This window comes from Mus musculus, chromosome 1 (genome assembly GCF_000001635.26).
Source record: "Mus musculus strain C57BL/6J chromosome 1, GRCm38.p6 C57BL/6J".
NCBI classification, from domain to species: Eukaryota; Metazoa; Chordata; class Mammalia; order Rodentia; family Muridae; genus Mus; species Mus musculus.
This window is the reverse complement of record NC_000067.6, coordinates 166,183,437-166,244,384: the sequence shown is the minus strand read 5'-3', so window position 1 is coordinate 166,244,384 and position 60,948 is coordinate 166,183,437. Positions and strand designations below refer to the sequence as shown.

Genomic DNA, 60,948 nt, shown 5'->3' with positions numbered 1-60,948 from the left:
CTGGAAATAGTCTGCGTTCTTGTCAGCCAAAATGGAAAAGCCTCCAAATTCATACATCGCCCATCAGGTGGAGTCCTCAGAGAGGGTGTCACGTCATTAAAGGGAAAATTAGTCTTAGCGGTTGCTCTGCCCTCAAATAGCAAGGCATAGGAGCAAGGTGCAAAAAGGAGCGTTTAACTGTTTCCAAGTAACAAACCATGCCCTAGAGCAAAGCACAAGAATATAAAATATGCATCCTATAGGGAAGTAAAATGACTAGCCTCCAATAGGATATTACCACGCAAAGACATAAGACATTAACTAACAACAACAACAACAATAACAACAACAATAATAATACACCTGTTGAGACAGACCCAGAAATGACTCAGGTGACAAGATGTGTAGACAAGGACAATTAGTTGTTACTTTAACTTCTATATGTTATAGCTCAGTTCTGTGTGGAGGAAAGCAAAGAAGGGCTCTGTTGAGTAGAGAAGTCGGGGATATTTTTAAGAGATTCAATTAACTCCTGCTGATAAAAACAGAATAATCTGGTGTGGAAATATGCTGGTAACACTGACATCAGATGTAGAAAATGCAAGTGAACATGCAGGCATAGCAACGGAAGTACACAGGACGCGACAGAAAAAGACAGAAGGAAGAATGAATAGGGAACCGTGGGAGCTTTGTGCAGTGTGCAGAGGCCATGAGAAAATGGGGCTGGATGTGCTCTTGATCTTGTTTGCAGGCATAGATTCTCGGGTGTACAAATGTCAGAACTCATCAAACTCTATGTCTCAGATATGTTCAGTTTGTTGCATGCTGGTCCTTTACCAACTTTGGTTTAAACACACACACACACCAACCTGAAACTGTCACAAGTGGTTGGCTATGGGCTCTTTTGCTTTATCTAAAGACAACTGCAAGGAGCAGGGAACAGTGCTCTTCATGTTACTGGCCCTGAGTTCAGGGAGCTTACTAGAAACTAGGCTTCTAATGCAGAGAGTGGGAGCTCTAAGCTTTTGGTGACAACGGCTTATTGGTGGGTGTGCTCAAACTGATCGCTTTTTTGGGTTTAGAGGACTAAGACTCAGAGGCTGGAGTTACAGTTTGATTCTTTAACCTTTAGTGCACTGTCATCTTCCATAAACTTTACCACAAAACTTCTCACATTCTTCCTAGTATTAGCTTACTGTAGCTGCTGCTGCTCTTGGCGACTGTCTGGAACTCTCAACTGCCTCTTGATCATGTATCTCAGAGCTTGGATACCAGGGCTCTCAGCTCACAGTGACTGTCTGGGCCTCTTAACTGCCTCTTTTCTGTGGTTGCTATTGTTAAGTCTGATTGTTCAGCCCACTATACCACTAATACAGACAACACGTCAGTCAAAGGGCATTCAGAGATGTCTTATTGGGCTCAATGCTGCAGCCCTCGGGAGAAAAATCTTCCAAAATGAACTTCAAAGGTGTGGAAATCATTCTGCTTACATCACCAGTGACACATGCCTGTGAATAGATTGTGATTCTACCAATCACAGCCTCACATGAGCTTCTAGTCCCACTTCAACTTCACTTAAGCACCAATCACAAACCTCGCATAAGCTCCAAATCACCAGCTTTTTCTTTCTCTCTCTCTCTCTTTCTTTCTTTCTTTCTTTTTTTCTTCCTTCCTTCCTTCCTTCCTTCCTTCCTTCCTTCCTTTCTTTCTTTCTTTCTTTCTTTCTTTCTTTCTTTCTTTCTTTTTTTCCTGAGTCACCTATAGCCTCCCCATCCTAAGTGAGAACTGCTACAGGAAGAGGCGCCTTGTTGAGGTTGATTGACATTCCTGTTACTAATGTAAGCTGGTGTAGCTGTACTGTATCGAGGCCTCCTAAAGCAGACATTGTGGCTGCATTAGCAGTCATGGGTGTAGCTCTAGTGTAGTTTTCTCAAGCCACCTGGGAAGTACTCTGCCGTGGGACACCATGCATGGTGGCCGCCCACTGGGTCACCAAATGTGAGGCTGCTTTGTTGACAGCTCCGTTCAACAAGTAGGCAGAGAAAGGGGTCTATAAGCGGTCTCTCAGGAGGGGCTGGAGAGATGGCTCAGCAGGTAGAGATGCTTGTGTAGTGATTCTAGATCCCACATGGTGAACTGACTCCTGAGAGTTGTCCTCTCAACCCCGACACTCTGTCTATGGAATGAAGGAAAACAAAACGGACAACTTTGAAGTCAGCAGAGAAATACGTGGAGCAGAAACACTGATCAATCCAACTAAAGCAGAAACGGGAGAAGGAACCCTATAAAAATAGACACGGAAAAGAATAAGGTATTTTGTTCCAGAAACTAGAAAAAGAAATGCAAAGCAGCCTAAAGTAGAAAGGGCGAATGCATTTAAAGCAGAGAGGGGTGAAAAGAAAAATGTTACAGTTTCTCAACAGAACAAAACTCAGATTATTTAAATGATCGATGAAAACAGTTTAGCAAATACTAGGAAAAGACTTGGGGCATGGGGCAAGAGGGCTGGAGAGATGGTTCAGTGGTTAGAGCACTGGCTGTTCTTCCAGAGGACCTGCGTTCAATTCCTAGCAACCACATGGTGGCTCACAACCATCTGTAATGGGATCTGATGCCCTGTTCTGATGTGCATGAGAATAGAGCACTCACATAATTAAATAAATAAATCTTTTTGAAAGGAAGAAAAACAGAAAAGGCTTGTACAGCTTAAATAATATTAGAAAAAAGGGAGATGGTATGTATTTTTAAATTATAAACAAGTGTTACATTTATTTTTATGCCAATCTTTAAAATAAATTTTATTAGACTGCATTTTATACAGAATGAAATGCATGCAATTTGGGGGCTGGAGAGATGATTCAGGGGTTAGCAATTCTAACTGTTCTTCCCAAAGGACCTACGTTCAGCTCCCAGCACCTATATGGCAATTTACAACAATCTCTTAACACCAGTTCCAGGGAACCCAATGCCCTCTAAGGCCTGCACGTGGTGCATAGACATACATGAAGGAAATACACCAATACACCTAAAATGTTGTTTTGAAAATGCCTATGCCTAAAAATAGAATTTGATAAACGACACACCCTGCCTGTAACCACTACAAAGCACAAAATAGTTTGCCATTTCCACAGTTTTCCAATCTTTTCTTACCTCCAGGCCTGCCTCTAGCTATTACTGCTAATCTGCTATCTCTAATTTCATACTCTTACCTGTCTCAAGAGCTGTATCCACTGTGTCATAGAGAATGCTTTCTTCCACTTAGCAACATTTCAGAATTCATGTAGAGTATCCAGATTAACTCACCTCTTCGAATTCCCCAGTTGTCTACCATATTATATACCACAATTTACTAATTCAACTGTTGATGGCTTTGGGCCATTCCTTGTGGGTCTGTTTATGAACAGAGCTGTTATAAATTCATCTAGAAGCCTTCGTTTCATGCAAGTCCATTTCTCCAGACTGGAATTGCTGAGTCAAGCAGCTAAGTGTAAGAAGGGCCTGTCAAGATGTTGTCTCATCCATATTCATTGAACTTTCAGTAGCCTTATCTCCTCATCAGATCTTATACCAGTACACTTGCAGTCTCAAATGTAAGATAGGTTTCTAAAAGAAATGGCTGAAGAAAACTGCAAAGACAATTCATGCCAGATACCAAGAAGGTTCAGCTCCCCCCCTTCTGCCCTCCAAGGGTTGTCAGTATCAGAGCTTAAACAAACAAACAAAAAAATGTACCAACTTTCCAAAGACGCATTAATTCTCGTCTCTTACTCAATCCTATGGGAAAAGGGGCATTCATTTTATGAGGCAGTAACAACCCTGATACCAATATTTAGTAAGAACAGCTGTCCAATCACGTGTGACTTGGGTCTTGGAACCCTCCCTAACCACAGGCAGAGATGGAATAAAGAAAGAACAGATGTACACAGACCCACAGTGTCGCTGGGATCTGGTGTGAGTCTTCTAACCTGCTGATACCTAGAACCTCAATATATCTATTAGGTACCAAAGAAGGGGAGTTAGCGAGTCGCCATAGGAGGTCTGTGCAGGTGAGCAGTTTCAGACTGTAAACATCCACTCGGGGGCCACAGTAATTGCTAGCACTGAGCAATCAATTATTCATTCATAAACATTCATTCTCATACTCTCCAGGAAAGCTTTATCATTTCTCTGGCGCCTGGCCCATATAGGTAACAACTTTGCCAGTTTCTCACTGGTATGTTTTGGGTCATGGTCCTGCCCACGTCAACAAAAGCACATTCTTTCGGGACGCTACTCACTCAGAACTTCCTCTGATCCCTAAAGGAAGCACCACAAAAACAATCCATTATCTACTAAGACAGAAAAACGTTTTTAAAGTGTCAGCAACACTTCAAGTGTCAGCGACGATTCATGATCAAGAAGAGTGTATACTATAAATGTTGACTGGTTCAATACCAGAAAAATTTAGCAACATTACTAGCAAACAATTAAAACTGAGGTCATTGCTAGGCTGGGACTCCTGTTCAGTCTCTTCACAAGCTGGAAAACCCTGTTTATTCCCCTTCCACCAACTCCACCTACAAAGAAAAAACACCTCACTACTCAGTGTTCCAGCAACCCACCCATGAGTGCCTGCTCAGGGGCTCACTTTTTGACCATGTAAGGGCAAATACCAGCTCCTAACTCACATGTCATCACCCCATGCCCAAGACCCATTAAAAAACCAACCAACCAAACAAACAAAAAAACTAACCCTTGTTTTTGCCTGGATATGTGACCTTGCTGACCTTGACCTGTGAAATCCGATGAACCCACCAGAGAGCTGCCTCCAAATAAACCTGCCATTATCTACTTTTAATCTGGTCTAATCTGGCTGATTATCTGTCAGTGACAGAGAGAAAAGATGATCAAGTTATCTGAAAAGATAAAAATTTTAAATGAATTTTCAACTCTACTTATACACAAATTAAGTAACTCGAATACACAAAGGAATGTAGTTGGGAAGTGCAATGAGAAAACCCAGGCAAGATCAAGCAGCACAGTTTGAACCAGTATGAGAACTCACTATTACTAAATACACAGGCTCAACCTTGAGTCAGCAGTAACCAAGTAGATGAGAAAAGCATTTCACAATAACTTCGAAAAATGATACCTACTAATAAAACTGACCCCTCCCCAAATTACCCAGACCTTATAAGAAAGCCTATAAAACTTTATTCATGGATGTTTTGTGAAACAGAAGTTTTCAAATATGTTGTGGTTGTTGTTGTTGTTTGTCGTCGTCTTGAAAACACCCTCCTGTCCCCACCTTTTCCCTCTCAGTGCTTTACACAAGCTCGCTAGTTCGGGAATGTGAAACACCCAGGAACCGAAAGCACCTGCGAGTCCTCTTCCTACTAACGGGGTACATCAAGCAACAATGTACAGGGAAAAAATAATAATAAAAGTACCAGGCCTACCACGTGACAATCCCCGCCTACCGGGCAAGCGAGTCAGCCAATCACAGTGCTCTCCCCACCTGCGCCTCGCTCCTCCTCCCTCCCGCCCCCTCCGCCCCCTCACGCACGAGGTGGAATCCAGTTTCAGGCTGTTTTCACCCCCACAGCAGGGGGCCCAATGCGGCTGCGCGCTGCACCCTGATTGGCCAAGTGCCGGGCTGAAGCGCGCGCAGGCTCCGAGCTCGGTTACTAAGGGCGGGAGCCCGGCAAGGGCGCCGGCTGCTTGCTGCGTCTCTGGAGGGCGTCGAGGCCCGACGACGCCATGCCCAACCGCAGGGCCAGCCGCAATGCCTACTATTTCTTCGTACAGGAGAAGATTCCCGAACTGCGCCGGCGAGGCCTGCCGGTGGCCCGCGTGGCAGACGCCATCCCCTACTGCTCGGCCGACTGGGCGGTGAGGCAGCGGGCAGTTGGGCAGCGGGGAGGGCGCGGTGGGAACCCAGCCTGGGGGGAGCCCGTGGAGGGGACACAGCCCAAGGGCAGGACCAACCGACAGAACCTTCCAGAACCGGGGTGTGGATCGGACGCCTCACCCTCACAGCTCGCCTCTCTTGTATCCCTCTTCTCCCCAAGCTCTTGAGGGAGGATGAGAAGGAGAAATACTCAGAAATGGCTCGAGAGTGGAGAGCAGCCCAGGGAAAGGATTCTGGGCCTTCAGAGAAGCAGGTAAGGGCAGCCACCTCTCGCCCGCCCACCCTTGGACTCCAGCCACGGTGGAGCCCGAGGAACCTTCGGGAAGTTTCCAGATAGTGCAGAAGCCCCAGGGGAAAGGCAGGTTTGGGGTTGGGGGTCAGGGTTTGCACTAAACGGCTCCCCGACTGCCTTTCAGTTCTTACCGGTTAGACAGCTGTAATAATAATTTTTAAAAAGCGTAGGCTTTTATTTAAATGGTTCCTAGAAACAAGCTTGTTAACAGTTCTTTAAATATTGTAATAACAAGACGTGAAGACCTGGGTTAACATTTGTAGATCCTACAGAACCCCCCCCCCCCCCAAATAGTTAAGCAAATTCCAGAGTATTGGGATAGTAGACTACTAAGTCAGTATCTACAAGGTCAATAAAGAAGTCTTTTTCTTCTCCCTTATGCTGCTTTTCTGTTTGTACATACCGAAATTTCATTCTTAAATTTGTGACATTGGATTGAAATTCAAAATTGTGGCAAGTTATTTGTAAATATGGTAGGTAGATTTACATTTTAAGTTGATGTCTTAAGTCAGGTGGATTTTTGAGGATCTGTGCTTGTGAGCTTTGATTGCTCTTATCAGATTTTTCTATAAAACATATCTCCTTAAGGGACTAGTGATGGCTCACTGGCTAAAAGCTCTGGCTACTCTTCCAAAAGTTCCAGATTTGAGTCGGTGCACCCACATGGTGACTCACAGCCATCTGTAACTCCAGTTCCCAAGGGTTCTGATGCCCTCCTCTGGCTTCCACTGGTGCTGCGCACACACACGTGACACACATACATGCAGCCAAGCACACACACGGGGGGGGGGGGGGGGGGGAATGAAAATTTGAAGAAAAAATTCTCCACAAAACTTAAGTATATTGTACGTGCTTGAGTTGTGATAGTTGGAGGCACAACCTTTTGTAATTTTCACTTTTAAATGAAAACCACAAATAACATTATAGACTTTAGGATTTTGTTCTGTTTTCTTTAAATACTCTTATTCTGCACACCAGCCTGGCGTTTAGTAGGTAGTGACTCGGGGAAGTAAGATGATAGAGAGTGCGCAAATGGCTTTCAGCTATAGCTACTTATACTCGCCTTCCCATAGAGTGCTGTGGTTGGCTGGTATTTACTGATAAAAATAATGTTTTCATTGGCCTTGAGGGAATGCTGACATAGTCCACGGGCTATTTTGAGGTTACTTTATTACATTTAAATATGGGAAGTAAAGTATCTAGCAATGGCTCTGCTTAAAAGTGTTTGATTGGTGATTCTCTTACTTTCAGAAACTTGTATCTACACCACTGAGGAGGCCAGGCATGCTTGTACCAAAACCAAGTATTTCTCCCCCTGATATGTCAAATTTATCTATAAAAAGTGATCAAGGTAGAGTATTCCTAAAATACTTCACTCAAATTTGGATAGCATATTGGGCAATTTTTTAAAAAATGTTCTGTATGATGTGGGAGGATGGAAATAGTGTTTGCCATGCCATGGAAAGGACCTGCACCCATATAAAGAGTGGTGGTCATGCTAGCTTATAATCCCTGTGCTGGGAGGTGGAGACACAACAGCTAGGCAGCCTGGCTAGTTAGTAAACCTCAGATGCCCATGAGAGATCCATCACAAAGAAACATGGACAACTCCTAGAGAGTGACACTAGAGATTGGTGTGTGATAGCCTCACTCAAGGACATCAAGTCCCCACACCCATGCAAGTGCATCCCACCCCCAAAATGTGTTTTGTTCATTTGATCCTACATTTCAAAATCCTTGACTATACAGGTTTAAACATGCTAGCACTGATGGAATGCTGGATAAACTAATTTGCATTTGTTGAAATAATACTGGGAAGTTATTGTAACAAAAGTCTCTTGGTTTCTACCACTTCATATATTATAAAACATTAGTCTTCTTTGTAGCTTCCATACTTAGATTATAGAGGTAGACAAGAAGGATAAGGCTTTTAACCTATTTCCCAGTCTAGTAAGAGTGGATTCTAAGTGTTGAAATACAAAAACAGGAGGTTATGGATTGATGGATCCGTTAACTAGCTTGACTTTTAATCATTCCACAATTTATAAATACATTGAAGCCCTGTGGTAACCCATAAAGATGTACTATTATTATTTGCCAATTAAGAATAAGGAATTTTAAAATATCCTGGGGTGGGCAGGCATGAAGCAAAGATAAATTATTTCACTACCTTAGAGGAGAATGTAGCTAAGGGCTTTTTCTGTTCCTTCTGGCTGTCTTTATTGTGTTCTGCCTTCGTTTAACACAAACTTTTAACATTGGTCTTCCATGGCCAGGGCTAGTCCCACATATTTCTCATGTATATAGGTGGTCTTCTCTATAGTAGCAGAAAGTACAAAGGCAGAGAACTAAATTTCCATAGCTATGGCTCTACTTCATTTGTTCTCTTGGACTTTATTCCCCAAACCTATTTGTTGCATATGTCACAACTTATGTATCTGCTGAAATTAATGCTAACCTATAGCTGAATCATGTAAAAGCTGTTGCAAGACTGAATACTTTTATTGTTTTATATAAAGAATGGTTACTACTTAAATTCTTGACAAATGTGGTTGCAAAGTTTTTTACTTACCTGGTATAATTGAGTTTTCTCTTTTATGATTCACTAGCAAAGACAGAACACATACCTAAATTCTAAAAGTCTTAGGGTTCTGTTTTGTTTTTCAGCTCTCCTTGGAGGCATTTTTTATTTTCTGAACATTTTTAGCCATGGTGAGCTACCTCCTCATTGTGAACAGCGCTTCCTCCCTTGTGAAATTGGCTGTGTTAAATACTCCCTCCAGGAAGGTATTATGGCAGATTTCCACAGTTTTATCCATCCAGGTAAGTAACCAGCATTTGATAGATCCTAAGGAGCATATAACTTTTAAACACTGGCTTCATAGTAGTAGTTTTCTTAAGAGCTGGTGGGTTCTTAAAGAGTGCATAGACATAAGACTTAAGTCCCAACTATTTTGGTTGATTGGTGCTTTTCCTCTTAAGTGAACATTAGAGTTCAGAGGATAGAATTCAAAAATGCACAACCTGCTGTTCGTTTACCCATGGCCTCACATCTTGGGATTTTTCTGCTTTGTCTTTCCACTATCCGATCCTTCACCTCAGTAGTCTTTAGTATGAAGCTGATACTGCTTTATAACCTTGAAAATACCTTTCTGAACCAGCTAGCTTATTTGTGAAGTATTAGTGACTATTGAGACAGTGTGGAGGTAGACCAGTACTCTAAACATCCTTAGTCATCTCCTTTCCACTATTCAATTACACTAAAGGCAAAACAATAGCCCAGGGGAGACTCGAACCTATAACCTCAGCACTCTTTCAGAAGCTAAGTAAGGCAAGATTATTTAGCCTACACAGTGATACCCTGTCTCAAGGAACAAATGAAAAGCAGGATAGTTACAAAGAGTAGGATCTAGACAGTTCCCAAAGGACGGAGAGCAGTTAATACCCTTAAAGTCAAGAGGGGAAATGTATCAAGAGAGGACAGAGCTTTAACATTAATTTGGACATGTTCATTCTCAGAGGACAGCAGAGTTAATCATCTTATGCTTGTGGACATTGCTGCTTAGGGCAAGCCATACAGTTTTTAGAGTGTGTGTGTGTGTGTGTGTGTGTGTGCTTTGAAACACTGATAAGATAAAATTTCAACGTTCTGAAAAATGTGTGTATACTTGCAGTATTGTGTCCCACCACCCACAGGGCTGTCCATTGGACCCTAGCTATAGAAGTTGTTTGCCATGAATTTTCTTTCCCTAGTATAATTTTCCTGGAAGGAACAACTTGCTGTGAAAAATACATAAAAATTATGTTAGTTATCATATGTTTGATTTATACAACAACCACCAAGACAAAAGGGAACAAAACAAAAAAAACAGAAAAGGGCAGTATGAGTTTTAATTTTATATTTCAAGGTAATAAAAGTAACCCACACTGAAACTTGGTCATCATATGAAGGATTACTGCAGCACAAGTAAGAGAACTTCAGATTTCTGTTTCTCAACAAAGCACTTTGTGTTATAGGTGAAATTCCACGAGGATTTCGATTCCATTGCCAGGCTGCAAGTAAGTATAAAGGAATTGGGGTAAGAGGGTCTGAGTGGAACAGCCCCGTTAAGACTTGCTCCTTTAACTTAGAAAAAAATGAAAGCTGTGGGGAATGATAGGTGGAACGATCTTTAAAACCTTTAACCTACACACGCACACTCCTGGTATAGGGGACAAGACTGGGGCCTTACACATGCTAGGCAGTCACTGCCACAGTGCTGGACTTGCAGCCCAAAACTCTTAATGTTTTCCTGACTTTAACTCTTCTTCTTTCCAAGGTAATACAATTTTATTTTCCTGATGTTAATAAATTCGTAGGTTTCCAAGGTCAGCTGTTGGTATAGTGGCCAGGCTCTTAGGAAAGTCATGAAAAGTTTCAGGTGGTCCAGACTTAGACCCATTTATGAGCAATGTCTATTTTAAAAAACATTTTTTTTTTTTTTTTTTAGAATCCATAGTTTTAAAAGTTCAGAGTGGAGCAGTTTTGAGGTTTGGGTGAAAGAATCAAGCTTTTAAGTATTTTGTAACCAAAAAGTTTGACTATGACTAAAATTTATCTAAGATTGGAGCTCAACTCTTACTAGAAACAAGGTTTTAAGCAGTTTCCTATTTGACTAAAATGAAAATCATTAGTTTTACATTAAATTGAGATTCATTCAATATATTCTTTAAGGAACCATTTAATTCCTGCTTGTACAGTTTAACTTTAAAATGTGGTCAACTAGTCTATAGAAGTATTAGAAATAGATGTTTGTCAAGCCTACTGTAACTGGAATATCCTAACTTTTATAATGCTTGTGTATGAGTGTGTGTGTGTACACGTGTGTATGTGTGTACGTACACATGAGCATGCATGTGATCAGAGGACAGCTCTGGGCAGTCCGTTTGTTGCCCACCTTGTGAAGCTGGATCATGAGTTTCTCGGGTGCCTCTGTCTCCCATCTTGAGATAGACGTGCTAAGATTACAGATGCCTACTGCCACATCCAGGTTTTGTTGTTTTTTAATAATGTGGGTTTTAGGAACTGAACTCAGGTTGTCAGAGTTACTTACCTGTTGTACTGTCCCTGACCCTATAATGCTGTTTTTAATTCAAGTATTTTGTATTATCCCATTATATTTTGTATTTGTCTGATTCTAATATTTAAAAAACAAGCAAACAAAAAAGGTACAGATAAGTTGTTTGCCTTAAAACCAAAGTTGGAAACTGTGGATTAAGGAGTTTGAGAATTTACTTTTTTTTTTTTTTTTTAGTTATGCCTCCTCATATATTTTAAAATAGGAAAAGAAGCTTATTCAGAAACATTTTAAAATCTCCCTCACAAGTTACATTATTTGAGGTTATTGTGCTAGTAAGTAGATGGTAATTAAAAACAAATGGAGGAGCTAGAGAGAGAGGTGGCTCTGCAGTTAAAGAGTACTTTATACAAGATTCAGGTTCAGGTTCCAGCATCCACATCAGGATGCTCACAGCCATCTAATTCAGGGGATCTGATGCCTCTTCAGGCCTCTATAGGTACCTGCACTCAGTGTTCATAGACATAAACACAAAGAAGTAAGTAAAATAAGTCTTTAGGACCTAAGAATGAAGCCAGGGACAGTAGCTTATACTTGTAATTCCAGAGCTTGGAAGACTTAGGCAGGAGGACCTTGTACAACTTGAGGCAAGCATGGGATATAAACAGAGTTTGTTGCCAGCCTATGCCACAGAGCAAGACTTAAACTCAACAAAAATGTCAAACATGTTTTTTTGTGAAATCTAGTTTCTGGTTTTATTTTCGTGTCTTAACTTGAAAACATGGTTTCAGTGGGTTCATCATCCGAGTGGGTGCATCGCCTTCCTGCTGTGTCCACTCAGTTATTTAGAGTCACTGTTGCCATTCCTTTGCTATTTTATGATCTTATCTTTAAATATTTTGTTTAATTGCATGTTTTGCAGTATTTTCACATTAAGCAAATTAACAGACTCCTTCCTTTCTAAAAGCTGCCTCTCTTATCTCTGTCTCTTATCTCTATCTTACTGGAGGCCAGGGACATTTTCTTCTTCCTCATGCTGAGGATCAACCTAAGCAGGTCCTACTGCTGAGCCATAGCACAGCTGGGAATGGCTTCCTAATTTATTATCCCAGATAATTGAAACAGCACAGTGTTCTCATTCAGACAAACTTAAAATGTTTGGAGCTTGCCAATTTAAGCCTGTCTCAAGTTACCAATTAAATAACCCTGGGAAATGTGCCAATTAAATAAGATAAATGATGGTTAGAGTGACAGCTATGTTGACATAGTACCTAAAAATGCCTGTGCTAGTGTAGTGTACTGATTCGGAGAAGACCAGACTTCAGAGAATAATCTACCAAGCCAGATCCATGTATTGACATGTGCTCTATTTAAGTAGAGGCCAACAAACATGCACATAGATTTCTCATGGCTATCGAAATGGCTCAGTGGGTAAAGATGCTGCTAAAGCTGATGGCCTGAGCTTGATCCACATGATCCACATGTACCTCCTTCCTGAACAAATAGAGACATGGCTGCCTGGTCTTCAGGTAGTGTCAGTGAAATGAAGACTGCTTCATGGGCATTGTAGGTTGCCGTGTTGGAGTAGTAAAGTGTCTCAGGACTGAAAGGCATTTTGGTATGCATTCCAGGGACACCTCCTTCCCACTTAGGCTCCTCACAAAGAGGTGCTTCAGGTTCTCTATGAGCTGGGGACTGAGGTCTTGACTCCTCCCTCCCTTGAGTGAGAAGACCTTGCCTTGGCTTATCTCACTGGTAGTGGCTTTTCTTTAGAGAAGCTGTGCTTTAAAAGAAGCCAAGCTCTGAGTCCATGCTGCAGTTTCTATATGAAAGGCCCATGAGCTTTTCAAATGCATCTGTATCCAGAAAATACACCACCAGCTTACATTGTAGACTGTTAATGAACAGCACAAGTGCCATTGGCAGCCTTCCCTCCCCCACAAAGGTCTTTATAAGAGAAGTGTTACAAATTTTGTGTTAATCATATTTTCTGAATAATTTTGCTATGTATATGTTCATTTTTTAATTTTTGTTTTTATAAATATGTATTAGCATTTCTGTAGTTATTTTTAAGCACATCTTTTGCTCATTTACTTCTTTTTCTTACATTCTGTATGTTTAGTATAGAACTTTACTGTTTGTTTATTAAAATGTATGAAAATGCCCTTTTCTCATCTTGAGCCTTGCATTTTTCACTCAGTGAGGCCTTTTTAAAGAAAGTTTCAGTACTAGGTGCTGAACCCTAGGTTTTGCACATGCTAAGCAAGTACTACATTGAGCTACATCCCTAGCCCTGTGTGGTGTCTTTTAATAAGCACAAGTGTTGGGTTTTAGTTAGCAAGTCACTCAATTTTTATCAACTGTGACTGTAAATAGCTCTTTACTACCTGAAGGTTAGTCATCTGCTCTAAACTTTGCAGTTTGTTGTTTGTATCTGGTGCTTACTCCACCTGGAATTGAGAAACGGCAATTTAATTTCATTGCTTTCTCCTGTAGACAGCCAGTTGTTTGACATCATTTAGTGAACAACCTAATTTTCCCCAATATGTAGTGCTTCTTAGACTAGCTCATACTTCTGCTTGTTTTTTTTTTTTTAAATTGGTCTGATGGGATTTTTTGTTTGTTTGTTTTTTGAGGGGGCTGGCTTGACTATCCTTAATTAAGCATAATAATTTGAAAATGTTTAGATAGCTCTCCCCCTGACCTTGTGAAATATCATAGCTATTTTTGACCCATGTTTTTATCCACAATTTGGAACCAGTCTTTCACCAAAAAAAAAAGAAAAAAACCAAAACAAAAAGCCCTTGTTGATAAATTGGGATCATCTGTAAGTATTTGGGTCATTTTGGGGAAGATCGATGTCTGCATAATGTAGCCTTTCCATCGTGAACCTGGAATTACTTGTTTCTTCAGGTCTATAATTTCCTTAACAAGGTTATTGCTGATCTTTTTTTAAAAGATGGAAGTCTCAACCTTGACTAGCCTAGAATTTCTTATTTAGAATAGGTTATCATATCTAGGACAATCCCCTGCCTCTGAGTGCCTCCATCACCTTGCCACTTTTATGTTGTCTTGTAAGTGCTATGTTTTGAATTGTCTTCTGGTTTTTTTTACTTAGTTTTGCCTTAGTATGAAGGCTGTGATCTCTAGTTTGCAGTGTCTTACCAACAAGTAATTCGTTGTAGTTTCTTCTTCCCTCACTTTCCTTATTTTTGCTGTGCACACTTTTATCAGAGTGAAGAATTACTTCTGTTTTCAGTTTGATTGCAGATGAGTATTTTAATAAGAATACTCTTTTCAAGGCTCCAGTGTGAATTCATTAGCTACTTACCAACTTAAAGACTACCAACTGGTAACGTGTTTTGTGTCCTGGGTAGTGGTGGCTCACACCTTTAATCCTGATGCAGAGGTAGAGGCAGAAGCAGAAGGATCTCTGATTTCAAGGCCAGCCTGGTTTACAGAGTGAGTTCCAGAGTAACCAAGGCTACGACAGAGAACCCTGTCTCAAAACAAAAACAAAAACAAAACAGGCGACAAAACTTGTTTTTGCACTCTAGAGAAAAGCCAACATGGTAACCATAGGCCTCTTAATTGTTGTTTGGCTTGCTCATGCTTTGTCCTAGCGTCTGTACGTTTATGATGCTGTTGACGTCTTACTTGGTTGCCAGGTTTACTTTCTATGACGAAAGATGATGGAAATGGGTTGGGATATGTTTTGTTTTGTTTTGTTTTTTAAGTTTGTTTTCTGGTTCTGCAGAAGGTATTTAATAAAATTGTTATTTCTTTGAACAGGAGTTACCTAGTTGTTTAAAGACTTGTGTTAGTAATTGTAGTATAATTATGTTTATTTGGAGAGGTCCCACCAGTGCCCGACAAATAGAGAGGTGGATCCTCAAAGCCTACCATTGGACTGAGCACAGAGCCCCAAATGGAGGAGCTAGAGAAAGGACTCAAGGAGCAGAAGGGGTTTGCAGCCCCATAGGAGGAACAACAATACGAACTAACCAGTACCCCCAGAGCTCCCAGGGACTAAACCACCAATCAAAGAGTACACACGGTGGGACTTATGGCTCTGGCTGCATATGTAGCAGAGTATGGCCTAATTGGTCATCAATGGGAGGAGAGGCCCTTGGTCCTGCGAAGGCTCTATGCCCCAGTGTAGGGGAATGCCAGGGCCAGGAAGCAGGTGTGGGTGGGTTGGTGAGCAGGGGGAGTTGAGGGGGCATAGGGGGTCCCCCCAAGGGGAAACCAGGAAAGGGGACAAATTTGAAATGTAAATATCTAATAAAAAACCAATTACATGTATTAATATGCTTTCATAGCTTCTTAGTTATTGTGTTAATCAGACAATCCCCCCTCCACCTTCTTCCATGTGTGTATGTGTGGTCATATTACTATTATCCAAAGAATATTTATGGTTGTGTCTGGCAGAACACTGGAGTCACTAGGCATCTAAGATTACCTGAATGCACGATCAGAAATTGAGATAATTTAAAATTATGCTTCAAACTTTGCAAGTAATCCATCTCAGCTCTCTAATGAAGAGATAGAAGGTGGACAGGTTACCACCAGAGGATTAGACATAAAATTTGTACCATGCGCAGTAGAAGTCAGGAGACAATACATTTTATTAATATTTTCACATAGAATCTCTAAACCAGTCTGGCCTCGAAAGAGGCACTTTTTGAGTTCTGGCCTTGAACTTCTGATCTTCGTGCTTCACACAGAGCCCTCCCCCCGCCTCCCAGCTCTGAGATTACACTAAGCTTAACATTCTATTTACACAAATAGAACAAAAGCATCTTAAATTTTTACTGAGTCGGCTAAAAATTCTATAATTTTTCATGTTTTAAGGATTTTCTTCCTCAGTTCTTTGTATTTCTTCCTTTCCAAGATTCCAGGCTCCAATTCCTCATTATTGCATTGTTCTCTATAGTACATTGAAGTAGAATTTCACTTGTTGAACCTAGTAACTTCTACATCAAAGAAACTTTTGGGTACCATTCTATGAATTTCGGTTTTGATTCTCCTTTCTGTCTCTGTGTACCTGCTGTTTCACAAAGACTGAAAAGAAGGACTTTCAGAGTAACTTAGGCCTTCAGGGAGCTACGTTCACTTTAGTTATTTACTTATTTATTTATTTTTACTTCTGGATGCACTTAGAGGACTCAGGTTTCTAATCATGGGTTCTAAGAATGTTGCTTGGCCATTTAGCTGCCTCTAGAATTAACAAGTGATCTAAAAGCAGCCTTTTAGAAACTTCCTAACTTATCACCAAGTCTTAACTGCTGTACATGTATGCACTGCTAATAGCTTAGAAGTCCTGTTTTTTTGTGGAAGGGTTCATCTGAATTACATGATCTATTTTTTTCTGGAGGCAGGGAATTCACACTGCCTTTAAAAATGATTTACTATTTTTAATGTGGATGAGTGTTTTCTGATGTATGTTTGTACATTACATGCATGCCATTAAGACCAGAAAGAGGAGGCTGGGTCCTCTGAACTGGAGTTGAAATTGTCATTAGCCACTCACTGTATGGATGATGGGATTGGAACCTGGGTCCTCTAGAAGAGCAGCCAGTGCTACTAACACTTGGCCTTCTCTCCAAACCCTCTTTAAAATAGCAGTCATGGGCCAGCAATATAGTTCATGAGATAATGGCACTTGTGGCTAAGCCTGAATACTTGAGTTTAGTCATGGACTCCACATGGTGAGGAATCAGCTTCTGTTAGGTTGTCCTGTGAACTCCACATGCATACTATGGCATGTGCATATGCTCATAACAAATTGTAAACAATTTTTATGGGAGAGGCTAGAAAAATTGCTCAATGGCTAAAGTGCTTGTGGCACAAATGTGAGGGGTGAAGTTTAGAGCCATAGAACTTAACGAAATACCTGGTGCCTGTGATTCCAGCTTCAGACAGACACAGTGAATCCCCAGAGACTAACCATACCAGCAAGTTCTGGGTTTGAGTGAAAGACCCTGCCTCAGTGAGTAAGGGGGAAGAGATCAAGTATGATTCCTGATAGCACACTCAGGTCTCCACATGCATGTGCATGTGTGTCCTGTTGTACCCCCCCATTCCTACAAACATCCATACACACAAATACACACATGAAAATGAAAAGGTTATACTATGAAGTCCTCCAGAATTTAACAAAACATTTTTGAAAGGCATCATAGGAACAATACAAACATTGTAGACTTGGTCATCAAGAAACATGGGTTCAAGTAATGACTTAATTGTTGATTATTTCTGGGAGTCTCCATGGTCTCTTCTTAATTTATGTATTTCCCACCTTCTAGAGTAATCATAAGATTTTTGTTGAAAGTGTGTACAGTATCTAATGAGAAGCAGGCTTGGCACAAATGTTTCCATGTGCATTACCCACTCTTCTGTAATCCTGTGCCCACACTTAGCTGGCTTGTCTTCCTCAGCTCAGGTGTTGACCTTCCACTCTTTATTTCTCTCAGGTGATTCTAGTCACAAGATTCCTATTTCAAACTTTGAATTCGGGCATGACCAAGCAACTGTGTTACAAAACCTCTATAAATTTATACATCCAAACCCAGGGAACTGGCCACCTATTTACTGCAAGGTAATACCCAGTAAGAAGTTCTTTTAAGATTATTCTTTTAGACACCAGAAGATTTTAAAAAGATACTGAAGGAACTTCAGTTTTCTGTTAGTTGTATGTTTTTAAATGTTCTGAATTAATTTCTGTGAAATTAGTATAGCCTTTAAATTCCTAAATTTTGGAGGCTACAAAAGCTGAGTGTATTTTTTTCAAATCCCTTTTGAAATACCTGCAATATCTTTTTTTGTTCAACGAATGGATACTCCATTCTGTATCCACACAAGACTACATGCTACACAAGATTACTTTCCGTTCAAAGCTATCTTTATATCAAGTACTTTCACTCCATTTGTGATATTTAGAAAAGACTTTGCTTTATCTAAAGTCTCTAGGATAGTGGTCACAAATTGGGTCCTAAACTTGCTACACATTGTATTTCCACGACCAGATCACATGGTCTGAACATTGAGTTCTTGATTGTCCTACTCTTAAGTCTCATTTGACTTTTCATAAACTGTATTAACATATATGTGTTACTATCTGAATGTATTTATATAGTCAGTTAATAACAGATTTCTAATGTATGCTAATTTTAATAGTTTTCAGTTAGTATCTACACACACCTTAATTTAAAAGGACTATTAATTAAAATAATCCAAAATAGGTGAAAATAACAATGATTTTTCCTTCTGCAGTCTGATGATAGAGCCAGAGTCAACTGGTGTTTGAAGCGTATGGAGCGGGCATCAGGTGAGTGGAACTGGGGTCATTGCGGGAAGTGCAATGCATACTTTTAACATATGTGTTATGAATGCCCAAATTCACTAATTTTATTTTTCTATTCACTAATGGAAGAAATAAGGCAAGATCTAGAACTTCTCACTGTAGAGGACCTTGTAGTTGGGATCTACCAGCAAAAATTCCTCAAGGAGCCCTCTAAGACCTGGGTGCGAAGCCTCCTAGATGTGGCCATGTGGGACTATTCTAGCAACACGAGGTATTGATAGTTATTTTGTAATTTGCTAATGTTGATATCTTTTCTGAACTACATTCTGAGAAAATAGGCTTTGAGCTTTGACTAAGTTTTAGGTTTTGTGCTTTTGTTTTCCTTTTGTGAAGTACTTTTTAGTTAAATCTGGTAAACATCTAAAACTATTTTTATGTGTATTAGTGTTTGTCTGTGCACACACCAAATGAGTTCCTGATAATCCTGGGGGCCAGACAAAGGTGTTAGATCCTCTGTTGCTGGAATCCAAACCCTGGGCCTCTAGAGGTGCTCTTTACTACTGAACCAGCTCTCCAGCCTAGGAAAATTTATTTTTAGATGTCGTATTAATATTAGCATCCAATAATTGATGAAAAGATACAGTGCTGCTTTATACTTAAAACAAAAAATACTGCCAAATGACCTACTAGTTTTAACCAGTAAGAATTTCTCTGCTAATGAAACAATGCTTTTAGATTTATTTTGACTTTAGTTTTACTAAGTTGTTTTCATATATATAATAAATAAAGATACATAAATAAATTTGCAAAAATGTTTATTTTTATTTTGAAATAATCCTATATTTACTGAAAAGTTAAAAGAACAATAAAAATAAACAGTACTCTCTTGGTTTCTTTAACATATTAACACATTTTCATAATGATTTGTCTCTAAGTACATGCATACTTTGTCTAAGCCACTTGAGAGTAAATTAAAGTCACTCTGCTTCTTTGTATCTAAGTATGCCAATATTCCTAAGAATCAACATTTCTCTTATAGTAGCATGATTACCAAAGTCAGAATATTGCCATTGACACAAAGTACTATTATCTAAGCAGAAGTTCATAAGTTGCCAGTCCTTCCATAATGTCTTTATAGATAAAACAGTATCTAAAGTCCAGTCCTGGGTCACATATTGCATGGTCTTCATGTCTCTTACAAGTACTTTGATCTGGAACATTTTGGTCATGTGTGTGCCTGAGTGTTACTAGGGCTGACCTGGAATTCATGATCCTACTGCTTCAGATTCCCAAGTGCTGGTATTACAGGCATGTACCACTCTCCTGGGCTCCTTAGTCTCTTATGGTTTTGACATTTCTTTGAAGAAAAAGTCCAATTTTTTTATTGGATATTTTCTCTGATTATATTTAAAATGTTACCCCTTTCCTGGATCCCCTCCAAAACACACCCTCCCCCTTCCCCTGCTCCCCAACCAACCCACTCCTGCTTCCTGGCCCTGGCTTTCCCCCACACTGAGGCATAGAACCTTCACAGGACAAAGGGCCTCTCCTCACATTGATGTCAGACTAGGCCATTCTCTGCTGCATATGCAGCTGGAGTCATGAGTCCCACCATATGTGCTCTTTGGTGGTTTAGTCCCTGGGAGCTCAGGGGGTACTGGCTAGTTCAAACCCCTTCAGCTCCTTGGGTCCTTTCTCAAGCTCCTTCATTGGGGATCCTATGCTCAGTCAATGGATGGCTGTGATCATCCACCTCTGTATTTGTGAGGCACTGGCAGAGCCTCTCAGGAAAGAGCTATGTCAGGCTCCTGTCAGCTAGCACTTGTTAGCATTCACAACAGTGTCCAGGTTTGGGGATTGTAAATGGGATGGATCCCCAGGTGAGTCAGTCTCTAGATGGTCATTTCTTCAGTCTCTACTCCACACTTTGTCTCTGTAACTCCTTCCATGGGTGTTTTGTATCCCCCTTCTGAGATGGATAGAAGTATCCACACTATGGTCTTCCTTCTTCTTGAGTTTCATGTGGTTTGTGAATTGTATCTTGGGTATTCTGAGCTTCTGGGCTAATATCCGCATATCAGTGAGTGCATATGATGTATGCTCTTTTGTGATTGGGTTACCTAACTCAGTTTGATGCCCTCCAGATCCATCCATTTGCCTACAAATTTCATAAATTCATTGTTTTTAATAGCTGGGTAGTACTCCATTGTGTAAATGGACCACATTTTCTGTACCCATTCCTCTGTTGAGGAACATCTGGGTTCTTTCCAGCTTCTGGCTATTATATATAAGGCTGCTATGAACATAGTGGAGCATGTGTCCTTATTACATGTTGGAGAATCTTATGAGTATATGCCCAGGAGTGGTATTTCTGGGTCCTCATGTAGTAGTATGTGCAATTTTGTGAGGAACTGCGTGTGAAACTGATATCCAGAATGGTTGTACCAGCTTGCAATCCCATCAGCAATGGAGGAACGTCACTCTTTCTCCAAATCCTTGCCAGCATCTGCTGTCACCTGCATTTTTTATCTTAGCCATTCTTACTGGTGTGAGGTGCAATCTCAGGGTTGTTTTGATTTGCATTTCTCTGATGCCTAAGGATGTTGAACATTTTTTTTAGGTGCTCCTCAGCCATTCAGTATTCTTCAGTTGAGAATTATTTGTTTAGCTTTGTACCCCATTTTTTTATTAGGTATTTATTTCATTTACATTCCCAGTGCTATCCCAAAAGTCCCCCACACGGCCCCACCCACCCACTCCTATTTCTTGGCCCTGGCGTTCCTCTGTACTGAGGCATATAAAGTTTGCACAACCAATGGGCCTCTCTTTCCACTGATGGCCGACTAGGCCATCTTCTGATACATATGCAGCTAGAGACACGAGCTCCAGGGGGTACTGGTTAGTTCATATTGTTGTTCCACCTATAGAGTTGCAGATCCCCCTAGCTCCTTGGGTACTTTCTCTAGCTCCTCCATTGGGGGCCCTGTGATCCATCCAATAGCTGACTGTGAGCCTCCACTTCTGTGTTTGCTAGGCCCCAGCATACTCGAAACACATGAAACTCAAGAAGAACAAAGACCAAAGTGTGGACACTTTGCCCCTTCTTAGAATTGGGAACAAAACACCCATGGAAGGAGTTACAGAGACAAAGTTTGGAGCTGAGACGAAAGGATGGGCCATCTAGAGACTGCCATATCCAGGGGTCCATTCCATAATCAGCTTCCAAACGCTGACACCATTGCATACACTAGCAAGATTTTGCTGAAAGGACCCAGATATAGCTGTACCCCATTTTTAATAGGGTAATTTGTTTCTCTGGATTCTATCTTCTTGAGTTCTTTGTATAGGATATTAGCCCTCTATCAGATGTAAGATTGGTGAAGATCTTTTCCCAATCTGTTGGTGGCCTTTTTGTCTTCTTGACAGTGTCCTTTGCCTTACAGAAGCTTTGCAATTTTATGAGGTCCCATTTGTCCATTCTTGATCTTACATCACAAGCCATTGGTGTTCTGTACAGGAATTTTTCCCCTGTGCCCATATGTCTGAGGCTCTTCCCCATTTTCTCTTCTATAAGTTTCAGTGTATCTGGTTTTATGTGAAGGTCCTTGATCCACTTGGACTTGAGCTTTGTACAAGGAGATAAGAATGGGTTGATTTGCCTCCTTCTACATGCTAACTGCAGTTGAGCCAGCACGATTTGTTGAAAATGCTCTCTTTTTTCCACTGGATGGTTTTAGCTCCTTTGTCAAAGATCAAGTGACCATAGGTGTGTGAGTTCATTTCTGGGTCTTCAATTCTATTCCATTGACCTACCTTCCTGTCACTGTACTAATACCATACAGTTTTTATTACAATTGCTCTGTAGTACAGCTTGAGGTCAGGGATGGTGATTCCCCAAGAGGTTCTTTTATTTTTGAGAATAGTTTTCACTATCCTGGGTTTTTTGTTATTCCAGATGAATTTGGAAATTGCTCTTTCTAAATCTATGAAGAATTGAGTTGAAATTTTGATGGGGATTACATTGAATAGGTAGATAGCTTTTAGCAAGATGATAATTTTTACTATATTAATCTTGCCAGTCCATGAGCATGGGAGATCTTTCCATCTTCTGAAATCTTCGATTTCTTTCTTCAGAAACTTGAAGTTCTTATCATACAGATCTTTCACTTCCTTAGATTCACACCAAGTTATTTTGTATTATTTGTGACTATTGTGAAGGGTGTTGTTTCCCTAATTTCTTTCTCAGCCTGTTTATCCTTTGAGTAGAGGAAGGCTACTGATTTGTTTGAATTAATTTTATATCCAGCTACTTCACTGAAGCTGTTTATCAGGTTTAGGAGTTATCTGGTAGAATTTTTGGGGTCACTTAAGTATACTATCATATCATTTGCAAAAGGTGATATTTTGACTTCTTCCTTTCCAATTTGTACCGCTTTGATCTCCTTTTGTTGTCTAATTGCTCTGGCTAGGACTTCAACCACTATATTGAATAGGTAGGGAGAGAATGAGCAGCCCTGCCTAGTCCCTGATTTTAGTAGGATTGCTTCAAGTTTCTCTCCATTTACTACTGGTTTGCTGTATATTGCTTTTACTATGCTTAGGTATGAGCCTTGAATTCCTGATCTTTCCAAGACTTTTATCATGAACGGGTGTTGGATTTTGTCAAATGCTTTCTCAGCATCTAATGAGATGATCATGTGTTTTTTGTCTTTAAGTTTGTTTGTATAGTGGATTACATTGATGGATTTCCGTATATTAAACCATCCCTGCATCCCTGGGATGAAGCCTACTTGATCATAATGGATGATCGTTTTGATGTGTTCTTGGATTTGGTTTGCATGAATTTTATTGAGTATTTTTTCATCAATATTCATAAGGGAAATTGGTCTGAAGCTTTTTTTCTTTGTTGGGTCTTTGTGTGGTTTAGGTATCAGAGTAATTGTGGCTTCATAGAACAAATTGGGTAAAGTACCTTCTGTTTCGATTTTGTGGAATAGTTTGAGGTGTATTGGTATTAGGTCTGCTTTGAAGGTTTGATAGAACTCTGGACTAAACCCATTTGGTCCTGGGCTTTTTTTTGGTTGGGAGACTATTAATGACAGTTTCTATTTCTTTAGGGAATATAGGACTGTTTAGATCATTAATCTGATCCTGATTTAACTTTGGTACCTGGTATCTATCTAGAAAATTGTCCATTTCATCCAGGTTATCCAGTTGTTTTGAGTATAGGCTCTTGTAGTAGAATCTGATGATTTTTTTGGATTTCCTCAATTTCTGTTGTTATGTCTCCCTTTTCATTTCTGATTTTGTTAATTAGGATGCTGTCTCTATGTCCTCTAGTTAGTCTGGCTAAGGGTTTATCTATTTTGTTGATTTTCTCAAAGAACCAGCTCCTGGTGTGGTTGATTCTTTTTATGGTTCTTTTTGTTTCCACTTGGTAGATTTCAGCACTGATTTTGATTATTTCCTTCTGTTTACTCCTCTTGGGTGAATTTGTTCTAGAGCTTTCTTCTAGAGCTCTTCTTGTTGTTCTAGAGCTTTCAGGTATGCTGTCAAGCTGCTAGTGTATGCTCTCTCCAGATTCTTTTTGGAAGCACTCAGAGCTATGAGTTTTCCTCTCAGGACTGCTTTCATTGTGTCCCATAAGTTTGGGTATGTTGTGGCTTCATTTTTATTAAAACTCTAGAAAGTTTTTAATTTCTTTATTTCTTCCTTGACCAAGTTATCATTGAGTAGAGTATTGTTCAGCTTCCACGTGTATGTTGGCTTTCTATTATTTATGTTGTTATTGAAGATCAGCCTTAGTCTGTGGTGATTTGATAGGGTGCATGGAATTATTTCAGTCTTCTTGTATCTGTTGAGGCCTGTTTTGTGACCTATTATATGGTCAGTTTTGGAGAAGGTATGATGAGATTCTAAGAGGGTATAGCCTTTTGTTTTAAGATAAAATGCTCTATAGATACCTGTTAAATCCATTTGTTTCATAACTTCTGTTAGTTTCACCGTATCTCTGTTCAGTTTCTGTTTCCATGATCTGTCATTGACGAGAGTGGGATGTTGAACTCTCCCACTATTATTGTGTGTGGTGCTATGTGTGTTTTGAGCATTAGTAAAGTTTCTTTAATGAATGTGGATGCACTTGCATTTGGAGCATAAATGTTCAGAATTGAGAGTTCATCTTGGTAAATTTTACCTTTGATGAGTATGAAGTGCCCCTCCTTATCTTTGGGTTGGAAGTCAATTTTATTCTGTATTAGAATGGCTACTCATGCTTGTTTCTTGGGACCATTTGCTTGGAAAATTGTTTTCCAGCCTTTTACTCTGAGGTAGAGTCTGTCTTTGTCACTGAGGTGGGTTTCCTGTATGCAGCAAAATGTTGGGTCCTGTTTATGTAGCCAGTCTGTTAGTCTATGTCTTTTTATTGGGGAATTGAGACCATTGATATGAAGAGATATTAAGGAAAAGTAATTGTTGCTTCCTGTTATTTTTGTTGTTAGAGCTGGGATTCTGTTCTTGTGGCTGTCTTCTTTTAGGTTTGTTGAAGGATTACTTTCTTGCTTTTTCTAGGGTGTGGTTTCCCTCCTTGTGTTGGAGTTTTCCCTTTATTATCCTTTGAAAGGCTGGATTCATGGAAAGATATTGTGTGCATTTGATTTTGTCATGGAATACTTTGGTTTCTCCATCTATGGTAATTGAGAGTTTTGCTGGGTATAGTAGACTGGGCTGGCATTTTTGTTCTCTTAGGGTCTGTATGACATCTGCCCAGGATCTTCTGGCTTTCATAGTCTCTGGGGAGAAGTCAGGTGTAATTCTGATAGGTCTGCCTTTATATGTTACTTGACCCTTTTCCCTTACTGCTTTTAATATTCTTTCTTTGTTTTGTGTATTTGGTGTTTTGATTATTATGTGACAGGAGAAATTTCTTTTCTGGTCCAAACTATTTGAAGTTCTGTAGGCTTCTTATATGTTCATGGGCATCTCTTTTGAGAAGTTTTCTTCTATAATTTTGTTGAAGATATTTCCTGGCCCTTTAAGTTGGAAATCTTCCTTCTCATCTATACCTATTATCCTTAGGTTTGGTCTTCTCATTGTGTCCTGGATTTCCTGGATGTTTTGAGTTAGGATCTTTTTGCATTTTGCATTTTCTTTGATTGTTGTGTCCATGTTTCCTATGGAATCTTCTGCACCTGAGAGTCTCTCGTCCATGTCTTGTATTCTGTTGGTGATGCTTACATCTATGGCTCCTGACTTCTTTCCTAGGTTTTCTATCTCCAGAGTTGTCTCCCTTTGGGCCTTCTTTATTATTTCTACTTCCATTTTTAGATCCTGGATGGTTTTGTTCAATTCTTTCACCTGTTTGGTTGTGTTTTCCTGTAATTCTTTAAGAGATTTTTGTGTTTCATCTTTAAGGGCTTCTACCTGTTTACATTTGTTCTCCTGTATTTCTTTAAGGGAGTTGTTTATGTCCTTTTTATCATCATCCTGAGAAGTTACTTTAGATCCATATCTTGCTTTTCCAGTGTGATGGTGTATCCAGGACTTGCTAAGGTGGGAAAGTTGGGTTCTGATGATGCCAAGTAACCTTGGTTTCTGTTGCTTCTGTTCTTATACTTGCCTCCCGTCATCTGATTATCTCAAGTGCTCCCTGCCCTTGATATATCTGATTGGAGCCTGTCCTTCCTGAAGTCGCTGTTGAGTCAGAACTCCTCAGAGTCCAGTTTCTCTGGGATCCTGTGATCCTGAGATCTTGGGTGTGTCAGAATTCTTGGCAGTCAAGCTTCCTCTGAGACCCTGAGATCCTGGTGTGACCAAGCTCCTGGGATCCTAAGATCCTGGGCGTGTTAGAGTGCCCCTGTGGTACTTCCTCTGGGACCTCGGGGCTGTCTGCTGAGTTCGATACCAAGGTAGACCAGTGCTGAAGGAAGGAACCCAAACCACTGATCGGGTGGGGCTCCTGTGTCCCTACCCCTACTGTCTCCAGACACTCCCAGTTCTGTTGGAAGAAATGTTGTGTTCCACTCACCAATGATCCTAAGATCCTGGGTGTGCTAGGGTGCCTGGAGAGTGGACAGTCCTCTGGGGACTGTGGGACTATCTGTTGAGTTTGAGCCCAAGGTGGCCTAACACTCGAAATCCATTTATTTTATAAAATGTTTCTCAGTTTGATTTGGCTTATGTTTCCTCATGACTAAGTTAAGGTTACACATTTTAGGAGGAATACCACCAAAAAAAAAAAAAATGCTATATCTCCTCCACATGTCTCACACTTGTCCATATGTCAGTTTGTCCCATTCCTGATTGACAGCTTAGTTGCCTTAGATCTGTTGAAGTCCCCTTTGGTCAGTCACTTTCATGTACCAACCTCATAATTGGTTGACATGAGCTCAGCAGTAGAATGCTACCTAGATAATATAAGGCCCGAGGTTCAGTCTCCAAACCAAAGTAATTTAAAGTATTTTTGCAGATAATGAAATTCCTTAAATTGTCAAATACTAGTTCTGGCATCAGTGATAATTTAATTGAAAGGGTTCCTCCCATGCTTGTGAAGTAGTGGTCTTTCCTTGCCCCTTCAGGATTTCTTAGTTAGAATTCTATAATAAAGGCTTTTCTGCTGGGCATGGTGGCACCCGCCTTTGATCCCAGCACTCGGGAGGCAGAGGCAGGCGGATTTCTTAGTTTGAGGCCAGCCTGGTCTACATCGTGAGTTCCAGGACAGCCAGGGCTATACAGAGAAACCCTGTCTCAGGAAACCAAAACAAACAAACAAACAAAGGCTTTTCTTCAATTTTTACTTCATGTGAGTATAGGCTTGTGTGGTTTTATTCAGTGAGTTGTACTCTGTATCAGGGCTTGTTCATTAAGCTCTACTAGCATATGGGACCTGAAGGGGCTCCTTCAGGCAGCGGTCTCTATGTCCTTTCACAGCATCTGCTCAGTTGCTTGAGTGCTGTTTCCTTTCTAGTACATTCCAGCTTCGTCTTTCATTGCTTCAGTCATCCCTTGGATTAGTGGTTTATCTGCTAGACCCTGTTCCTTTCAGTGGCAGAAGGTGCTGAGAATGAGAATGTGTTCAGTATCTGTCTTACTGTGTGAGTCTTGAGATGCATTAACAGAAGTTTTCAGTGTTGGTGGAACCATGGCAATTCAGAACTCATTTCTGGTTGACTTTAGTCTGAGGATAGAGTCACAGGAATTTTCTCAAAGTTACTTGGGTTATTTCTTTCACCCCTTCACAATACTGCTTGTTTATATCCCATGTTGTTCCCACCTCCATTTTGTTGGCTTAATTAGCCTTTGAATGTATAAAGTACTAGCATTTTTCTAACCATGCATATTCAAAAGTGTCACTCACTTAACTGAAACCCTACAAAGGTTTAGAAATTAACTTGGTTGGGGAGAACTGACTCTTTAAATAAAATGTAGAGTTGTGTCATGTTTGTCACACAGGTTTGTAGGTCTAATATTGGTACACTGATGAGGGTGGCAGTTCCTCTGTCAACTTTACTTCTTCCATGGAAACTGATTTATTTAAGCGTCATAATTCTAACAGTATTTGTATATTTTGGGGGAACTATATAGAGTGAAAAAGATTTTTTAAGTGTTTTGAGATGTCTGCAAGAAAGGAAACCTCAAAATTTTTATTTCCAAACTTTCAGTGCTTTTGTGACATCCTACAGATTATGAAATGTCATTTTGAATAGGTACTGTTTAATTCATTCTCTAATAAATTCAATAAAGTAAATGTATACCTTTTAAATGAGTAGATTAAAGGCCTTTCTGGATTTTGTTTCTTTTCATAAATTACAGATCTTTGCATTAAGACCAAACTCTGTTGATTGTTATATAAAAAAACTATGGTAATTATTTATGGTTATGGTTTTTTTTTTATAACAGTATATAATCAATTTTACAAACTGTCCTGTAAACACATGAGACTATTCTCTTTGGGGTTGTAGGATTTGAATCTATCCACAAGATCTACACTGATTGGTTGGCTAGTCAGTTTTCTGTTACTGTAATTAATACCCAAGATAATCAGCCCACACAAAGAAAGGGATGGTTTAGCTCAAGTCCATGATCAGTTGGCCTCTTTCTTTTGTGACTGTTCATGCAGTGTCTTGCAGTGGGAGTGTGTGTGGTAAAGCAAGCTGCGCTACTCAACACTGGGAAGTTAAAGAGGAGGGGACTGGTGTTAAGCAGTTGTTTAAGCAGACACACACTAGCCTCAACTACCTGAAGGCCTCCCACTCACCTTCCTCCTTTTTAACATAAGGTCTCACTATGTAAATCATACTGTCCTGTACTTGTTTTGTTGAACAGGCTGACCTTAAACTTGAGATCCGCCTGCCTCTGCCTCCAAGTGCTGGAATCATAGGTGTGCACCACCACACCCTATACCTTGCTTCCTAGATAAATCTACCACCTCTCAGGAACCACTAAGCTGAGGACCTTTCAGGAACTGAGCCACAATGACTGTGCTTGCTTGCTTGTTCACCATGGTTATTCTGCCTCACTGTCCTCTGAGTGCTGAGAATAGACACATGTGGTACCTTGTCTGCAGATTTCCTTACTCTTAGTTAACTCTTTATCTTCTTGATAGACTATCTAATGGGACTAGTGTTTTTACTATGTGCCCATTAGGCTGTTTGCTTTTAAAGGAGTCTGTACATTAAAAAGTTTGGTGAATCTTTGTGTATGTTGAAGGGAAAGTTAAAAGGTATTTCCTAGTTTGGGTTTTTTTGTTTTTTATTTTTGTTTTTTTTTTGTTTTTTTGGCATGGTTATGATTTCCACAGTCACACTTTGTGTCCATGAATTCCTAAGAAAATATAACTCCATTGTGTTGTATATTCCTTTTGCAAAGCTTATCATTTTCTTAGCTTTAGCTATGTGGGTTTTTTAGCTTAGAGACTTTAAAGACTCTTGGCTTGTTATTTAAGGTCCATTTTATGAGGTGTCCAATAAACCATTTCAGTATGCCAAAATTGGCATCTGTTTCTAGAGCTTTTTCTCAAGTAGAAATTTTTCTTCCACTCTTAATTTCTGTTAAGGAATCCAATATATACTATAGTACCTTCCACTTTAGTTACTTTCTCTTTTTACTCTTTAATCGTTTATTCTCATGGCAGTTTTCTGGTTTCTAGTTTCTCTTTCAAGATGAATCTCTGTTTCTTTGGGAAGTTTGTAATCTACTTAGGACTTTTTTTTTCCTGTTTTGATTTCTGAGTTTAGTCAACTCTATTTCTCATTTTAAAAATTGTTTATAGTTCTGAATTTTTCTTATTCAGAGTGTTTCCATGTCCTCACATGCTTGTGTGAGAACATTTAATTCCATGTAGAATGTTATGTTAGAGTTTTCATCTTTTTTTGGAAGTTACAAGTATTTTCTTATTTATGTTCTGATATCTTTCTGTGGATGAGGCCTGCTATTACTTTTGTCTCTTGGGTAGATGTTTTGACAGAATGCAAGTTCAGTTCAAGAGCTCCCTCTTCTGTCAGTGTAGCAACCAACATACAGGTTCACTAACAAATGACTGATGGAAGGTAGCTGGTTTTCCATTTTTATTTGGTCGTACAGGATCTTACATTGATTCCTTGGGCTCCTCATCACCATCGATGATTCAGTGACTAAGGGCCCTCCTACACCGATGCTTTCGTAACATACAAGGGCTTTGCTCTTCCAAGTCTCTAGGTCAGTTTTTATCTAGAAGGGTCTTCCTCTTTGTGGGGATGATTCAAATTTAGTCTCAGGTACTCCTCTTTCCTTTTTCTCTCTTCCCTACAGCCTTTTCTGAACTCCACAATTGAGATAAAGACTTGAAATGAGACAGATAAATTTCTCCATTGCAAAATATTATAAAGTTTTCTCTTTATAATAGGGTTTTTAGTGTTCCGTCCTCTATACTGTTAGTATAGAATCTTATTTACTGTCTTTTGTCATTGTTGTTCTTGTTGATCTGTAAAATGTTGTACATGATGTTAGGATAGGCTCAATACAGTTACTTTAGTTACTGGCCAAAGTATTTCTAAAACTACATCCAGAAGTATTTAGTGTCTGTTTATTTTCAGTATTACCCTCTGTGCCACTTAAAATATTGGTAAAATAGCACTTTGTTTTAATAAGATTCCCAATGATATCTGGGATTTTTTTCCAAACAGCTGACCTTTGGTGCATATTTCTGTTCTGGCCTTTTTAGCATTACCAGAAGAGATCAATAAAAAGTTTTCAGAGACAAACTATTTTCTAAAACTCTTAAATACTGGCCAAAATACAACTTTTTTTTTCAAAAAATTAAATATATAAGCTTAGACCATGGTAATTATTTCATATACCTTAATAGCAACTGTATACTATCTCTCTGTGTAAGAAAAATTCCAGCATCAATTATACTCTTTGGGTTTTGTTTGTTTGTTTGTTTGTTTATAGCATTTTTAAGATATTTTCTTCATTTACATTTCAAATGCTATCCTGAAAGCCCCATATACCTCCCCCTGGCCTGCTCCCCAACCCACCCACTCCCACTTCCTGGCCCTGGCATTCCCCTGTACTGGGGCATATAATCTTTGCAAGACTAAGGGCCTCTAATCCCATTGATGGCCAACTAGGCCATCCTGTGCTACATATGCAACTAGAGACACAGCTCTAGGGGGTACTGGTTAGTTCATATTGTTGTTCCTCCTATAGGGTTGCAGACCCCTTCAGCTCCTTGGGTACTTTCTCTAGCTCCTTCATTGGGGGCCCTGTGTTCTATCCAACAGATGATTGTGAGCATCCACTTCTGTATTTTCCAGGCACTGGCATAGCCTCACAAGAGATAGCTATATCAGGGTCCTGTCAGCAAAATCTTGCTGGCATATGCAATAGTGTATGGGTGTAGTGGTGGTTTTTGGGATGGATCCCCAGGTGGGGCAGTCTCGGGTCCTTCCTTCATCTCAGCTTCAAACTTTGTCTCTGTAACTCTCCCATGGGTATTTTGTTCCCCATTCTAAGAAGGAACAAAGTAATCACATTTTGGTCTTCCTTCTTCTTGAGTTTGATGTGTTTTGCAAATTGTATCTGTTAAATCCATTTGTTTCATAACTTCTGCTAGTTTCACTGTGTCTGTGTTCAGTTTGTTTCCATGATCTGTCATTGATGAGAGTGGGATGTTGAACTCTCCCACTATTATTGTGTGTGGTGCTATGTGTGTTTTGAGCATTAGTAAAGTTTCTTTAATGAATGTGGATGAACTTGCATTTGGAGCATAAATGTTCAGAATTGAGAGTTCATCTTGGTAAATTTTACCTTTGATGAGTATGAAGTGCCCCTCCTTATCTTTGGGTTGGAAGTCAATTTTATTCTGTATTAGAATGGCTACTCATGCTTGTTTCTTGGGACCATTTGCTTGGAAAATTGTTTTCCAGCCTTTTACTCTGAGGTAGAGTCTGTCTTTGTCACTGAGGTGGGTTTCCTGTATGCAGCAAAATGTTGGGTCCTGTTTATGTAGCCAGTCTGTTAGTCTATGTCTTTTTATTGGGGAATTGAGACCATTGATATGAAGAGATATTAAGGAAAAGTAATTGTTGCTTCCTGTTATTTTTGTTGTTAGAGCTGGGATTCTGTTCTTGTGGCTGTCTTCTTTTAGGTTTGTTGAAGGATTACTTTCTTGCTTTTTCTAGGGTGTGGTTTCCCTCGTGTTGGAGTTTTCCCTTTATTATCCTTTGAAAGGCTGGATTCATGGAAAGATATTGTGTGCATTTGGTTTTGTCATGGAATACTTTGGTTTCTCCATCTATGGTAATTGAGAGTTTTGCTGGGTATAGTAGACTGGGCTGGCATTTTTTGTTCTCTTAGGGTCTGTATGACATCTGCCCAGGATCTTCTGGCTTTCATAGTCTCTGGGGAGAAGTCAGGTGTAATTCTGATTGGTCTGCCTTTATATGTTACTTGACCCTTTTCCCTTACTGCTTTTAATATTCTTTCTTTGTTTTGTGTATTTGGTGTTTTGATTATTATGTGACAGGAGAAATTTCTTTTCTGGTCCAAACTATTTGGAGTTCTGTAGGTTTCTTATGTTTTCATGGGCATCTCTTTCTTTAGATTGGGGAAGTTTTCTTCTATAATTTTGTTGAAGATATTTCCTGGCCCTTTAAGTTGGAAATCTTCCTTCTCATCTATACCTATTATCCTTAGGTTTGGTCTTTCATTGTGTCCTGGATTTCCTGGATGTTTTGAGTTAGGATCTTTTTGCATTTTGCATTTTCTTTGATTGTTGTGTCCATGTTTCCTATGGAATCTTCTGCACCTGAGAGTCTCTCGTCCATGTCTTGTATTCTGTTGGTGATGCTTACATCTATGGCTCCTGACTTCTTTCCTAGGTTTTCTATCTCCAGAGTTGTCTCCCTTTGGGCCTTCTTTATTATTTCTACTTCCATTTTTAGATCCTGGATGGTTTTGTTCAATTCCATCACCCGTTTAGCAGTGTTTTCCTGTAATTCTTTAAGGAATTTTTGTGCTTCCTCTTTAAGTACTTCTACCTGTTTAGCAGTGTTCTCCTTTATTTCTTTAAGTGTGTTATTAATGTCCTTAAAATCCTCTACCAGTATCATATGATTTTAAATCCAAACCTTGCTTTTCGGGTGTGTTGTGGTATCCAGGACTTGCTGTGGTGGGAATACTGGGTTCCAATGATACCAAGTGGTCTTGGTTTCTGTTAGTAAGATTCTTACACTTGCCATTAGCCATTTGGTAATCTCTGGTGTTAGATGTTCTAACTGTCTCTGGCTGGAGCTTGTTCCTCCTGTGATTCTGTTAGCCTCTGTCAGCACTCCTGGGAGTCCAACTCTCTCCTGAGTTCCAGGGGTCAGAGCACTCTCTGCAGACAAGCTCTCCTCTGGCAGGGAAGGTGCACAGAGGTCTGGAACTCAGCTCCACCTCCTGGCTGAAGATGAAGGCCTGAAGGGATCCTGTCCAAGAAGTTCTGTTGTTTCTAAAGCAGCCCATGCACTCTCCTGTACAGACTGGTCTCTGAGAGACCCGAGATACAAGAAGTTATAGTCTTTATAATAGAAGAAATACAGTGATAAGTTCAATTAGTAAATACAGGTTGAACAATATTTAAAGTAGCTTTACTGTAAGACATTTTTGGAGGAGGCCTGTGTTATAGGGTTGGTTCAGAGAAACTAATGACATTTTATCGCAGCCAGCTTAGTGAGGAAGCTGTAACCATGTGCCTATACCTGTCACTGAGCACATCAAAAGTAATAAAATTTTGATGGAGTTTAGAGCTAATAAACTATAGAAGCTAGTTATAAACTGCTAATGTAGGTCAAGAGGACTAATTTTAAACACTGCTCTAAAGTTCCTACTAAAAGAGTTAGTAGCTAGTGGCTGATAACATATTATCTTAAAGTCTAGGAAAAATGGGTACATTTTAAATTAATGTAGTTTAGTAATTAATAAGGTAGTAAGGGGCATACTATTTTAGAGGCTCAAATGTTTAAATTTTAATAACTGTCTTGTTCTAATGTTTCTTGTCAAATTGTCTTTTGGTTAATATACAAAGTCTGTGGCCTGCAGCACAGCCATTATTTAATCAGCAAATACTGACTCAGACATAGTGACACAAACTTCTAACCCCAGTAAGCAGAGTCAGAGGCAGGAGGATTGTTACAAGTGCAAAGCTATCCTAATCTATATAGGGAGTTCAGGCCAGCCAGAACCCCATCAAAACAAAACAAAATTTACTGCATATCTTTCTTGCACATAGCAAAATTCATGTACCTCTACCTTCCTGAAGCTAACATAGGAAAGATACATGCAATAGGTAATTTTAAGAAAATTAACATTTTAGTTGTAATAAATGCTAAAGCAATCAACTGATAAGTGTGGAAAGGGAGACTATAAAATGAACGGTCAAGAGGACTATTTAATTGTAATATGAAAGTAAGAGATGAAGCAGAAGGAAGAATAAACGAAGAGAACCTTGTTAGAAACAGTAATTTTACCAAGTATGAAAGAAAACTGATTAGCTGCCTAAGGCTTTTACAGATGCATTGAAAGGAGATAAAAGGAAGGCGTGAAGCCTATGATTATTGGATGAGCTGGCATTAGATGACTTGGGACTAGGATGGTGACAGTAGAGACAGGAGTAAGTGGTTTTAGATTAGTAACAAGCAGTAGACCTTGCTTACAATCTAGGGAGAGAAAATGGAAGCTGAGTGACAAAGCATGAAGAGCCGAGTTTAGAATATTGTGGGAGCCCTGGTGAAGCATCTGATGAGCCACAGTGTGGATGAGATCACTTACAGACTGAGAAGAAGACTCAGTGCCGAACCTTTATTAATAGCTCTGCCATTACTATAACAAAGCTTGGGCAGCGCTGTGGGTTTGGATATGTCAGCACCTCAGCCTACAGTTGCTACGTTACACAAATGAGTCATGTCAGTGTCCGTGATGGAGACTGGTAAGGTGAAGAGTGAAACCGTGTTACATGCAGTAACTAACTTCACAGTCCACCATGAGCTGTTTCTTCACTTTTGTTCCTTGGTTTATTTCATTGTTTGGGAATATAAGTTCTATGGCATTTTTGGTGCTGCAGACTTTCTTTGAATGTCTGGTTCTCCTTAATTATGTTTATATTTAGAAATGAGGCTTCAAAACCAAGTAAATGGCCCACTTTGTTTAGTGAGAACTACCAACTAGTCAGGCTTTGCAGAAGCAGAAACCAACAAAAGGGTTTGGTAAGTTGGAAGCAGAATCCTAAATTTAAGAGCAGTCCGCTTATTCCCTTGCATGGTGTTAGAGAATGACAGATCTTTGAACAGAAATTCAGTCTCCTAACCTCCAGGCATCCCTTTCTTAGTTTATTTGTCTGTGTACATGTATGCTGTGGAAAGTTCTGATAGGCAGATCTTCAGGTAGCTCTTTCCCTGCCTACTCTGTGGGTCACAAAGGCAGTGACTTGAGATACCATTCCTCATTTATTCCTATACTGTTATTAAGCTGTTATATAGAAGCTTGTTGTTTTTCTTTGCTGTGTGCATCTAGTTGACTGTGATTTTCAAATGACTTTGGGGACAAGAAATAAATGTATGCATGTATTTAATTCTCCAGCTTAAAGCCTTGGCAATAGTAGTTTTAAGAAACGAGGTTTTATAGTGTGACATCACTTTAGAATTTCATCCTTAGTTCAATTAAATAAGCTTTCTTTATTTAATAAAAATTTGAGCAGATCTTGTATAATAAGACACTAGGTTCTGTGAGTAATGTGGTCAAGCGTGACATAATCTTAATCTCAGTCTCCTTCCCAATAACAGCAGTGAGATGAGTGGCCATACGAGACTCTTACCTAGAGGGACTGCTAAGAAACCTTAAAAAGCTGTCAAAGAATGATGTTTGATCAGACTAGAGACAAAGTTGATTTCAAATTACGTCACTGTAAGGGTTTTAAAACCGTGAAATACTTCATGGGGTATTTTGTCTGATTTATTTTTTTTAAACAGAATTTCTGTGGGCAGTGATATAGGCTAAATAGAGGACGTTTCCATTAGAAAGCAGGCTCAGCAGTGATTCTGGAATAAGGATGTACACGGACTGTAAGGCCAGTGAGTGAGTCTCACTAGACCATAGAGAACTGTAGGATGATGCGAATTCTGATAGTTTTCCTTGGAAGGAAGAGTATATTCTGACATAGGGGCAGAAGCAGTCATCAGGACTTTAAGAAGGGGTGTAAATAACTTTATGCTGTGTATATGTGGTGAGGCAGCATCAGGAGCTTAAAAAATACACAGTAGGTAAATTGAAACCAGTGTACGAGGGGCTAGAGATGGCGTATAGTGCTCTTCCAGAGGATCAGAGTTCAGTTCCCAGAACCCATGTTGGGCGCCTCACACTACCTGTAACTGTAATCCCAGAGAGTCTACCCTCTGTGCTCCATAGGCACCTACACTCCCTTACATGGGTACACACATAATTAACATTTTTTTAATAGCACAAACTAGATCTGGTTTCTGATGGCAATAGTACTGGGTACTTTTTCTTTTAACTCCAAGAGACTCAAGTTTTTAGAAGTTTTGTTATGGTTTAGTGGAAAAAGATTAATAAGTGAGTAGAAATAGATTAAACAGCACCACTTTAAGTAGTGTCTTAGTCAGGCTTCTATTCCTGCACAAACATCATGACCAAGAAGCAAGTTGGGGAGGAAAGGGTTTATCCAGCTTACTTTTCCATACTACTGAATATACTACTGAAGTCAGGACTGGAACTCAAGCAGGACAGGAAGCAGGAACTGATGCAGAGGCCATGGAGGGATGTTACTTACTGGCTTGCTTGAGTTCTAGTCCTGAGTTCCTTTGGTGATGAACAGTGGTTTGAAGGTATAAGCTAAATAAACCCTTTCCTTCCCAACTTGCTTCTTGGTCATGATGCAGGAATAGAAACCCTGACTAAGACAGTAGGGTAGCCATAGATTTAGAAACATTTTTGTTTGGGGGTTTGAGGTTTTAAGTTTTTGTATATTATTTAATACTTGAATATATTATTTAACGTTGACTTGTTATTTTTTCACTATGTGTCTGTGTGTGGGTTTGTGCACATGGGTGCTTGTACAGAGGGCTTCAGAACCCTCTGGAGATGGAATTTTAGGTGGTTGTAAGCTGTCTGACATGAGTGCCAGAAGCTGAGCTTGTTCTCTGGAAGAGCATTTTACTCCTAACTGTAGGCTTCTCCCTCCCCTTGGGTGTATCTCAGATCTGACCTGTATAGAACGCATGTATCTGGGTAGGTCCTTGTGACTTGAAATCTAGACAAGGAGCAAAACTAATAACACTAACACTTACTAATTCTATATGGTTATCTACAATATTGGTTCTTACATCTTTAATTTAGAGCTTTATGACTCACATTTATCGTATCACTAGTCTTTGGAAATACAGGGGGGTGGGGTGTTAGATTGATTTTAGATCATCTACAGTTAACTGTCACTTGGCACAAATAACTTTATAGTTAATGAATAGCACTTTTTATGGTTTTCAATGAAGATTCTTGTTAAGTTTAGGCAAGCTTTGTATTGTTAGTAATACTGTTCTGAGTCTTAGTAGATGGTACTTGGTAGGAAAACACAAGTTTATTGTTTCTGTGTTTGTAGTTCTGGATTAAATCATTTGTCTGACTTTGGTCATTTCCTCTCTAATGTTTTCTCTTGTCTCCATTCAACCATCACTTTTTCAAGGTCACTCCCTTCCATACTGTTGCTACTGCTTCACATCAATCCATAGTTCTTTAGAACTTTTCTTTAAGGATGCCTATATGTCTTTTGATACTCCTTTACCACCAAAAGAAAGTGCTCTGAGATGACTTCATTCAGTTCTGTGTCCTTCATGCCTAGATAATTGGCAACATGTGTGCAGTCCATGTTTAGTGACTGTGTTAACTTTAGTTACTACTATGCCTCTATAACCCTCATTTTAAGGTAAAATTTAATTGTATGATTATGTCTAGTTTTCACATTAAGAATTTTCACTGGAAGAGGTTACATACAACTCTACTTTAATATCTGTATTAAATTAATCTTTGAGGAGCACTGAGATAGCTGAGTGGGTAAAGGTGCTTGCCCATCAGTTTGATCCTGGAAACCCATGTGGCAGAGGAAGAGAACCAACTCTACAAGTTGCCCTCTGACCTCCACATACGCATACTCAATATTAAATAAGCACAATAGTAAGCACAAACAATAAATAAATGTAAAAGATGTAAGAAATTTTGAGTAATAGTATCAGTTTTTATTAGCATATCTCAGCTAGTTGAATTGGAAATCTAGCATATAAAAAAACCTTAAACAGGTAATGTGGCTTAGCTACTTAGGTTAGTGCAGATTTTCTCTGTGTACTGGGGATAGAACTCCAGATTTATTACACACTCTATCCTCGACCACTTATTAGTACATTAAATCCTTTTTCTTGTACAGGTGCAAATGGCATGAAGAAAATGATATTCTCTTCTGTGCTTTAGCTGTTTGCAAGAAAATCGCGTAAGTATAGGAAGGAGTTCTGTGTGTGCTCTGCAGGGAGTCCTCTCTGCCTGGTGTGCTTGCTCTTGTCTGTCCACCAGGGTGTCTGTTCACTTCCTTACTCTAAAATCCAAGAAAACCAAAGGTGGTTTTTGAGGGTTTTTTGGATGTTTTGGTTTTTTTAATGTTACTTTTACTGTTCTGTCCACATCATTGCTAACTGAACAATTTGGGCAACTCTTGAGAAGTATTTATTGAGGTGTTTCTTTCTTGGGCCCCTTAAGGAGAGGCAGTTCCCTGCTAGCATTAAGAATATCACTTTCTTGTGATGGGGTCCTAAAATTGTAAGCCATTGTTCTTGTTACAGAGTGAAAGCACCTACGGGAAGAAGAATTTGTTTGGACACTTGTAGGTCACAGTCCATCATTGAGTGGGTGTCAGGGCAGGAACTCAAGCAGGAAACAGGAGCCATGGAGGAGCCTAGTTAAACTTAATGGCTCAGTTTAACTAGGTTTCTTACACAGCCTAGGGCTGGTGTTGCCAACAGTATGTAGCAGCCCTATCAGGTTGCTGACAACTGCAGTCACGAGGACAGGCCCAAGTCTCAGGGTCTCTGTCAGCGCTGTCCTGCAGATGCTTTTCAGCTCTAAGGACTGTGATGGTTTGACTTCTGCTTCTGCCTTCAAACCCTGGAGAACTGTCCTGATCCTTCCTTCATTCCCATACCCTGTAGCAAACCTGAGATGTTATCTAGTCATTAGGAGATTGCTTACCAGTGATAGCATTCATGGTTTGAATGCTGCCTGTTCTATCTCCTCTCTCAATCCCTAGGCTTTTCTTCAAATTAGAATTCCACTCCTGAGATGCTTTCTTTGTTGGAAAATTTAACCTGAATGCTTTAGAGTGAACCAAATCAAGTTGCTCTAGTGAGATCTGTCTTCATTTTTAAAGGTACTGCATCAGTAATTCTCTAGCCACTCTGTTTGGAATCCAGCTCACTGGAGCTCATGTACCACTACAAGACTATGAGGCCAGCAACAGTGTGACACCCAAAATGGTTGTATTGGATGCAGGGCGGTACCAGGTAAGGAAACCTTGTTGTCACAAAACCTTGGATGTATCTTAAATTCTTTGATGAAAATCTGGTTTGTTTTCTTCTAGTTTGATTCTAAGCAATTTCTCTCTTGTCATTTTCAAGTGAAGATATATTTTTCTATCTTGTAGTCAAGATAGTATCTTCAGGTTTTTTTCTTAATTCCTTAGACCTTCTTCCTAAAATTCCCAAGTTTTGAAATCCATGCCATCCAGGCTACAGTACCTGGCAAGTCAACTGGGCAATCAGTAGGCACTTTAGTTGGGACTCCTCATAGGAGTGACATTGAACCAAGGGAGCAAGTAGTTTTCCAATTAAAAAAAATTATTTTTTACTGTCAACTAAGTAATTCAGCTCCCTGTTGTTTCAGTTCCTTATTCTCCTCCCGTCTCACACCACGTAAGTCTGCACTCCTACGGTCATAGCCTGTACCAGGGGCTATTGTTCACAGTCTCAGCATCAGTTGGCCTCTTTTCTGACTTCACAATCCTCCTCGAGCAACCCAATACGAGCAGTTCTGTGACCTCTGCTGTGACCTGCAGTTCCCTTACTTACAGCTCCTCTATCTTATGCTCCCTTAAAGAGCTACTGCACTGCACAACCCCAGTGCACTATTTGCATGTCTAAAGTTGTGGCCTCTTGTTCTTATTTTCTTTTTACCACCTCACTTTTAGTCTGTTTTTCTGCTGCTTTATCTAAACTCCATTAATCCTCTTGTCTTCATCATACTTGGTTGACAGACTAATCCTGATTAAATGTAACTCCTCACCTACTCCTTATATTTGTGAATTGAAATAAATCTAGAATGAACTACTATGCTGCCAAGTATGATAGTAAATACCTATAATCCCAGCCACTCTGGAAGCGAGGGGAAAGATGACAAGTTCAGGGCCAGGCTGGGATGCATAGCAAGTGTAAGAGCAGCCTAGGCAGCTAAGCGAGACTATTTGGTCTCAGACTTAAATAAGGGATAGGATGTACTTGCATGATATGTGCAAGTCTTTGGGCTTCGTCACTACCTACACACACACACACACACACACACACACACACACACACACAAAGAGGAGGGTGAAAGGAAGGGAAGGGAAACTTCCATACCACCGCAATGACTAATCTTCCTAAATTTCTTTTATGGTCAGTTTCATCAACTCATTGACATTGCCTGGCTGTTATCATTTTTGTAGTCTAATTTCTCTTCCAACTTATATCCCCTTCCCCATACCCTCGCTATAGCTAATACTTATGCTTCTACTTCTCCAGGAAAGCAGAAGCAGTCACAGCAAGATTTTCTACATTCCTACCACGTCACCCACCTGCCTCTACTTTATTCTCTGCTTGTACTGATGTTAATGAACAAATGCTCTATATTTCTATTTAAAATTTGTATATTGGATCTTGTTCTTAGACTGACCAAAGACATGGCTGCTGGGATTTTTGAATCTTCAGGGCTCTCTCTATTCTGAATCATTCTTCTTTATATTTCTGTCTCTGTCTTTTTTTTTTCTCTCTATCTCTCTGTCTCTCTGTGAGTGTATGTGCGTGTGTGTGTGTGTGTGTGTGTGTGTGTGTGTGTGTGTGTGTGTGTGGTGTGTGTGTGTGTGTGTGGTTTGTGTGGTATGTGTGGTATGTGTGGTATGTGTGTGTGGTGTGGGGGGGGATGTGTGTGTGTGTGTATGGTGTGTGTGGGGGGTTGTGTGTGTGTGTATGTGTGTGTGTGATATGTATGGTGTGGGTGTGTGTGTGTGTGTGGTATGTATGGTGTGTGTGGGGGGGGTTGTGTATGTGTGGTGTGGTGTGTGTGTGTGTGTGTGGTATATATGGTGTGTGGGGAGGGGATGTGTGTGTGTGTGGTATGTATGGTGTGTGTGGGGGGGTTGTGTGTGTGTGGTATGTGGGGGGGTTGTGTGTGTGTGGTGTGGTGTGTGTGTGTGAGTGTGTGTATGGTATGTATGGTGTGTGTGTGGTGAGGGGGTTGTGTGTGGTGTAGTGTGAGTGTGTGTGGTGTGGTGTGTGTGTGTGTGTGGTGTGTGTGTATGTATGTATGGGGGAGGGGGAGTCTGTGTCTGTGTAGACATGTAAAGGTCAGAGAACTTGTGGGAGTTGGTTTACTCTTCCTACTGTGTAGACTCCAGGATCAAACTCAGGTATCAAGCTTGGCATAAGCACCTTTGCCTATTTTGCTAGCCCTGTTTACTCTTATCAAAACAAAAGTATGCTGTAATCTAATTTTTAAAAAAATAATCAAAATTCTTAAACCTGTGACTCTGAAGTCTGCAGAGTCCATCCTGTCTCCTCCCTTACAGAAAGCATGGATAAAGATTGTGGAAATAGTTATGTTTGCACTTTTAGTAATCTGGAATTAAAGTAGGCCATCTAATAGTTGATGAGAGTAAACACTTTATCTGGTATTTTCCTGTTCCTTTACAGAAGCTAAGAGTTGAGAGTCCAGGATTCTGTCATTTCAACTCTTACAATCAGGAACAAAGATCAAATACATCTACTGGTGAGTACCTTTAGTTTGTAAGAATGGGTTATGCCTTAAACTTTACAGAGATCCCAGGGTGTTTCTGGGTGGTCATGAGGATATAAGGAGCTTTTTGAATTGAGTATTTTGTTTGAAATGACAGTTAAAACACTTTGAATGTGTGTAATTTTTTTGTCCCGAATGGAATATAGCATTCCTCAGATTTTTGAGCCAGACATTTCTAAGAAACCCTATTTTTCTTGTAGTGACTACAGTTTGATAGGTTCGATGTGATATATGATGTCTTTTGGGAAGATGAGAAATTTAAAAAGCCAGTTAATGAGATGCCCAGTGGTACCAAAGAACTACACTTGGGGTTCTTGCCTCAGACAAATGGAAGCATCTTCTTTACCCACTTAGTTGCCTTTTGCTCATGATCTTTTCATCATGGCTTAGTGAGAGTCCTGCACTGGTGTGTACCCCACTTCACACATACACACCCACAGTTAACTGAAGTGCCTCGTTATGATGCGCATATAAAATCACATGTCTGGTTTGTTATCTTTTCACTACCTTAGGTTATTATCCATCTGGGGTGAAAATTTCGGGCCCTCACAGCAGTGTTCGCGGAAGAGGAATTACCCGCTTACTAGAGAGCATCTCAAACTCCTCCAACAACATCCATAGATTCTCCAGCTGTGAGACTTCACTCTCACCTTACACGCCCCAAAAAGATGGGTACAAACCTTTCTCCTCCTTTTCTTAATGATGGTACTTTGTGCGATTTCTGGAAAAATAACAAGCCAACTTCCTTTCTGACTACAGTCATATTAACAAACATCACATCAATAGTAAATGTCACTCCTAAAACCTACTTAATTTGTAAGGAAACTATTTCATAGATTAAAAGTAATTGTGGTTGGAGAAGATCTTGGCACTCTTGCTTGTTGTGTATTATTTGTTTTTTAATTTTCTTCAAAGACTTATACTTTCTAGTGGTATGATGGGTATGTCCTTACTGTCTGAGTACTCAAACAAAACTGAGATGATTTCAAAGCAATTATAAATATACTGTTCTTTCCACTGACAGTAAAGATATTAAGTATCTGTTACAAGAGACTTTAAAATAATATTAACTCAATTCTTCCCACTATGAAATGAAAACATTACACTGAGACCTATAGACTATTTGCATTGCAAATAATTAAGAAAAGAAGCCTTTAAAAAAATATTGAGCTGGGCGTGGTGGCGCATGCCTTTGATCCCAGCACCTGAGAGGCAGAGGCAAGCGGATTTCTGAGTTCGAGGCCAGCCTGGTCTACAGAGTGAGTTCCAGGACAGCCAGGACTATACAGATAAACCCTGTCTCGAAAAACCAAAATAGTAATAATAATAATAAATATTGATGTTATTTTAAATAGTGTTTGAAGTAATCTGTCTTTGGCGAAAGAAACCATTTAACAGGATGAAAGGCTAAAATGAGAGACAAGAGAGCTTATGTCATTTACTCCCAGTCACATATATACATAGGAATAATTGTTGGCCTCAAGAGATTTATTTTCACAGTTATTAGTACAATTCAAGTTCTTTTCCTCTTCAAAAAATAAGTTAACTAAAAGTATTAATTTCCCTTAAGAAAACTAAATATCAGCTGACAACTTTTAGGCATCTGGCTGAAGGATCTCTGCCCCTTTGACTCTCACAGTGGCCATAACCAAGGACAGTGACTGCCATAAGGTCACACAGTTAGTGTTGTTGTGATTCAGGTGTCCTTGAACTTACATGGAACATATTGTCCTCAAACTCCCATCCCTTAAAGGTACATGTTTAACTTTAGTTTTTTTCAAACCTTATTTTTAATGTTGGTTCTTAAATGTTTTAACCTCCCTTTTAGCCCAGCATCCATCAGAGGTAGTGGGAAAGAAAAGGCTACGGGGAAGTGGAACCATTTAGAAAGGTTCTTTGTAGCAACTCCTGTCTGTCTATGTTTTGGAAATCTGCAGTTCAGTTCAGGTGAGCAGTGGTATCTCGAGCCACTCTTCACACCTCACAGATACACCAACAGGTCCAGTTCAGGAGAGTTGGGTTAGCAACAGTGGTGACAGGACCTAGCGGAGATAGCCAGGCCTCAGCCTTGGTACAAGTCAGCAGGAGGAATGCCAGAAGTTCTCAGCTGTGCCTCTCTCAGTGAAGTGAAGACTCGAGACACATAAGTGTTGCACAGCTAGCTCTATAAGCAAGCCTAGCTCAGCCTCGGTCACTGTCCTACTTATACCTTCCAAACATCATGTGTCCTCCATGTGTACCTCAGTGAGTGTCTTGTCTTAGCATGTATGTCTGTCTCAGCTGATATCACTGCCAACCAGCCTGGTCCTCAGAAGTGGCAAGAAACTGCAGCCTACTACCAGAAATATTTTGGTGCATTTCTCTCTATGGAATCCCAACAAATGGAGCCCAGCTATGCAACGTAAGGTGGACCAGTACATGTGTGGCTAACAAAGAATCCATCATGTGTCCTTTCACATGCTTGCTTTAGCAGAACATCCTTTCACCTGTGTCTGCTTCAGCTAACTGTTTCTTCATGCATTTGTCCCAGCAGAACACCATCCAACCAACTTTCCAAAGAGCCTTAAATTTCCGTGTCACAGACATGCCTAGGTGTGCTTACTGCTTTCACTTATATTTGTCTGGGTTCATGACCCATTCTGCTCTAAGGTGCCAATTCCTGTGCCCAGTAGGTGTCAGAATCAGTAGTTACTATTGCCAATAAAGAAGGCATACTGATTTTCAGAGGTACCTCACACAGTGAAGTTAAAGACCCCAATCACCACTCTTAGGGATTCCATCTGTAGCCTGCTTAATTTCATTTGTGTGAATATGCTTTAAGAGTCGCCTAATGTTGGGTTCAGAGTGCTAAATGAAGGAAGACAGCTCCTGATGTTGAAGAGTTCGTTGACTAGGGAGGTAATAAACACCTGTGTGATAGTAAATGCTCTTCAACACATGGGAGATGACGTGCACCAATGGGAATCCAGAATGCTTCCTTGGGATAGTTTTTCACGTGAATGTTCAAATCACTGAGTAACCAAAAGAACTGTCTCTCCAGCAAACAATCCTAGGACAGTAGGACATGGACATTAAAAAGAAAACTTTGGAGTCTTTCAAATCCATGCTGAAACTTAATGCTCATGGTTACATTGATTTATGGGCTAGGGAAGGTGATCCAGTCAAAAAGGCTCTCTGCCTTCATCAGAGGGGGACCCTTCTCAAATAGCTTGACTGAGAGTTCTTGCTACCCTTCTGTTCCTTTTATCATGTGAAGTCCCAGCAGCCATTCCAGATGACAGCATCCTCTTAAAAAGAGATGGGAATCCTTTGGCATCTTAAATTTGTGCTTTTATAGCCTCCACAATGAGGAGAAATTAATCTCTATTAATAGAAATCTGGATCTTAGGCATTGTGTTATAAATGCACTAAGATAAGATCTTGCCTCGTACCTTACACAAACATTAGCTCAAAGTTGATGTAAATGTAAATTGTAAAGCTATGCAGTATCTAAAAGAACTGTAAATATTCATGCCCTCAGATGAGGCAACATTCTTTTTTTATATATACTTTTTATTAGGTATTTTCCTCATTTACATTTCCAATGCTACCCCAAAAGTCCCCCAAACCCTCCTACCCACTCCCACTTTTTGGCCCTGGTGTTCCCCTGTACTGGGGCATATAAAGTTTGCAAGTCCAATGGGCCTCTCTTTCCAGTGATGGCCAACTAGGCCGTCTTTTGATACATATGCAGCTAGAGTCAAGAGCTCCGGGGTACTGGTTAGTTCATAATGTTCTACCTATAGGGTTGCAGATCCCTTTAGCTCCTTGGGTACTTTCTCTAGCTCCTCCATTGGGGGCCCTGTGATCCATCCAATAGCTGACTGTGAGCATCCACTTCTGCGTTTGCTAGGCCCCGGCATAGTCTCACAAGAGACAGCTATATCTGGGTCCTTTCAGCAAAATCTTGCTAGTGTATGCAATGGTGTCAGCGTTTGGAAGCTGATTATGGAATGGACCCCTGGATATGGCAGTCTCTAGATGGCCCATCCTTTCGTCACAGCTCCAAACTTTGTCTCTGTAACTCCTTCCATGGGTGTTTTGTTCCCAATTCTAAGAAAGGGCAAAGTGTCCACACTTTGGTCTTCATTCTTCTTGAGTTTCATGTGATTAGCAAATTGTATCTTATATCTTGGGTATCCTAAGTTTCTGGGCTAATATCCACTTATCAGTGAGTACATATTGTGTGAGTTCCTTTGTGATTGGGTTACCTCACTCAGGATGATACCCTCCAGGTCCATCCATTGAGGCAACATTCTTAACTGACACCAAAAACAACAAAGGAGAAAAAAAGGGCAAATTGCAATTTATCCCAGTTAAATCCAAAGAAAGTCATCAGTGTGTATTAAAGGGCTGTCAAGTGAAAACCCATAAAATGTGAAAAACAATTCACAAATTGTTTTATCTGGTAAGGGTCTAATACTCAGAATATATGCAGAACTCTCAAAACTTGGCAATAAAAAGCAGGCCAAGGATAGTCATTTCTTCAAAAAAAAAAAAAAAGTGTGACGCAAGAGCCTAAAGATTATATTGGAGGCACCACCCTGCCACTGCTTAGGTGAGCAACAACACAGGAGCATTAAAAATGCACTGAGCTAGGCACAGTCTCACTTGCACACAAAATTTCTCAAATAAGGACAGGGCATTGATGAAATGAGGATCCGCGTAGCAGGAGAGTTAATGCTACAAAGTCAGTGTCTCTTACGTGACAGTGGCACGCACAACCTGACAACACACAACCTGAAGCCTCCCAGAAAATAGGGATGCAGGGGGCAGGGAGTAGCTGACTACACATTTGTGATGATTTGTCAGGTTGACAAAACAGAACAAGTCATCTAGAAAGAGGCAACCCCAAAGAGAAAATGCCTCTATCAGATTGACCTATAGGCCAGTGGGGGGTAGGGGGGACTTTCTTGATTGATCATTGATGTGGGAGGGTGCAGCCCACTGTGGGCAGGTGGTCCTGAGTGCATAGGAAAGCAGGCTAAGAGGGCCAGAAGCAGCCTTCCTCCTGGTCTCCACTTTATCCAGGCTCGTGCCAGAAGTTTTTGCCCCAACTGGTCTTCATTAAGTACTGTAACTAATGAGCCTTCCCTCTCAAGTTGCTTTTAGTTGGTGTTTCTCACAACAATAGAAAGTAAATATAATGCATAAGCATAAACAAAAAAATGAGAATTCAAACCACTGTGAAAGACAAAGATCATTAACAAGACACCTAAGATACTAGAAAAATTATTTCAGGTTCTTACTTTTTAAAGGATCAACAACTACCTATTGGACTCAAGCAGATGAGTGAAGTAAAACGTTAGCACCTGGATAAAAATGTTAACATTAAGTAGAGGAAAAGGTCATCAAAGTGGAGAAAAACTCAGGGAAAGAACAGAGGTTCTGGGGGGAAATAGAAACATTAGAAATTAATCATTCAAGTATAAAACAGTGGAACACTAAAGTGACAATTCTGGAATTTTGGTTTCTTAAAAAAAAAAAAAACTATGTTGGAATAGGTTTTCATTTTACTCCCAGGTGTAGGATATGGGACTGCTCAGATGACAGCAGGTGACTGTGATTTGTTCCCTGCTCTAGCAGGGCCTGATTTTGCCAGCAGCCAGATAGTTTCCAATAGTTGTGTGACATTTGGAATTCTGGGCACATTTTAGAGGGTATATAAATGCTAGGACCCTGAGAGGTGTGGTGAATTATTGGTTAGTTGGTTGTTGGTTGCTGTTGGTCAAGATTTGTTAAGTAGTCTTGTACAAAGAAGAACCAAGAAGAATTCAATAGCATAACGTCGAGCATCAAAATTGCCCCAAAGAACTCAACACTCCTTATCAGCAAGAAGTAGTCTAAAGATAACATTGTCCCTTTCCCAATTCCTGTCTTTATTCAGGGATCTCTTTCCTTTCCTCTATATCCACTTATCTGCTATTAGGGGTTTGAAAGGGTGGAAGAAAGACGAACACACAAAGTAACAGGCTACAGAGAGCATCATCAAGAAGATAAGAACAAGCAACTAGAAGAAAGTATTAGGGATACAGAACCAGGTCAAGGGTATAACTCAAGGTCAAGGGTGGGGGTTGGGTGGGGGAGGTTTCGACAAAGTCGGGAATAATGCACTGATGCATATAAAGAGAGCAAAACTCAAACCCCAAGTCAAAGTGAAACATAAGCATCCATGAGATGGAAGGAGATAAGATAAATATCTAAGCAAATGGACAGTCTGTCCACTGAAATTATAGCAGGAAATTCCCCTAGAAAACATGAACATATCAAACGAGGTATTTAAAACCCTAAATAGAGATGACAAGAAAACCTCTCCATGATACATCAAAGATGTGAAGAACGTAGGGGAAAACTATATGAAAGCTGTAAGAGGAAGATGCCAACTCAAAGGCAAAGACATGAGAACTTCAAGTCTCTCATCTGCAGCCATGAAATTATGGCATGACACATGCCAATCTCTGAAAGTAAACTGAACAATCAAAAAATTTTATCCAGCAAAACTGTCTTTCAAAATTCAAAGAGCAAACATTTTAAGACCAGCACAAATTAAAGACAATACATGACAACCAAGCCACCACTGCAGAAAGTGTTCAAAGTAAAACTCTGCACAGGAGGAACAATGATGGTCTCAATCAGGAAGGCACAGCAAAAGAAGTATTACATGAGAGGAATATGCCATGCCCTACACAGTAAACTAACAAATCCCTAATACCAATCGAGGAAGAGGAAAGAATACACCCAAACAAAAGAAACCAGTAGCACAGAAATGAGAAAACTCAATAATACCCAGAAATGTAAGGTGCCTCAATCCACTATTTAAAAGATTCAACTATCCATTGACTACAAGAAACGTACCTCACTGTCAAAGATGCCTACGGAGTCAAAGGACAAAAGGCAACCTATCAATGGAAACCATCTGGCATAGATATTCTGAAATAAGCAGATTTTAAACAGGAACTAGGAAAGAACACTTTGAACTAACAACAGTGTATTTAATCATACAGATTGAACTATTGTAAATGTATCTGCACTGGATGTTAGGAGTCCTGATTACATAAAACACCAAATGACCCGAGTGAGCAGATGACTCTGTTCTGGGTATAGTGACTCGTATATCTCATCATTATGTATAGGTCATGTACTGGCTGGTTTTGTGTGTCAGCTTAACACAAGCTGGAGTTTTCAGAGAGAAAGGAGCCTCCCTTGAGGAAATGCCTCCATGAGATCCAGCTGTAAGGCATTTTCTCAATTAGTGATCAAGGGGGAGGGCTCATTGTGAGTGGTGCCATCCCTGGACTGGTAGTCTTGGGTTCTATAAGAGAGCAAGCTGAGCAAGCCAGGGGAAGCAAGCCAGTAAGTAACATCCCTCCATGGCCTCTGCATCAGCTCTTGTCTCGAGGTTCCTGCCCTGTGTGAGTTCCTGTCCTGACTTCCTTTGGTGATGAACAGCAGTGTAGACGTGTAAGCTGGATAATCACTGACTCCCCAACTTGCTCCTTGGTCATGATGTTTTGTGTAGGAATGTAAACCATGACTGAGACAGTCATATAAGTCAGCCAAGAAAAATCAGATATTATACCAGAAATCAGTGGACTGGTGTCAGCTGATATCTGTGAAATATTCTATTCAAAGGATACAGAATATACACTCAGCAGCCTGTGAACCTTTCTCTAAAATGAATCACATTGTCCATCACAAAGCCAAAAAACTCCTATCCAAACTAACCAAAGGAAGTAAAAACAAAAACGAGAAAACACAGATTAGTAAAATTCTAGATGTAAAGGATGTTACAACAGATTCCAGTATAATCTCTCTCACCATTTCTGCTAGACTGGATGGTTAACTGGTCAGCAAGTCCCTGATAACCTCCAGCCTCCATCAGTACCGAAACTCAAATATATTTCTGTACATCTGTCATGGTTTATATATTCTTGGGCCAGGGAGTGGCACCATTTGGAGGTATGGCCTTGTTGGAATAGGTGTGACCTGGTTGGAGTAGGTGTGTCACCCTAGTTGCCTGGAAGTCAGTCTTCCTCTAGCAGCCTTTGGATGAAGACATAGAACTCTGCCTGCACCATGCCTGCCTGGATACTGCCATGCTCCCACCTTGATGATAATGGACTGAACTTCTGAACCTGAAGCCAGCCCCAATTAAATGTTGTTTTTTATAAGACTTGCCTTGGTCATGATGTCTGTTCACAGCAGTAAAACCCTAAGACAACATCCTTATAAACATTTAGAAAACATTACAAAAAAACTCACAGCATTTGTAATAGAAAATCTATGAGATACCTAACTAAATCTGATCAAATTGTAAGAGCCGTATGCAGAAAATAGTGAAAACCATAAGAATATAATTGGAGATTCTCGTTTGTGGATAAACACGATGTTATAAAGGTTTCATAATTCCCTTAGCTGACTTAGTGCATTTCCAGTCGAAATGACAAGTTTTGTTTTCATGAGACATATGTTAATTCCATGAATAATAAAGGTGAAGAAAAAGCTAGAAGTGCTCCCATAGAGAAGTAATATGGAGAAGGGGAGGGGACTTACATAAACAGATGAACCACAGAAACAAAATCAGAAGTGCCCCACCCCCGCCCCCAGAACAGCGGTGTGTGACAGACTTGGCATTTCAGAACAATGTGGCTACTCAGGTGATTGTCCAGGAGCAGTGGATGATCCCAGAGAGGGAAAGCCTAAAAGTTATTTCTCCCAACACACTATTTAAGAACAGCCTGATTTTGTTTGAGGACTTTGTGTGCTAAAAATAAACCTTTAAGGAAAATAACACCTCCTCATCTTCAGGCTTTCAGGGCTTTTAAGACATAATCTTTTAAGGAAGGAGTTCACTGCAAAAGAGACTATTGCTGTCTGCAGAACTTTCGATTTAAGAAATTGCATTAATTAAAAAATTATCAGCCGGGCGTGGTGGCGCACGCCTTTAATCCCAGCACTCAGGAGGCAGAGGCAGGCGGATTTCCGAGTTCGGGGCCAGCCTGGTCTACAAAGTGAGCTCCAGGACAGCCAGGGCTATACAGAGAAACCCTGTCTCGAAAAAACAAAAAAACAAAAAGCAAAAAACAAAAAACAAAAAACAAAAATTATCTACAACTACATTAGATTTAAGACATAACCTTCATTAAAAAATTATCTACATTAGATTTAAGACATTGCATTCATTAAAAATTATCTACAACTACATTAAATTTAAGACATTGCATTCAGTTTTAAAAGTTTTCTAACTGGGAAGAATATGAAAAATATAATTACAGACATGTTCACCACAAGTGGTAGAAATTGTGCTATCTTTGTCCTAAAGACGGTTTCTCCCACTTGACATGCTGAGGACAGTGGTTGATGGATTACCCGAGACTGTAAGGGTAAAAAGAGCCTGTTCTTCATGTGTTTTCTCAGGAAATGGGGGTTCCTCAGTCACTGAGTTGCTATTTTGTCCTTACTTTGAAAGAAAAACAAATAGCCTGAAGCTTTGACTCTGGCCCAAGCTGAATACCACGTGGGGGTATTATTCACCCACCACATCACCGCTGGAAGATGCTAAAATGTCCATTCCGCCGTTTAAATTAACAGATGACAATTTAGATAAATTGGGCTTCCCAGGAGCTGAAAGGCAAAGCTGCCAGCAGAGTGCAAAGAACAGATATCCATTTGTACCAGGATTTGCTAAAAATAATACACATTTTCTGTCTCCTGCCAGCATACCGTGGCGTTAACCACAACTGCTTTCATGATGGAGCGGGTCATAAAGGAGAGCGGTGAGCACTTTAAAAGCCTTTAGCTAGTAATGTTAGACCCTTGACTTTTACCAGGTGCAACTAATACCTGTTTTAAATATTTCAATTTTTCTGGGTTCTGCTTTTAGCCAAAAACCTTGTCAGAAGGTAAAGAGAGCACTGTCGTACACTCCTGACTGGGGAGATGAGCACGCTTGCTCTGGGTCCACTGAACTCAGGTCTACACATTCACCCTCCAGCCTAACTTCCCAGTAGCCCTGTCTTTCCAGCCACATCCTGAACACAGTCCCTCTCTGCCTTGATGAAGTCATGAAGCAGTCTCCACCCTGCAGGAAAGTACTTTATGTTGTCTCCCATTGCAGGACAAAAGGTTTTAAATTTTAGCATCACAACTCCTGTCACCAGAGGTAGAGTCCCTTTTGCAGATCGCTGGTCTCATTGAGAGAGTTTAAACATAGGCTCAGAAAGGCGCTGGAAGATCATCTGTTAGAGCGAGGGACAGTGGGACAGTGCCCCAGTGTCTGGAGAAGGAGACAGAGGAGGGAGACACAGAAAGGCACAGTCTCGAGAGCAGAGGTAAAATTTTGACACCAAGAACAGGGTGGGCAGGATGGAAAGAAAACAGCAGCCACCTGGGCCTTCGCCCCTTGCAGTCACTTGAAGACGTCACACATCCCAGGGTGCTATGCACCTTGGGCAGGAAAGCAACGCTTCACCCTTTCAGACCAAAACAGAGCAGAAGTATTTAATCTCGATATTACTTGGCTTAAGCTTGTAGTGGGCTAAGAGCTGCTTTGTGTGGCCTAGAATTCAAGAAGTGCTTCAGATAGGAATAAAAACTCTACTTACTGTCATCAGTTACCTTTTAATGTGTTAGCTTTAGGCCAGGAAGGAACAGCTAGTGGTAGTTACCGTTTTCAGTTTATCCCTTAGCATTGTAGTAATGTCAAGGACCATTGGTCCTTAAGCCTTGCAATTAGCTAAGCGCTTTTTGGATCTTTACCATGAGAGACCAGCAATGGTGTATTGTTTGTTGACCTATAGAAGGCCAGCACTTGAAAATGAGTCAGAAGCAGCTTATAGCTATAGCTATACACTCAAAATATACCTCCTTTTTAATTTTGTTAATTCCTGACAAGCCTGGTTTGATTTATAATAAAGTTAAGGGTTTGGGGGGGATTTTTTGGGTTTTGTTTTGTTTTGTTTTTAGTAGATCTCACTTTGTAGCTCATGTGAGCATGTGATCTTCCTACCTCAGCTCTCCAAGTAAATTAGATATTATGGAACACTGATGGGTGTGGTCCGTGTCTTGAATATATGTCATTATCCACAGTCGTACATTTTATTTTCCCCTTCAAAAACCAGAAAAGAATTTCCCAATGATCTTGAGTTCATGACTAAGGCCTTATAACAATAGACAGATTAATAAGAGAAAAGCATACAAATGATAAACTCTGCATAATTTGGGAAACTTCCTGAGGAAACAATGACTGATAAGCCATGTGACTGTAGTGTGTTGAGGACTGAACAGTTCCGGGCAGTCTGATGGGGCAAACGGTTCGATCAAGTGGTGAGACCTTAGCAAGAACTCCTGCTCTGATCCTTTCCAGTCTCTGAGCTTTGGAGACCAGGGTGTTCCTTTGCTCCAGGTAACAAGAATTTAGTTCTCACATGATGGTCTCATGACCTGCTTCAGAGGAAGTCAGAAAATCCTTGCTAGGTCCTATGGCCTCCTTCAGGGAAGATCAGAGAAGCCTTTGTTTCTGCTCCTTCCTGCATATCTCCTTCATCTTACAACAGCACACCCTCAACCCCATCTCTGCCCATCTCTGTAGACACTGCTTTGAACTTCCCATGGCTGGTTTTGCCTGGTGTATCTAGGGCTTGGTTCCCTACCCTTGTTCTTTTCGGTGAATATATGGGAGGTAGACTAGATTGATGTGTGGATGTTGCTTGGTGGCTAGAGACGGATGCCATCCCAGAGCTGTATTAGTAAGACTGCCAGGAGCTGACTGGGACTGGCATGGCCAACCCACGCTACTACTAACTGTCTTTTACTTCATTAAAATGTCGTCTCCATACCATACCATTAGCTGTGGGAAATTGCCTGCTCCTCTCGGGTGTCTGATATTTTGCCACATTAAAAAAATAAAATAAAAATAAAAATAGAAAGGAAGAGTGAACTCTGTCTCAAAGAAGACCTTAGTTCAATTCTAAGATTCTCACCTTAACTCATGAATAATCCCCCTCCATTACATTTTACCCTGACAGCAAGAAGCTCTCCTTGTTCCTGTCATCCAGCCACTCATCTCTCCCACTCATTCCCTGAGGATTGTGACTCTGCTCCATTGTTATGCTCCCTAATGCTACCTCTGCTCTGGTGGTCTCAGTCTCCATGGCGACGATCCTTTCAAATCCAGATGACTCCTCTCCTCAGGGCACTTGCCATTCACCCACGTCCACTGTCCACAGCCTCATTCATGTATTAGTCATCATTATCCATAACACATCTCTCCACACACTCCAAGGCAAGCAGGATACACTCTACTAAGCACCTCTGGTTTTTATTTTATTTTTCTAATTTGTTTTGTTTTCTTGAGACAGAGTCTCACTATGTAGCCCTCGCTGGTTATCTCACTAGGTAAACCAGACTGGCCTTGAACTCAAAGAGATCCATCTGCCTCTGCCACGTGAGTGCTAGGATTAAAGAGGTGCACCACTACAGCAGGCCTCTCTGCTGTTTTTGAGTTTACTTCCTTTAACATCCCAAGTCAACAACTCTTCTATTTCACGTGCGACTTACAGCCATCTGGCTTCATCACTCATCCCTGTGTCTTTCTGTGTACTCGCTGTGTTTCTTACCATGTGTGGTGGTTTGAATACATTGGCCCATGGGAAGAAAGTGCTACTGTTAGGAGGTGTGGCCTGGTTGGAGTAGGTGTGGCCTTGTTGGTGGAAGTGTGTCACTGTGTAGGTGGGCTTTGAGGTCCTATGCTTAAGCTCCACCTAGTGCAGAAGAGACGCTCTCCTAGTTGCCTTCGGATCAAGATGTAGAACTCTTGGCTTCCCTAGCACCAAGTCTGCTTGCACACTGCCATGCTTCCTGCAGTGATGATAATGGACTGGACCTCTGAAACTGTAAGCCAGCCAGTTCAATGTTTGCCCTGATAAGAGTTGCCTTGGTCATGATGTCTTTTCACAGCAATGGAAACACAAACTAAGACACCATGTTAAAAGTCCAAGACAGAGTGATAGTCACTCCCTTGCACACATTCACACCTCCTTATTTATCTTTTTCTTTGTTTAATTGCTTGGTAAAACACCAAATTTTGCTAAATTTAACACTGGGGAAGCTTAAGACATTCAGCTGGAGTTCTCAGCTAAAAGTCTAAGGCAAAGTGTCCCCTCTGCCCTGTCCATGAGTGGGTTTGGCTTCTCATAGTCACTGTAGATGCTTTCTTTTATTGGCTAAACAATAGTAACTTCCGTTTGAAATATATTCCCTCCTACATGTTCTCAAGCACATAGCGTTTTAATATCTTTAACTACTTGCTAGTTTCTGTTCTTTGTATGAGAGTTACGGGGCCAGTCTACCCCTAGACCAAGGGTTTTGGAAGAGAAAAGGGAGGGCCATCTTAATCCAGAGTCCACTTTTAATCAGCTTAAGTAGCACGTGACAAGTTACCAAATGTGACCTGCTTTATACTTAGTCGTCTTAGAAATGTTTGACTCTTGCTTTTTTATAATTTGTCAAAATTGGGATACAACTAATTATCAAACACTAATTTGTTGATGTCCTTTAGTCTACAGGTTACTGTTTGTACTGGCTGATTTCCTGTGTCAGCTTGACACAAGCTCGAATAATCAGGAGCCTCAGTCGAGGAAATGCCTCCATGGGATTTCCAACTGTCAGCCATTTACTCAGTGTCAGTGCGGGAGGGGAGAGTCCATTGTCCACCCTGGTGGTCCTGGGTTCTATAAGAAAGCAGTCTGAGCAAGCCATGTGAACCCAGCCAGTAACAGCATCCCTCCATTGCCTCTGCATCAGCTCCTGCCTCCAGGTTCCTGTCCTGTTCCAATTCCTGCAGTGACTTCCTTCAGTGATGAACAGTTATAGGGAAACCCCAAAAAGCCCTTTCCTCCCCAACTTGCTCTTTGGTCATGGTGTTTCGTCGCAGCAATAGAAACCCTAAGACACCAATTTACCATCTAAATTTAAGGTTTGAGTTGGAAAATAAGCTCTGTAGTTTGGCACAATATTGATTTTGTTTGCCTTCACAGATCATTCAACATATTCATTCCCTGTAACACCCATGAACTGATAGTTATACCCAGGTGCTGGATCATATATATAGTTTTTCAATCTTGTTTTTTTTTTCATGTGATATTTGCACTCGTAATGAGAGGACTATTTGGTTACTTTAAAGAGTGGTGATCCTTGGCCACACACACTACTTTAGCAGAACCTGAAAAACCGCCTTTTTCTTTCTTTTTCCAAGCTAAAGTACTTTTACAAAAAAACAGTCCCTCTGACTCCCCCTACATCATCATAGCCACTGAGGAAAAAGAAAACAAGTATTATTTCATTTACCTATTTTAAGTTAATCATGTGGGCTGTTGTAGTGTCTTTTCAAGAGTCAATGAATTGCTATGGTTACTTTCTACAATCATAAATTTAAAGAATTCATACATGCATACTAGTGGACTGCGTTGCTTCTATATCAGTTTTCAATAAAGGAATAATTCAGATGGCCTGGGTTTCCAAATCCTGCACATTCCGAAGAGAATTCTAACCCTTGACCAACTCATAGGAAAACCTTTAAGTCTTAGGATATCCTTGCTGGTAAGAATGTCTTCTGTCAAGTACCCAAGGAGCTGAAGGGGTCTGCAACCCTATAGGTGGAACAACAATACGAACTAACCAGTACCCCAGGAGCTCGTGTCTCTAGCTGCATATGCAGCAGAAGGATGGCCTAGTCGGCCATCATTGGGAAGAGAGACCCCTTGGTCTTGCAAACTTTATATGCCCCAGTACAGGGGAATGCCAGGGCCAAGAAGTGGGAGTGGGTGGGTAGGGGAGAAGGGGGGGAGGGTATAGGGGACTTTCGGGATAGCATTTGAAATGTAAATGAAGAAAAATTTGGGAAAAAAAAAAGAATGTCTTCTGTCTGGGCCCTTGGACTATAATGGGTAGTCTATGCTAACAGCATTATCTGTGGTAGGAGTCCAGGCCTGGCAGTGTGAGCTGACCTATAGAGGGTCATGCCTATGGGACCAACCCCCTGTGTTCTGACACCAAACCTTCTGTGCTTAGCCATTCTTGACACAAATTGCCACTCACCATTGTCTGGAAAACTCAGGGCTGTGCTGGGAGCCTTGCATGTGGCCGCTGGGCTCTGTCCTGTGTGTCGCCTTCCATCGCTGTCGCCTTCCATCGCTGTCGCCTTCCATCGCTGTCGCCTTCCATTGCTGACTTGACTTCTCTCCTTCCGTGTGTAAACGGTGACCAGGAGGGCAGCCAGCTCTCTGAGCTCTATCTGTGCTTCTGGAAGTCATTTCACTGTACAAACAACTTCTGTACAGCACTGCTTCTGAAACGGGAATCCTGCTGACTGAGGCTTCGTTGCACATATTGTCAGAGCAACACTTTGTGCGGTTTGTCTTTCTACATCTGCATATTTTTGCAGATATGTCTTTGAGGCAGTGTTCTAGCACCTAGATCCCTAAACAAAAAATATCTGCTATGGTTTCTGGATCAAATGGTAAAATTTCTCTAAATACTACCAAAATGTCTCTAAATTATGCCATTTTTCATTTCTGCCAATAAAATCTGGATCAAAGCTCTTGCTCTCTCCTAGCAGTAACAATAAGTATGTGGTTGGATTGTGGAGTTTTTCCAGCCTCCTTGGTGAGAAATGGTGCCATTTAAATTCCTCTTTCGGTAAGATAAATGAACGTTAGTGTTATTTCACAGAAGTAAGGCTAATTTTCACTTTTTCTTTGTGAATTGTCGGTTCACATCTCATAGGAGGCCTTTCCTCATGCTTCAAATTATCTTTGTGTAAATTAAGACAGGCCCAAATTATAGCAAGTATAGAATATGTCAAAATGGCCTCAGGTCCTATTGAAATTGGGTTAAGAGGTGGGGGGCATGGAATATCACAGGACTCTAACATATACACAAAAGCAAAAGTAGTTTTCAATGATTATAGTTGAATTGTAAGACAAATACTGGAAGCCAGGCATGAGGGTACTTGCATATAGTCTCAACACTGGTAAACGAAGACAAGAGAATCAAACAAGGCCAGCCTGAGCTACATAGTGAGACCCTATCTCAAGACAGTTACAGCCGAAGTTAGGTATCTTAGGTAGTCAGGTTCATTGCATACAATAATCCATCTAATAACTACTATGTGCATACTATGCCCAAGCCCTTTCGGGAGCACTAGAAATACAACAATAAATGTTCTCTCCTTTCTTGAGGACCAATAGAGAAGAAAATGCCATTCTTCCGATTGGAGCTAAAAGACGAAGCCTAAAAGATTATGCTCATATTTTGCCCCCTACATTTGCATTTTCCTCAGTAGGGCTAGCCACCCATGGCTGGAGCACTTGGCAAAAGACTGTTAATAGCAGCAATAACCGTCCTAGTTTCCACCACAAAGATGACTGGTCCCCCTGGGAGAGGATCTCCAGGCTCATGTTCTCATCACCTATAAAAGGAAAGAAATCCAGAGACCTTAACACTTTTCCAAGTCTGAAGGCCTCTGGTGTTCAGGTCTTCCTGGGCTATTTCTACAGCATCAGCCTTTGAGAAGCGTAACCGGGACCCCAGACCCCCAGCCCAGCCTGGCAAATGCATCCTTAGCGGTGCTTGGTGGCATTGTTTCAGCTTGACTGTTCCTGGGCCAAACCTCAGAACTCTGCAGGGTCATGGAACAGGTTCAAAAGGACCACAGGATGTTTGCAATGTGACAACGAAAGTCACTTCGAGAAAAGTGGGAGAAAGAAGACAAAAGTGCCTTGCTGGGGCAGGAAGGCTGCTCTGAGCTGATAAATTATATAAATTGTTCCTTACCAGGGAAGGGCTAAGGCTTGTAAGAAGAAAAAGCATATGTAAGCAAAGTAACATTTATTGAAGGCTTCCGCCCCCACCCCTGGCCCCAGAACGTATAGTAAAGCATAGTAAAGACCAGAACTTAGTTAAACCTCTCACTAGCCCCTTCATGGCTCCTGAGAAGTCACTTCAGTGTCCCGAGCTTATCTAGAAATTGAGAAGAAAGCGGCGTACTTAGAAGGTTGGGATGGGTCAGGGTTTTCCGCTCTGCTTTCCATATTCCTTTTGTCCCCTGCGCTGCCTCTTTCCTGTGCGCTCCCACCTCCAGCAGCATGAAGCGCGCATGCCCATGCAAGAGATTTGGGTAGGGAGACTGGCAAGCTGGGGTGTTGCTGAGTCTAGTTTCTCCAGAAAATTGCTTATTAGTGTTTCGGGAGGGTGTTTGAAGCTCTTCCTCGATGCCCGGTGAGATGAGACACTCAGAATCCACTCCACAAAATCCTGCTCCAAGGCAGCTGCTGCCTCTGCTCCTTCAGGAGTGACAGGAAGTGGCTGCCCATCAGCCCAAGAGCTCGCCTCCTCTCTGGCAGAGAATGCAAAGCTTCTGGCTTCTCTGGCTTTGATTGCTAAGTGAGGCAGACAGAGTAAGCAGCCTAAAATAAGAGTCCAGGTGTCTCCCTGCAGAAACTCTCTTCTGCCTTCCCTGCTGGGCCAGAGATGCTTAAGTGGACAACAGTGTCACTTGGGGACTCCAGTGCTTTGAGCGATGGGCCCCTCTCTCATCGGAAGGTCATCCGATGCAATGCAGGGCATGCTCTCAGTCTGAAAGTGCTGAAGGCTTGCCTCGCCTGGGCAAACCGACACGCAAAATCAACAGAGATGCGTCGTCACGGCTAGTGGGAAGTTGGGGAGTGAACTTCTCCTGAGGACAGAAAAGCTTACTGCTGTAAATAGACTAACCCTGACTTGTTGAGGGAGTCAGAAGATTGCCACCCTCCGAATAAGCTGTGCTTGGTTAAGTCTTTCAATCCCTCTGGTTGTGTTTTGTGAAGAATAGAATAGAAACATAAAGGCTTTTTAAAAAATGATCTAAAGGGAAAGGGTCCTATATTCTATAGCTTTGTGGACCGACTTGTCCTGGGCTTACCTCAAGCCTTTCTGCAGGTCTTTCCCATCTCTCTGAGCTTCCCTCCTCCACCCGCTGTTAAACGTCCTCAGAAAGGGACCTCAGCACTTGCTCTCTACACACCCTACTCCCAGAGGCTTCGTCCACACCAGGACTACATCCACTTAGGTTTTGGTTTGTTTGCATTCTGTCTTAGACAGGAAGGAGAATGCTTTCTTTTTCTGAAACAAGGCCTCACCCTGTAGTCTGGGCTACTCTGTGCCAGCCAAGGTGGCCTAGAACTTCAGGCACTTTTTCTGCTTCTGACTTTTGGGTTCTAAATTCCAGGATGGCACCAAGCCTGACTTCTCCCCTTTTGATGCCTGTGACCCCAGAGCCCCCAGGTCAGCCACAACTCCCCAGAGTGCCACACAACTAACCTCATTCCCCTAAGGTGTTGCTTCTAGTCTTCATCGCTCATTCAACTCTGTCTTGTCTTACAAAGACTGTGAGGCAGACTTAATAAATGCACAAAAGGCGAAAACTGAGAAAAGATAGCATAAGTGTGAAGATATGACGGGAAGAAGAGATGAAACTATGGATAAAATTTGTTCGGCTACTCCATTTTGAAAAATTCTATGTAGTGCAGCTTTCACTCTGAGTTTCCTAGCAACCATTGCAAAGAAAAAGCAAGCTACAGTGTGAAGTGTCTTTAAATTAAAATGATACATAGCAAGTCCATTGTTTATGAGCGACAGTGACCTTCTTTCTAGTAAGCAGATTTAAGAGAAAATTCCCCAGGCTATTCTTTTCAACAAATAACTTGCAATGTACTAAGGCCGTGTCTTTGACAAC

The 60,948-nt window shown here is 40.7% G+C and overlaps 1 protein-coding gene across 1 annotated transcript; it reads left to right on the top strand.

Annotated features, from left to right (window-relative positions):
- The first annotated feature begins 5,640 nt into the window (after positions 1-5,640).
- Positions 5,641-43,000, top strand: Mael (maelstrom spermatogenic transposon silencer). Its single transcript, NM_175296.4, has 12 exons — positions 5,641-5,850; positions 6,030-6,122; positions 7,413-7,512; positions 8,829-8,984; positions 10,179-10,220; positions 17,695-17,819; positions 18,494-18,548; positions 18,654-18,795; positions 38,470-38,532; positions 39,463-39,595; positions 42,035-42,110; positions 42,650-43,000. Exons 1-12 carry the CDS (start codon positions 5,719-5,721, stop codon positions 42,835-42,837), a joined length of 1,305 nt encoding a protein of 434 aa, NP_780505.1. The 5' UTR covers positions 5,641-5,718; the 3' UTR covers positions 42,838-43,000.
- Positions 43,001-60,948: the final 17,948 nt, after the last annotated feature.

Bases quoted from the DNA above. Each gene is read 5' to 3' on its own strand.
- Mael (NM_175296.4), top strand. From the start codon at position 5,719: ATGCCCAACCGCAGGGCCAGCCGCAATGCCTACTATTTCTTCGTACAG. The intron at 5,851-6,029 runs GTGAGGCAGCGG...CTTCTCCCCAAG, and splicing joins ACTGCTCGGCCGACTGGGCG to CTCTTGAGGGAGGATGAGAA. The intron at 39,596-42,034 runs GTAAGGAAACCT...GTTCCTTTACAG, and splicing joins TGGATGCAGGGCGGTACCAG to AAGCTAAGAGTTGAGAGTCC.